The 72089-nt window shown below is 38.0% G+C and overlaps 1 protein-coding gene across 3 annotated transcripts; it reads right to left on the bottom strand.

Moving 5' to 3' along the window:
- Positions 1 to 27964: 27964 nt before the first annotated feature.
- pik3r1 (phosphoinositide-3-kinase regulatory subunit 1) lies at positions 27965 to 48450 on the bottom strand. 3 transcript variants are annotated; one of them, XM_022768785.1, is made up of 15 exons: positions 48206 to 48450; positions 46451 to 47040; positions 36890 to 36982; positions 36635 to 36709; positions 36249 to 36380; positions 35426 to 35627; positions 34954 to 35036; positions 30278 to 30479; positions 29972 to 30152; positions 29744 to 29869; positions 29513 to 29655; positions 29245 to 29421; positions 29047 to 29121; positions 28756 to 28926; positions 27965 to 28598 (listed from the first exon to the last, which is right to left on the bottom strand). In XM_022768785.1, the coding sequence occupies exons 2-15, from the start codon at positions 46785 to 46787 to the stop codon at positions 28409 to 28411; spliced, it is 2187 nt and encodes a 728-aa protein (XP_022624506.1). In that variant the 5' UTR covers positions 46788 to 47040; positions 48206 to 48450; the 3' UTR covers positions 27965 to 28408. The 3 variants fall into 3 exon arrangements, with proteins under 3 accessions (XP_022624506.1, XP_022624508.1, XP_022624507.1); XM_022768787.1 differs by lacking the exons at positions 35426 to 35627; positions 36249 to 36380; positions 36635 to 36709; ... (1 more) ...; positions 46451 to 47040; positions 48206 to 48450 and adding an exon at positions 35198 to 35234; XM_022768786.1 differs by lacking the exons at positions 34954 to 35036; positions 35426 to 35627; positions 36249 to 36380; ... (2 more) ...; positions 46451 to 47040; positions 48206 to 48450 and adding an exon at positions 32938 to 33199.
- Between the last annotated feature and the right edge of the window lie 23639 nt (positions 48451 to 72089).

Here is a 72089-nt window from a genome sequence, read left to right as displayed (position 1 = left end):
GCACTGAAACACAAGAAGGAAGGCCTTTACAAAGTGAAGGCAAGTGTATGAAAAGGGAATTTTCCAGTCCCAAACCACCTTCAAAGGATTTTCATATGCAGTGTCTGTGCAGATCATGAATTATCCATGATTGCAAAATAGATCCTTTGCAGGAGCTGCACCACATATAATATTGGTATGTAAAATAATGCGAATGGTCCCCAGAAATATGCATGAATAGTCAGGCTGGGTTCAGATGATATTTTGCACCAGACAAATTAGTTCAGGAGCATGTTTCCAAAGACAGTTAAATGTCAGAGGATCTTCGGTAAATGAGGAGTTTGCATCCTTTTTATAGATGCATGATTGTTCTCAAACTGTAATTCATTATAGCATTTTTTTTTATTGATTAATCTTTCTCAAATCATTTTGTCTATAAAATGTCCGATGTTTGCTTAAAGTGACAATAAATTATCAAAAATAGTTGCAGAATATAAATTAGGATTTGGAAGATTAATCTACAAAAATTTTGATAACCAATTAATCATGTCATTTTCTTTATCAAGTAGAGAAAATTTGATGATTTGTTGACTAATTATTGCAGCTCTGATTCAACAAATTTTTTGTTTTCATTGTATGACATGCTTCAGTGTATCGTCCACACACCTAAGTGCAGCACCAGAACTATAATGCATGTCCATTAATCCTTTTGAAACCAAAGCAAACAGAACAGCACTCTCACAAGTCTGACAGGGGAGGCAGTGGTTGCTGTGGAAACGAGAGACGGTGATGGCCGACACCTTGGGGACTGGATGGACTGATGGGTAGCGAGGGGATGTGTCAGTGTTTGTGTCCGTCGGTCTGTGTGGAGGCAGAGGAAGAGGGAACGTGTGTTTTTAATGAAAGAGTGAAAGAAGGGTAGGGGGGTGTGAATAAGCTGAGGAGGCAGTCTTCAGTCATCGTAGTGGATGGATGGTTCTTACACAGGGGGAGTGACAGCTACAGCTTAGGGCAGGCTTTGGGAGGGTGGTGGGTGGGTGGGTGAGGAGTGCTGTGCCAGGCTGATAGATGTTTGGACAAACCACTGGGATTGCATCTCAATACTTTCAAGTAGGACTGCAATTACTGATTAACACTGCTTGCGTTGCGTGTGCGTGGCGGCCGCATCGCTACATAACTGCAGCTGTAACGCATGTGGGTTCAGATAGGCTGCGTGTCTGCTGTGTCACTGCTACTGCCGGCTCCATCTTTTTACATAGTTTACAGGCCACTTGAGTTTTAGATCTCTTTGCATTATTAATTCATTTCTGATTTTATTTTTGACATAAATTAAAACTGTCACTAAATTGCCAGCCAGTACAGAATGGGCTAAGCCTTTGTGGTAAATGCTCTACCAGATGACTTTTACTCTGAAGATTAAAAGTTTTGCAGATTAAATTGCTCAGTGAAGTACTGGAGAGATTAAACTGAAAGACACAGATCCCACAGATGTAATGGTGGAGAACACCTTTAATTCAGACATTGTTGCTGAGCTTAGAAACATCCAAGCATGTGGTCATGTTGGAGCTTGTGGTGCCCTGTTCAGTCTTTCCCCCAGAGTAATTCCTCCTCTCAAAATAAATCAAAATGGGATCTCCGGCAATGTTTGTTACAATCAGTACAGTTTTTCTGGGACTGGTCATGGATCCAAAATACCAGGTGCGATGCCCTATGTAAATCACTGTCCTGGCCAATGAAGCTTACACACAGATTGAACAGGAGGAGCATGAGGAAGACTACCAAAAGTCAAATAGAAGTTGCAAAACAACTAAGATGTGGAGGGTCATGACATGAGCAAGACGATGAAATGCATTGAGTGTGTAATATGCGAGTGTCAGACATTGTTAGATGAAATTCTTCATGCACTGCATCATTCTCCGTTGTCACCTTATCTATTAATAGAGCAGCCTCCCTCATAGCAAATCCATTTGGTGTATTCATCAAACAAACCAAAACAGATTTTCCTGACCATTCAGCATTCAGAAGCTTCTGCTTCAACCGTCACAAAGTACATTTAGTCACATCAGTGGAGAACATTTTTAATTGTTAACAAAGTTCTCTTTGTGGGAGCTCAACAATGTTACAGCCATGTCCTTAGATAAGAAGGCCTGGTCACTTTCTTCAGTGAGCACCTGGAAGGCCTCGTCATTGGCTGTTTTTTATTTTTAGACGCTTTCGTTTAGCTGTGGCTTCAATGATACTTGGCATCAAAAGGGATCTTGATATGCAAGCATCTGAAGTTGAACTTGTTCATTTGCTCTCTCTATTGTGGCATGAAGCACTTTGTACCTAGTGTTCTTTCTAGTGCCAGCTGTGAGTGAGGTAAGGATTTCTGGTCTTGCACAGTCTTTTCCACAAATCCACATAAGACAGATAGCGTAGATGAAGTCTCATTCCAATTATTGTTTGCTTTTGGTTCTTTAATGTTTCTTTGTGGTGTATGATGCTTTGCATTATTTATGATAAGACACCAGAGTTTTGAAATCCAATATATCTTCTTCACGGGATGTAGACATTTGTGGACCCCATCATCTCTCAACTGGGCACAGTTTAAAACTTTTTGAAATCGCTCCTGAGTTGGATTCTTCACAAGAACTAATGGTTTCAAGCTGATTATACAGTTTTTATTTATTTATTTTTTGTTCATTTTGTCAGACTCATCAGCTGGTAGTGCAATCTTGTAGGGAAAAACATTGTTTACTATTATGTTATTTGTTCATTTCAGTCACCTGACATCCCCAAAAACACCCTGTTAATGACACTTTTTGGGATTTGTTTGGACTTTTGTTTATTTCCTGTTTTACTTTGAAATTACTTTCCTTGTGTGTCCTTGTGTTGTTTTACTTCCTATTTGTGGGTTTGCCCAGCCCTAATGTGTGTCACCTGTGTCCACTTGTCCCTGCCTCCCTTGTGTATTTAGGTCTCTAGTTGTTTCTCAACACTAAGTACACCAAGTTTGGGCTCCTGTACTTTTGGAGTTTGAGCTTTATGACGTCACCATCTCAGATCGTCTTGGTGATATGGTTATCTTCACTATCGTGTATTTAGATACACATTACATACATGGGCCTATATAGATAGATAGATAGATAGATAGATAGATGGATAGCAATAAAAAAAATAAAATAATGCAAAACACAACCCTTTTTTTTTTTTTTTGTTTTCATTATGGGATTTATAGACAAAAACAAAAGTGTAAGATAGCAGCAACCCTTAAACTTTAAGTGTGCATGAAGAAATCTTTTGTGATACAAATGAACTCCTCATGTACACTGGGAAACTCATTAGACAGGTCGCCAGTCACATCAGCACAATGCAATCTCTGTGCTGGTCTCTGCTGCCATCCTGTGTTCAGTGAGAGGACTTGGCTCAGTTCTCTTGTGTACTCTATAGTACATGTTCTTTGAACCTGAACATCTGTGTTCATGAGAATTAATTGTAAAATTGTGTAAATGGATGCGTTGAATCAGTAACATGTCAATGACATATAATTAGAAGGCATCAGGTCACATCCTTCAAATCCCCTGAAGTAACAAGAAGTTAATTCAGTGGTACTGTTATTTTAAAGGTCCTCAAATTCGAGTTTATTTCCGAATAATGTCCTAAAAGGTTTCCTGGAAAGATCAATATAACTTTTTAGTAATTACAGGTAAAATACAGAGTGATCAGTTCACCTCCAAAGTCAAGTGATTGAACCATGTATGTATTATCAGACCTGGATGTGGTGCTGCTGCACAGCCTTGCAGCCAATTGTCCCCGGTGGCCACTTGCAGTATTGCAGCAAAAAATCCCCTGTGTCCCAAAATGCATTTTCCCCAAAGACTACAGTTGTAAAAGACTTATATATATTTCTTTATTCTCTAAATGATAAGAAATATCAAAAAACAATCATAGATTGTTAATTGTATTTATACTTTTTGCTATGATTAAGATTAATATTTAACATGTTTTTAAGTAGACATGCAGTTCTTTTTTTAGTTTTTTATTACTTAAAAGGAAAGGATTACTTATTAAGGAAAATTCTTTAAATTTAATTCAATTTTTAAAATTTGTGAAACTGGAAGAACCATATAATAGATACCTTTCCTGGACTGAAAGGTGTCAGATGGAAAATATAACAAAATTCAGACCAGGGTCGGTTTTTATTAAACAACTTAGGATCATTCTTTGAATTTTTTTGTTTTTGAAAATGTTTTTGGGGACTTTTCTTCCTTTTTTCCAAGAAATTACTCTCAGCAAAGGTCATATAAAAGTAATTATTTGACAAACCCACTCATGGAGCCTCTATAATGAAGTGAGCAGCCATCTATGTGCATCTTGGTGGACAGGGTCATTACTTTGGCTGATAGCAACCAGGATGATGATGTGTATTGAGCAGATCTAGGCTCTCTCTCTCTCTCTCTCTCTCTCTGGACTCTTCTCCAGATCAATGAGTTCCACCTGATGGTGGCGCCACAGGATAAGAAGCACGCCCCCAAGCTGCTAGGCTTCTGTATGTGACAGATCATGTGGGCCACAGCTCCCTCTACAGGCTAGAGGTGCCTTATTACCTGCAGGCTCTGGTCCCAGAGGCCTTGAGTTCCAGCCTGAACCACTGGCTTGCACCAGCCTGCCCCACAGAGCTAAGTACACATTTAAACCATTTCCATGGTCCTAGTCCAGCAGATGGCAGTGTTCTTATGTCTTTAAAAGTCTTGCTTTCTAAACATATCAGACTGAGTGCAGCCGTCTTTCTTTTGCAACCCTAACCCTTTGGAGCCTTTTGTGCAGGCCATCAGAGGTTTGCAAAATCAATATCTTTGCATCCTCAAATCTATCATTTAGGTAAACTGCTCTTCCAGATTTGAAGTGAAACCTTTGGCTCTGTTAAACACATTAAGGGTGAACTTTGATGCTTGAAGACTTGCCAGCTTCTTGAACTCACAAGAGCCTTTAATGAGTGATAATTTGATAAAAAAAATGATTACGGCACCTACTTTCAGTTGCATTTGGCTTGCAAGTTCCATAACCAGAGGCCATTTCAGTCTTTCAACATCAGGCAGGTGACCTAGTGATCTATCCCTACCTCGTGTCTTAGTAACACAGGTCATTCATCTTGATCTACAGCCACCTCCATGTCCTCTCTGCACCCTCACTTTGTTTGTTTTGTGGCTCACACTTTAATGGATACATTTAGGCCTCTTGCACACGATCCTCCCAGAGAAGACTGAATGTTTGATCTAGTTGTGATCACGGCTATGGTTTCCCAGTATTCACGCCCAGGTCAACCTTCATGCGTTCAGAGAAGCCTGACACTCTCAGCTGTTCAAGGTTTAAGGATGTTGGAACAGTATGTTTGAATATGACAATGAGGAATGCAAAGAGGAGTGGCGGGACACGAGATGTTGTCTGGCACAGAGCTGGGAGTTTTCCACATGAAGTTCAAGATTTAGAAATAACTGTGTTGCCCTGGATTTCTACCTATGCATATTGCTAAGATCTAATTTCACCCTGAGATGTTTCTAAATAAGGACTTTGGGGTCATGAGTCAAGTGTCCATGTAATATAGCTCACTAGAGAGTTCTAGTGATAGGAATACTCAAATCAGATCTTTCCAGATCTTACCCTTCAGTGTTTAGGAAGAGGTTGTACAACTGTCTGGCACTTGTGTTTGGGGGGAAAAAAAAAAAAATCAGGACCATATTTCCCATGACCCCTGTTTCCTCCTGTGGTGAAGACAGATAAGAGCTGAAAGCAGCTGTTGATAAGAGATGATATGCATTCTGAGGGGGTAACTTGGTGAAATGGATGGTTGACGTCTGGTTCCATAAAGCCATTTCCACTTGTGTCCTAAATCTGGCAGATTTTCTAGGAAGCAAAGCACAGAAAATGGTAGATTTTAGAAACCTAAAGTCAATATTTGACTATCGAATGGTTTGTCCTCCACTTTGATCCAGACTGAAACATCTGAACAGCTGTTGAATTTCCATGAAATTTTGTACCGGCATTCTTACTTTCCTGAAGCTGAAACCTGCCGTAATCTGACTTTTCCTCTAGCGTCACAAAGAAGTTGACATTTTTGTTTTTTATTGAAATGTCTCAAACTTGTGGATTGATTGCAGTGAAACTTTGCACATTAATTCATAGTCCCAGGAGGATAAATGCAGCTGATCCCTTGATTTTTAAAAAAAAAAAATTCTAATAGCACTACCAACAGGTCAGGTTTTCATTTATCCAGTGAAAATATCTCAACATCTACAGATTTACAGATATTCCCAGATGATGAATTGTGATGACTGTAGTCATACCGTGACGTTTCCTCCACTTTGAGTTTGAGTGACATGTCTCAACAACTACTGGATGGATTGCCATGGAATTTGTTACAGACATTCATGCATTGGCTACATGTTGTGTCCTGAATATATTCTGCAATGTCCCTGTTAAATAAGCAAAAAAATTGCAATATCTTTGATCCTTTATCCAGCGCCATCATCAGGTCAAAGTTTAAATTCTAGTATTTGAGTTTTGGACCAAATACCTGCAAATCTGATGACATTCCCATCAGCTTCAAATGTTAGTGCTAATAATCAAATGTTAGCATGCTGCCATTAGCATCTAACTAAAATCACCACTGTGCTTAAGGACAGCCTCAAAGAGCTGCTAGCAAGGCTGCATCTTAGTCTTGCTTACATTTAATTTATCTGTACTACAAAAGTATAAAAATGTCCTAACTGTATGTTATAAACATTGTTTACTGTAGCTACTTGATATTCTTTCTATAGGGCAGTATACCCTAAGTATATGTTCGAGGTAAGGCTGCAGTTCACTGGGGACTTGACTCGATGCATACAAACCAAAATTAGCCAACAGTTCTCAGAACTGTCATGGTGTTGCTACACATTGTGATACTCTTAGTATTTGTTCAGTGTTATATCATTGTTTGCTCAAAGAGCTGCCTCAAATTTACACAGCCAACTCTCTCCTGCTGATGCAATGACTGAACAAGTCTGCCTTTTCACAGTCTGGTTTCTGTTCACTTAAATGAAATCAGCATTTTGTGAGGTAATCTTTGGAGAATTATTATTACTGTATGATTGTGTTGTGCTGTTTTACCAGTTATTCTGAAAATTTCACGGGTGTAATATATGCTGAAATTGACATGAACGTACTACGTTTACTTCATGAGGTCAAACAGAGGCTGAAATAAAAATGTAATTTCCGTATGTGCCAGTTGAGCAAAGGTTACTGTGTTGCCTAAGAAAACCTGTTTGCATTAGTCACGCCATGCAGCCTCACTGAAACACGCTGGACTGCCATTAATCATGTTTTTCAAGGAAACTTTTTCCCAAGAGTCTGTGCTATATTTGAATTGGCTCTGCTCTCGGTGCAGAGTCCCTGGCACTGTGCGAACATGTATCTAAATCATCTGCCACGGCCCTGTCAGTGCACTCCATACTACTTTCCACTCCACTGTTACACATATGTAATTGAAAAATGGGTAATTTCATGCTCTATCTGATTATTCTATCTGCTTGGTGAATTTTCCATGCATGTGCTGTAGGCGTCAGATGACTGTGGAATAAAGAACATTCAAATTTATTCCTGCATGTTTCAGTTTTCTTTTTGACTGTTTTTATGATAGTGGATCCTCTGACTTTTCTTCTAAGTCACTAGGATTCATTGTCTGGAGACCACGAATGTGTTGTACAAACCAATCAGTCTGATAGTTACTAAGATATTTGACTGGATAAATGAAAACGACGACGGGTTGGTGGCGCTATAGATGAAAGGTCAAAGTATCACTAAAGTCGTCAGTATTCATTCTCTGGGGACCATGAATATCTGAGATATTTCAGTTTGGACCAAAGTAGTGGACTGACCAACATTGCCATGTTTTAGAGAAAAAAACGATCAGCAACATAAAATAAATAAGGGATGCATTTAAGTGTTCAAAAAGTCATATCTTCATCTCATTTATATCATTTATTATTTTTCCCATGGAACAATGCACAGCTCTTCATGTGCATCATACTGTGCATGATACACATACATAAAATCACAGGTTGTGGGAAATTATGCCATTATCATAAATCTTTGTGATTATCTCCTGACATCTGTGGGCTCAACAATGGATGCAAGCGTCCAATATGGCATCAAAATTAAAGTGTGGAAAGTGAAAACGGGTCTAATGTGCTCAGTGACCTCCTGTGTACATACCAACATGTGTGGGGGGTTTATAACCCATCAAGATGGTGAGTGATCTCCTCTAATGGATCCCTATTTCATAGATTAACAACGGAGCTCATTTAGTTAATCACTGAGGATTTGATCAAATTTATAGATTTGATGCTATTGTCCATTTTAGAAAAGCAGAGCAATTACATGAAAGCCATGAGGTCAGATGTCGGGCCTTTGATTAAAAGCCAAGAAAGCAGATCTGACAACTGCATTAAACTGAATTATTTGAGTGGTGATTTGAAGCTATGTTAGATTTGAGGTCTTTTGTTTTATATACAGTAATTTTCTCTTGGTCCAGATGAAGTGATCTTGTAATCCTTACTGCATGGTCATGCTTCATTCGCTTTACTGAGAGCATTAAGGCAAAAATACATTTCATTAGATCGCTGCAGATGTACGTCAAGTTGGACCTGAGCCTAAGAGGATTGTAGCATGTTGCATGTTGAACCTCACATATCACTGGCTCAAGCTGCTTCACTGCAGCCCTAGATTCTACAGAGATCGCAACCCCAATTTCTTTACTTCATCAAGTTGCCATCTGGACTTGGCGGCATTTTGGGTTTAAAGCTCCTTAGAGCAAATTCCATCAGCATATACATTTGTGAATGTATAGAACAAGTCATGTATGTCCATAGAATTGCAATCGAAGAGGTAATCCAGATTAAAAAGCGTGTTTGCCAGAAGATGTAATTTTCTTTACTGCATTTTGAAACACAAAAATTTTTCTGAAGATTAAAAAAAAACAAAAAAAAACTCCTACATTTGTATCAATCAATTGCTTCTTTTTCACCCTGGGAAATGTGATTGCTCGTTTTCTTGCTGAGAGTTCGCTGAGTAGACTGATACCACTCTCATGTCTGTACGATAAATATTAAAGCTAGACAACTGACCGGTCCGGCCAAGAAATTGTCCAGCGACCCTGATCAAACCACAACAAAGTTTTTTTGTTTTTGTTTTTTTTTTTGTTTTTTTTTGTGCTAATTAAACAAAAGTGACATGTATTCATCAGTGAGCTTTAGAGGTGTTGGTAGGCAGTTTCTCTCATGTTCTCGTCTAACTCTCTGCAAGAAAGCAAATAATTATGTTTCAATTCTCAAAATGTTGAACTTTAATTTCAAATTGTACATGTTTAATCCTGTATGTGTGCTCATTCCAGCTCTTGTGGGTTTGTGTACATGGAAACTGTACAATAGGTGTGCATGTGCCTTGTTTATCTGTTTTGGAAAAACATTTCAAATCAACTCTGAAAATCCCTTCATGCTATCTGTTGTACCTGCTCATATTTCCACTGTCTTTCATTTTAATGATGGTTTTAACTCCGCAGCTCCGACTCTGACATAACATCGCCGCTCAGAACAGGAGCGCACGGACTCACTGATGGGGATTACGGCTCATTCTTCAGAGCGCTGGGTTTATTTTAGGGTCCGAGTGGATAAAACAGGATTAGCATCACAATGATTCCCCAGGCATTCAAGCCAAGAGGTCAGCTCCTCTGCGGCCTTTCACATTTGAAATGTTTATAAATCCCCAACTGTGTTGTTATAGCTAAACATAGATTTGATCAGCTGTCATTCCAGCGAGGTGTCCGTTGTTGATAAGTGCCGTGCTTTTTCAGAGGGTCGGTCCCGTGGTGACAGGTTATAGCTACCAGTGAATTTTTACTGCATTCTCTATTAAGCTTTACTGTACAGGAGCAACTGATCCACTTTCAGTAAATTATTTCCTGTGGTACTTTTTTATTTGTATTATGCTGGGTAGTATTAACAGCTGTTATTTGTTTTTAAATATTTAATCATACACCAAAGTACCTTTTGTGAACCAGAGGATCACCAAAGTTATTAGCATACATCCTCTGAAAACCATGAACCATGAATTGATATACATTTTAGTACATTCAGTTAGGATTTAATTAAGATATTTAACTCAAATAGAGGAAAAATTTAGTGGATTAACAAAGTCAGTAGGATTCATCCTCTGGGGACCATGAATCCATAGCCTCCCAGACCGAAACAGACAAAAAGAAAAAGACATGACCGTCTTTGTGGAGTCTTTTTGTGGTCGTTTTGTGATTGTCTTACTTGTCATTTTAGTCTTTTAATTGAGCACTGCCACTTTCAAACATGAAATATTAAACTTTATAAAGAGGCCCCTGGGTCTTTGCCCCATATGCTTTTTTTATTTTGTTTTTGTGTTTTGTTTCACAAACTGGGACTAATAGTTTTGAAGTACCTTCATTGTTGCCATGAGCTTTAACTAACACGATGAAGCTGTTTTTAAAGAGAGAGTCACACCATAAAATCAGTATCTCTAAGATGTGAAGGTTGTAGATTAATTTATTTTACTTAAAAAATAAAAAAATAAAAAAAATATTAAATTATATGAAATTATATGAAATTATATGCACATCTCTTTAGAACTGTTGCAGTTCTATGTAAGGTTTTGACCTGTCTGCTCCAGTTCAAGGACCGGTAGTCACCCATCGCCAGTTAGAAATGATTGTAATCAAGATAAGACTATATGACTGCATATTTACCAGACTTCACACATTGCTCTGGCAAGTTGTTGCTTAGTCAGTTGCCCCTGATTATTGATTAACAATATGAGTATTTACAGCGTGCACGCCTCAGCAGGGCAGCCACAGGGTGCGATGCACTCAGAAGCATGTGACTCTCCAGGTACCGAAGTCGTCTTTTTCCATTTGAGACGTCTTGTAAGAGGCTCAGGTGTTTGACGGTGTTTCTCTCAGGGGTTACAGCTGCACACCTGGAGGTTCACCAGTGTGACCACATGTTGGTAGCCTTAAATATTTGCCAATTCAGGTACACAAGGCACAACAAAGGGAAAATCAGTGTAAGGATCAAAGTTTATTTCACTCTTTACAGCCTTGAGCGCAACTTTGAACTGGGAACAAGCTTTAACAAGAGAGGGTGAAAAACCATGATAAAGATACCACTGTCTTCAACAGACTCGTTAATATCTTACTGTAAAGATGTAACGTCTGTGTTGGAGGCAGCAGAGATTCTGTTGTTGTTCTGTTCTTGTTATGAAATGAATAAATTAAGCTGTAATTGTGTGATTGGTGATAATTTACAGTCTGCTCTCATACAGCAGCACTTTGACTTCCATTCACACACTTTTCCTAATCAGAGCTGACGTCATTGCAGCCGGGTGAACCCTGCCTCGTTAATTATTGAGAGACCCATATTACACATTAGCAATTAGGTAACCGCCCCAAGCATTATCTTTGCATATAGTCCGGAGACAACCTTATAGATTTACATTCCTCTGAGTCTGGAACCTTTTTGAGTTTAAAGGTTTCAAAGTCACCAATTTTTGCCATGATTTATAAGTAAAATTACAAAGGTGAATTTTTTTTTTTTAATGAAGAGACATACACGATTAAAATGGTATCTGATAGATTTATTAATGTACTAAATATATATAATATCCTATCCAAGTATCCTAAAAGAATCCAATTACAGGTCGTTTCATATCCAGATAGATATCAGGATATAGCACATTTTTCTAATATATCGTTTATATGAAATGTTGTTTCTCTAACTTATGAACCAGATGTTTGGCAGGTTTTTATCGGCAGCTGAATTATCCATAGAGGTGCCCTCCTCTCCATAACAAATGGACCAGGGGATGAAAATCGGTAGAAACACCCATAAAACTGTTTCACTTTAAACTACAGTTACCACCTCGCAGTTGTATGCCTCCAACACTCAGACTAGTTTCAGGTTACATCCCTGTTTATCCAGGGTCATATGAAATATTAACCATTTGTGTGAAAATTTGTCATAATTGCTGAATGAAGTCTTGAGTAATGGCTAAAAACTGTATTGTGAGGTCACCGTGAGCTTGACCTTTGAATTTTGATCTTTGGCCACAAAAATTCATAATCAGTTTGTCCTTGAATCTAGATGAACAAATGTTTTTTACCAAATATGAAGAAATTCCATCAAGGCGTTAAGGAGATGTTGTTTTCACATGGTGAAAACCACATTTTGTGAGGTCACCTTGACCTTTGACCTTTTGATCACCAACATCTAATTAGTTCATCCTTGAGTCCAAGTGAATGTTGGTGCCAAATTTGAAAAAGTTCCAATGAGGCGTTTCTGAGGGATCGTGTCCACAAGAATGGGACGGATGTACGTGTGGACGGACAGACAACCCAAAAATAATATCTGGCTGTTGCCGGCGCAGAGGCATAAAAATCATTAATTTGGAGTGTCTCGCCTGGTAGAGCGTGTACTACAATGGCTTAGTCCTACCTGCAGCGACCGGGGTTCCAGTCTGACCTGTGGCCCGTCTCCTTCGCTGCCCAGGAAATGAAGGCCCGCATATGATGGAGCCTGGTCACGCAGCTGTGATGTAATCGGTCTTCAAACGCAGCCTATTCAGGATTCTCGTTCTGCGTCACGTTCACTCTCCTCCATGTTTGTTTCTATTGCCTTCATGCAACCTTTGCCGTAGAGAGTGATTTGCAACATAACAAACTAAACGATGGCGTACGATATGAAACAATATTGACACACAATATATCTTGTTATATGCACAACCCTGTCACATATCACCAGTGTAAAATGACTGTAATCAAGAGAGCCTGTATGACTTCACATCAGCCAGACATCACATATTGCTCTGGAAAGTTGTTGCTTAGTCAGTTGACCCTGATTATTGATTAACAATCTGAGTGTGCACACTTGTACAGGGCAGCCACAGGGTGCAATGTAGCATGTGACTCTACAGGTACTGAAGTCGTCCGATTCCACATGTTGGCCACTGGGCCATTACACAGAGGGCAGTGAGTTTGTGCTATATGTATTCATGGTACAGTTGAATGGGGACAGATTCCTATTGTTTTCACTGTAAATTAGTCAAAGCTTAAGTCTTTATTGGTGTAGGTTGAGTTGAGTTATCTTTGCTGAGTGAAATTCAGAGCATGACTTTTTGTGCACCTGTACGTGATCCAGATCTTAGGTGGTTCCTGTTTCCTTACTTATCAAGACTTACCAAGACAACTCAGTGGACCTGCTTCCTGGATAATTTCCCAAGGGCAGATATGAGCAGGTTGTGATTGCATCTCATCTCAACTTTTTTTCAATCACATTTCATGCAATTCAGACTTGAAACAAAGAGATAGAAACTGAGAGATAATTTAGATTTTACTGACTATAAATAACGATGAATTTCAAACACATTTAAAAAGAAATACAGTAGTTTCCTGCTGAAATACCTCTCCTATTTTAATGTTGCACCACAGTGGCTAAATGAGATGAAAATCACTCTGTAGATTGAATTAAGTAAGAAATTTGTTAAGCTTGTTAATACTCGTCAGGGTAGGGTGAGGGTTGCTGACCTTTGTTCCTTCAATCCTTCCCCTGAGATCTCTTTCTGAGAGCTGCTCATCAATGCTTCAGATATATTGGTTGAACATTAACAGAGTGCTGTGCAATGCCAGAGCCTCTGCTCCCTCTATCAGCATTTTTAAGATAAGCCGTCTGAACCCGTTGCCTTATCTTTAAACCTCATCCTTTACAGCTCTGCAACCAGTGTGGCTACATTAGTTTGTGTGTCTGACCTAAAAGAGCAACATTTCCTCTTTACAAAGAAGTAAAGTCAACGTGTGGAACATAACAATAATTTATTATAATGGGAGTTATTAGTACTGTGACTTGCTTTGGCTGGTAGACAACAAACAAGAATAAAAACAGAAGTTCACTCTAATTAAATCAAACAGGCGGTCTTGTATAGGCTGAGATACTGTGTCATGTCCATGTATGATTTGCTTTTAAAAATCTCGACTCAGTGTCTAACCTGATGAAAACTCTGAGCTGCTGCAAATCACTGTCATTAAAATATTCTCTACAGATTATAACTGTTAATTACAGTTGTAGTCCATTAACATCCCACCACTGATCTGACACAAAATTAGCCTGTAATAATACGATATGAGAAAAAATTACGAGCGTAGTATTACAACGACGTTTTATGTCTTGCTATATAAACATAAATATAATACATAAAAATCTCATTAAAACGACATAATATAGTAAGATATAAAAAGTCAGAAAAGTCACAGTATAAAAATACATAAAAAAATTTAAAAGTATACTAAGATATGAAGGCATCATAGTAGATTAAAGCCTAAAAAGTGAAAAAAATGTCATAGTATGGCAAAAAAAGTGAAAAAAACAACATGGTATTATAAGGCATAGAAACATCAAAAAATTTTATAGTATAGTAAGGTATACAGACATCATACTATAGTAAGGCCTGAAAAGTGAAAAAAGTGACAGTATAGTATGCCGAAAAAAAGAAAAAAAAATAAATAAACATAGTAAAATGCATAAAAACGTCAAAAGATATCATAATATAGTTAAGTGTAAACACATCATGGTATAGTAAGGCCTGAAAAGTGAAAAAATAGTAAAGTATAATAAGGCATATAAACAAAAACATTTAAGTGTAGTAAAGTATACAGACATCAAAGTATAATAAGGCCTAAAAAGTAAAAAAAAAACACATAGTATAGTATGGCAAGAAAAGTGAAAAAAACGACATACTTTAATAACACATAAAAACATCAAAGGATGTCATAATATAGTTAAGTGTAAAGACATAATAATATAGTAAGGCCTGAAAAGTGAAAAAAACGACATATGGCAAAAAAAATTGAAAAAACGACAGAGTATGGCAAAAAAAGTGAAAAAAAGACATAGTATAATAAGGCATAGAAACATAAAAACATTTAATAGTATAGTAAGGTATACAGATATCAGAGTATAATAAGGCCTTAAAAGTGAAAAAAACGACATAGTATAGTATGGCAAAAAAAGTGAAAAAACGACATAGTATAGTATGGCAAAAAAATTAAAAAATGGCATAGTGTATTGAGGCATAAAAACATAAAAAAACACATAATATACTAAGATATAAAGATGTCATTGTATATTTAAACCTAAAAAGTGAGAAAAATGAAATATCATAGTATGGCAAAAAAAGTAAAAAAAACGACATAGTATAGTATGGCAAAAAAATAAAAAAAATGAAATAGTATAATAAGGCATAAAAACATCAAAAGATGTCATAATATAGTTAAGTGTAAAGACATCATAATATAGGAAGGCCTGAAAAGTGAAAAAAATGACATAGTATAGTATGGCAAAAAAAGTGAAAAAACGACATAGTATAGTATGGCAAAAAAAGTGAAAAAACGACATAGTATAATAAGGGATAGAAACATAAAAACATTTAATAGTATTGTAAGGTATATAGGTATCAGAGTATAATAAGGCCTTAAAAGTGAAAAAAATGACATAGTATAGTATGGCAAAAAAAGGCAAAAAATGACATAGTATAATAAGGCATAAAAACATCAAAAGATGTCATAATATAGTTAAGTGTAAAGACATCATAATATAGTAAGGCCTAAAAAGTGAAAAAAATGACATAGTATAGTATGGCAAAAAAAGTGAAAAAATGACATAGTATAATAAGGCATAGAAACATAAAAACATTTAATAGTATAGTAAGGTATATAGATATCAGAGTATAATAAGGCCTTAAAAGCGAAAAAAACGACATAGTATAGTATGGCAAAAAAAGTGAAAAAATGACATAGTATAATAAGGCATAGAAACATAAAAACATTTAATAGTATAGTAAGGTATATAGATATCAGAGTATAATAAGGCCTTAAAAGTGAAAAAAACGACATAGTATAGTATGGCAAAAAAAGTGAAAAAATGACATAGTATAATAAGGCATAGAAACATAAAAACATTTAATAGTATAGTAAGGTATATAGATATCAGAGTATAATAAGGCCTTAAAAGTGAAAAAAACGACATAGTATATTATGGCAAAAAAAGTGAAAAAACGACATAGTATAGTATGGCAAAAAAAGTGAAAAAATGACATAGTATAATAAGGCATAGAAACATAAAAACATTTAATAGTATAGTAAGGTATATAGATATCAGAGTATAATAAGGCCTTAAAAGCGAAAAAAACGACATAGTATAGTATGGCAAAAAAAGTGAAAAAACGACATAGTATAGTATGGCAAAAAAAGTGAAAAAATGACACAGTATAATAAAGCATAGAAACATAAAAACATTTAATAGTATAGTAAGGTATATAGATATCAGAGTATAATAAGGCCTTAAAAGTGAAAAAAACGACATAGTATAGTATGGCAAAAAAAGTGAAAAAACGACATAGTATAGTATGGCAAAAAAAGTGAAAAAACGACATAGTATAGTATGGCAAAAAAAGTGAAAAAACGACATAGTATAGTATGGCAAAAAAAGTGAAAAAACGACATAGTATAGTATGGCAAAAAAAGTGAAAAAACGACATAGTATAGTATGGCAAAAAAAGTGAAAAAACGACATAGTATAGTATGGCAAAAAAAGTGAAAAAACGACATAGTATAGTATGGCAAAAAAAGTGAAAAAACGACATAGTATAGTATGGCAAAAAAAGTGAAAAAACGACATAGTATAGTATGGCAAAAAAAGTGAAAAAACGACATAGTATAGTATGGCAAAAAAAGTGAAAAAACGACATAGTATAGTATGGCAAAAAAAGTGAAAAAACGACATAGTATAGTATGGCAAAAAAAGTGAAAAAACGACATAGTATAGTATGGCAAAAAAAGTGAAAAAACGACATAGTATAGTATGGCAAAAAAAGTGAAAAAACGACATAGTATAGTATGGCAAAAAAAGTGAAAAAACGACATAGTATAGTATGGCAAAAAAAGTGAAAAAACGACATAGTATAGTATGGCAAAAAAAGTGAAAAAACGACATAGTATAGTATGGCAAAAAAAGTGAAAAAACGACATAGTATAGTATGGCAAAAAAAGTGAAAAAACGACATAGTATAGTATGGCAAAAAAAGTGAAAAAACGACATAGTATAGTATGGCAAAAAAAGTGAAAAAACGACATAGTATAGTATGGCAAAAAAAGTGAAAAAACGACATAGTATAGTATGGCAAAAAAAGTGAAAAAACGACATAGTATAGTATGGCAAAAAAAGTGAAAAAACGACATAGTATAGTATGGCAAAAAAAGTGAAAAAATGACATAGTATAGTATGGCAAAAAAAGTGAAAAAACGACATAGTATAGTATGGCATAAAAAGTGAAAAAATATAGTAAGGCCTAAAAATGGAAAAAAACGACATAGTATAGTATGGCAAAAAAAGTGAAAAAACGACATAGTATAGTATGGCAAAAAAAGTGAAAAAACGACATAGTATAGTATGGCAAAAAAAGTGAAAAAACGACATAGTATAGTATGGCAAAAAAAGTGAAAAAACGACATAGTATAGTATGGCAAAAAAAGTGAAAAAACGACATAGTATAGTATGGCAAAAAAAGTGAAAAAACGACATAGTATAGTATGGCAAAAAAAGTGAAAAAACGACATAGTATAGTATGGCAAAAAAAGTGAAAAAACGACATAGTATAGTATGGCAAAAAAAGTGAAAAAACGACATAGTATAGTATGGCAAAAAAAGTGAAAAAACGACATAGTATAGTATGGCAAAAAAAGTGAAAAAACGACATAGTATAGTATGGCAAAAAAAGTGAAAAAACGACATAGTATAGTATGGCAAAAAAAGTGAAAAAACGACATAGTATAGTATGGCAAAAAAAGTGAAAAAACGACATAGTATAGTATGGCAAAAAAAGTGAAAAAACGACATAGTATAGTATGGCAAAAAAAGTGAAAAAACGACATAATATAGTATGGCAAAAAAAGTGAAAAAACGACATAGTAAAGTATGGCATAAAAAGTGAAAAAGTATAGTAAGGCCTAAAAATGGAAAAAAACGACATAGTATAGTATGGCAAAAAAAGTGAAAAAACGACATAGTATAGTATGGCAAAAAAAGTGAAAAAACGACATAGTATAGTATGGCAAAAAAAGTGAAAAAACGACATAGTATAGTATGGCAAAAAAAGTGAAAAAACGACATAGTATAGTATGGCAAAAAAAGTGAAAAAACGACATAGTATAGTATGGCAAAAAAAGTGAAAAAACGACATAGTATAGTATGGCAAAAAAAGTGAAAAAACGACATAGTATAGTATGGCAAAAAAAGTGAAAAAACGACATAGTATAGTATGGCAAAAAAAGTGAAAAAACGACATAGTATAGTATGGCAAAAAAAGTGAAAAAACGACATAGTATAGTATGGCAAAAAAAGTGAAAAAACGACATAGTATAGTATGGCAAAAAAAGTGAAAAAACGACATAGTATAGTATGGCAAAAAAAGTGAAAAAACGACATAGTATAGTATGGCAAAAAAAGTGAAAAAACGACATAGTATAGTATGGCAAAAAAAGTGAAAAAACGACATAGTATAGTATGGCAAAAAAAGTGAAAAAACGACATAGTATAGTATGGCATAAAAAGTGAAAAAATATAGTAAGGCCTAAAAATGGAAAAAAACGACATAGTATAGTATGGCAAAAAAAGTGAAAAAACGACATAGTATAGTATGGCAAAAAAAGTGAAAAAACGACATAGTATAGTATGGCAAAAAAAGTGAAAAAACGACATAGTATAGTATGGCAAAAAAAGTGAAAAAACGACATAGTATAGTATGGCAAAAAAAGTGAAAAAACGACATAGTATAGTATGGCAAAAAAAGTGAAAAAACGACATAGTATAGTATGGCAAAAAAAGTGAAAAAACGACATAGTATAGTATGGCAAAAAAAGTGAAAAAACGACATAGTATAGTATGGCAAAAAAAGTGAAAAAACGACATAGTATAGTATGGCAAAAAAAGTGAAAAAACGACATAGTATAGTATGGCAAAAAAAGTGAAAAAACGACATAGTATAGTATGGCAAAAAAAGTGAAAAAACGACATAGTATAGTATGGCAAAAAAAGTGAAAAAACGACATAGTATAGTATGGCAAAAAAAGTGAAAAAACGACATAGTATAGTATGGCAAAAAAAGTGAAAAAACGACATAGTATAGTATGGCAAAAAAAGTGAAAAAACGACATAGTATAGTATGGCAAAAAAAGTGAAAAAACGACATAGTATAGTATGGCAAAAAAAGTGAAAAAACGACATAGTATAGTATGGCAAAAAAAGTGAAAAAACGACATAGTATAGTATGGCAAAAAAAGTGAAAAAACGACATAGTATAGTATGGCAAAAAAAGTGAAAAAACGACATAGTATAGTATGGCAAAAAAAGTGAAAAAACGACATAGTATAGTATGGCAAAAAAAGTGAAAAAACGACATAGTATAGTATGGCAAAAAAAGTGAAAAAACGACATAGTATAGTATGGCAAAAAAAGTGAAAAAACGACATAGTATAGTATGGCAAAAAAAGTGAAAAAACGACATAGTATAGTATGGCAAAAAAAGTGAAAAAACGACATAGTATAGTATGGCAAAAAAAGTGAAAAAACGACATAGTATAGTATGGCAAAAAAAGTGAAAAAACGACATAGTATAGTATGGCAAAAAAAGTGAAAAAACGACATAGTATAGTATGGCAAAAAAAGTGAAAAAACGACATAGTATAGTATGGCAAAAAAAGTGAAAAAACGACATAGTATAGTATGGCAAAAAAAGTGAAAAAACGACATAGTATAGTATGGCAAAAAAAGTGAAAAAACGACATAGTATAGTATGGCAAAAAAAGTGAAAAAACGACATAGTATAGTATGGCAAAAAAAGTGAAAAAACGACATAGTATAGTATGGCAAAAAAAGTGAAAAAACGACATAGTATAGTATGGCAAAAAAAGTGAAAAAACGACATAGTATAGTATGGCATAAAAAGTGAAAAAATATAGTAAGGCCTAAAAATGGAAAAAAACGACATAGTATAGTATGGCAAAAAAAGTGAAAAAACGACATAGTATAGTATGGCAAAAAAAGTGAAAAAACGACATAGTATAGTATGGCAAAAAAAGTGAAAAAACGACATAGTATAGTATGGCAAAAAAAGTGAAAAAACGACATAGTATAGTATGGCAAAAAAAGTGAAAAAACGACATAGTATAGTATGGCAAAAAAAGTGAAAAAACGACATAGTATAGTATGGCAAAAAAAGTGAAAAAACGACATAGTATAGTATGGCAAAAAAAGTGAAAAAACGACATAGTATAGTATGGCAAAAAAAGTGAAAAAACGACATAGTATAGTATGGCAAAAAAAGTGAAAAAACGACATAGTATAGTATGGCAAAAAAAGTGAAAAAACGACATAGTATAGTATGGCAAAAAAAGTGAAAAAACGACATAGTATAGTATGGCAAAAAAAGTGAAAAAACGACATAGTATAGTATGGCAAAAAAAGTGAAAAAACGACATAGTATAGTATGGCAAAAAAAGTGAAAAAACGACATAGTATAGTATGGCAAAAAAAGTGAAAAAACGACATAGTATAGTATGGCAAAAAAAGTGAAAAAACGACATAGTATAGTATGGCAAAAAAAGTGAAAAAACGACATAGTATAGTATGGCAAAAAAAGTGAAAAAACGACATAGTATAGTATGGCAAAAAAAGTGAAAAAACGACATAGTATAGTATGGCAAAAAAAGTGAAAAAACGACATAGTATAGTATGGCAAAAAAAGTGAAAAAACGACATAGTATAGTATGGCAAAAAAAGTGAAAAAACGACATAGTATAGTATGGCAAAAAAAGTGAAAAAACGACATAGTATAGTATGGCAAAAAAAGTGAAAAAACGACATAGTATAGTATGGCATAAAAAGTGAAAAAATATAGTAAGGCCTAAAAATGGAAAAAAACGACATAGTATACTATAGCAAAAAAGTGAAAAAACGCCATAATATAGAAAGGCATAATAATGTCATAGTATAGTATGGCATAAAAAGTGAAAAAAAACGCCAAAGTATACTAAGGCCTAAAAATGGAAATAAACGACATAGTATAGTATGGCAAAAAAAGTGAAAAAACGACATAGTATAGTATGGCAAAAAAAGTGAAAAAACGACATAGTATAGTATGGCAAAAAAAGTGAAAAAACGACATAGTATAGTATGGCAAAAAAAGTGAAAAAACGACATAGTATAGTATGGCAAAAAAAGTGAAAAAACGACATAGTATAGTATGGCAAAAAAAGTGAAAAAACGACATAGTATAGTATGGCATAAAAAGTGAAAAAATATAGTAAGGCCTAAAAATGGAAAAAAACGACATAGTATAGTATGGCAAAAAAAGTGAAAAAACGACATAGTATAGTATGGCATAAAAAGTGAAAAAATATAGTAAGGCCTAAAAATGGAAAAAAACGACATAGTATAGTATGGCAAAAAAAGTGAAAAAACGACATAGTATAGTATGGCAAAAAAAGTGAAAAAACGACATAGTATAGTATGGCAAAAAAAGTGAAAAAACGACATAGTATAGTATGGCAAAAAAAGTGAAAAAACGACATAGTATAGTATGGCAAAAAAAGTGAAAAAACGACATAGTATAGTATGGCAAAAAAAGTGAAAAAACGACATAGTATAGTATGGCAAAAAAAGTGAAAAAACGACATAGTATAGTATGGCAAAAAAAGTGAAAAAACGACATAGTATAGTATGGCAAAAAAAGTGAAAAAACGACATAGTATAGTATGGCAAAAAAAGTGAAAAAACGACATAGTATAGTATGGCAAAAAAAGTGAAAAAACGACATAGTATAGTATGGCAAAAAAAGTGAAAAAACGACATAGTATAGTATGGCAAAAAAAGTGAAAAAACGACATAGTATAGTATGGCAAAAAAAGTGAAAAAACGACATAATATAGTATGGCATAAAAAGTGAAAAAGTATAGTAAGGCCTAAAAATGGAAAAAAACGACATAGTATAGTATGGCAAAAAAAGTGAAAAAACGACATAGTATAGTATGGCAAAAAAAGTGAAAAAACGACATAGTATAGTATGGCAAAAAAAGTGAAAAAACGACATAGTATAGTATGGCAAAAAAAGTGAAAAAACGACATAGTATAGTATGGCAAAAAAAGTGAAAAAACGACATAATATAGTATGGCAAAAAAAGTGAAAAAACGACATAGTATAGTATGGCAAAAAAAGTGAAAAAACGACATAGTATAGTATGGCAAAAAAAGTGAAAAAACGACATAGTATAGTATGGCAAAAAAAGTGAAAAAACGACATAGTATAGTATGGCAAAAAAAGTGAAAAAACGACATAGTATAGTATGGCAAAAAAAGTGAAAAAACGACATAGTATAGTATGGCAAAAAAAGTGAAAAAACGACATAGTATAGTATGGCAAAAAAAGTGAAAAAACGACATAGTATAGTATGGCAAAAAAAGTGAAAAAACGACATAGTATAGTATGGCAAAAAAAGTGAAAAAACGACATAGTATAGTATGGCAAAAAAAGTGAAAAAACGACATAGTATAGTATGGCAAAAAAAGTGAAAAAACGACATAGTATAGTATGGCAAAAAAAGTGAAAAAACGACATAGTATAGTATGGCAAAAAAAGTGAAAAAACGACATAGTATAGTATGGCAAAAAAAGTGAAAAAACGACATAGTATAGTATGGCAAAAAAAGTGAAAAAACGACATAGTATAGTATGGCAAAAAAAGTGAAAAAATGACATAGTATAATAAGGCATAGAAACATAAAAACATTTAATAGTATAGTAAGGTATATAGATATCAGAGTATAATAAGGTCTTAAAAGCAAAAAAAACGACATAGTATAGTATGGCAAAAAAAGTGAAAAAATGACATAGTATAGTATGGCAAAAAAAGTGAAAAAATGACATAGTATAATAAGGTATAGAAACATAAAAACATTTAATAGTATAGTAAGGTACACAGATATCAGAGTATAATAAGGCCTTAAAAGTGAAAAAAACAACATAGTATAGTATGGCAAAAAAGTGAAAAAACAACATAGTATAATAAGGCATAGAAACATAAAAACATTTAATATTATAATAAGGTATACAGATATCAGAGTATAATAAGGCCTTAAAAGTGAAAAAAACTACATAGTATAGTATGGCAAAAAAAATGAAAAAACGACATAGTATAGTATGGCAAAAAAAGGCAAAAAATGACATAGTATAGATTGGCCAAAAAACTGAATTGTTATAGTACAGTAAGGTATAAAATTGTCAAACGTCATACTATTTAAGCTATACATAGGCCAAAAAAACGTCATAGTACAGTACGGCATAAAAATGTAAAAAATGTCAGTTTAATAAGATATAAAAATTCATAAAAATATCCTAGCACAATATGGCCAAGAATGTCATAAAAACTTCATAGTATAATAAGGCATAAAAGGTCATAGTATAGCATGACATAAAAATTCATAAAAATGTCATAGCACAAAAGTCATAAAGATGTTAGATAGAATAATAAGGCCAAAAATGTCATAAAAACATCATAGAAATGTAAGTCATAATATAGCAAGACATAAAAATTCATAAAAATGTATAGCACAATAAGGCCAAGAATGTCATCAAAAACATCATAGTATAGTAAGGCATAAAAAGTCATAAAAATGTCACAGTATAATAAAGCCAAGGATGTCACAAAAACGTCATAGTATAATAAGGCATAAAAGTCATAAAAACATCATCGTATAGTAAGGCATAAAAAGTCATAGTATAGCAAGACCTAAAAATTCATAAAAATGTCATCGCATAATAAGGCAAATAGTCATAAAAATGTCATAGTATAATAAGGCCAAGAATGTAATAAAAATGTCATAGTATAATAAGGCATAAAAAGTCATCAAAACGTCATACTATAGTGAGGCATAAAAATTCATAAAAATGTCATGGAATAATAAGGCCAAAAATGTCATAAAAACATAATGGTATAGCAAGTCATAAAAAGTCATAGTATAGCAAGACACTAAAATTCATAAAAACATCATAGTATAATAAGGCATAAAAAGTCATAAAAACTTCATAGTAAAGTAAGGTATATAACATCATCAAAATGTCATAGTATAGCAAGGCCTAAAACATCATAGTAAAATAAGGCCAAAAATATCATAAACACATTGTAGTATAGTAAGGCATAAAAAGGTAATCGTAGTAGTAAGGTATATGTAAAAAATGTCATAGACATAAAATGTTTCGAAAACGTCACATTATAGTAAGGCATAACTATAATACTACACTATGACATTTTGTACCATATTGTAGGATTCTTATTACTGATGCATCAATGTTTTTTTAGAATTTTATTATATAATTTATAAACAGCTTAATCTATAAAGATTTAGATTGAGATTTTATAAACAAAGTTTGGCATTTGGTGAGGTTGTCCTGATGTCTGAGTGGTTAGGGCCACCACTACCATAGTACCATATGGGCATAATGAGCCTTGAGCAGGAGGTCCCTGGTTTGACCTCTTGCTGAATGTCTCTCCCCCACTCCTCTATTTCCTGACCCCCCTCACTTTCCCTATCAAATAAAGACATGAAAACTGCCCAAAAGTACTGTTGTACTACTTCAGTACTGTTGGTAAATGTACATGGTAACTTTCCACCTCTCCAGCTAACACTACGATTTTCAAGTCAGATTAGTGGATATAATCTGGTGGAAAAAATTTCCGAGCTGACATTGTGTTCTAGTTTTTGTTGCGTGTCTGGTATGACAGTCATGTCCACTGAGTTTGTTCCTTTCCAACATCAAAGATGTTTTGCAATACAAGGTGAAGGCTTCCAGGTGTCTGTCAAAAAAACAGGTTTGTGCACCAGTGATTCTCTGTAATACCCCTGTATGCTTAAAGCAAGTGTTCAACCTGTGTGATGATCCACATACAAGTAAATGATTCATAATACAATTATAAATGAGTCTACAGCCATTCTTAGCTGCTCTGAAGCTGCATGTAGGCACAGTGGTGCTTTGAGCTAAATGCTAATGTTAGCATGTTAACATATGAATGCTTTTACCAAAAGTTTGTGGCTATCCATCCAAAAGTTGTTGATTTATTTCACTCAAAACCGCTAGAGCTGCAAGTCATTTAATCAACTCGTCAATTGACAGAAAATGAATCATTGACTATTTTGGTAACTGATTATTCATGTTATTTTTAAAGCAAAAATACCAAATATTTTGTAGTTCCAGCTCCTAAAATGTGAGGATTTGATGCTTTTCTTTGTTCTTTGTATATGAGAGTAAACTGAAAGTCTTTTGGGTTTTATGCCACCGGTTGAATAAAAATAGCAATAAGCATAATGATCAAACAATATGAAAACATCCAAATTTATAAAAATTTTCATCATTTTTCTGAGATGTCAAAAACCAATTAATCCAGAAAACAATGATTAGTTGCAGCATGAAAAGCCACAAAAGGCAACCTCATGGCCAAACCAAAGGTCATTAGGGTTCATCCTTTGGGAACCATGAAACAAAATGCTATTATTAGAGCTATGTTGCTAACATGTCTTAAAAATGGACTACACATCACATTTATTTCTTTAAAAAGAAGTGTTTTTATTTCCTTTTTAACAAAGCCCAATACAGATTTGAAGCAAAACTGGGGAACACTGGTAAATCTCAATCCAATCATCATGTCTGGGACACCCACAAAGAAGATGAGCTTTAAATAAAAAATAAAGGACACCTAAAATAATCATACAACCCAGAATTGGGGCAAAGAAAATAATGGTGCATGTTGTCCAAGAACTATAAAAAAAAAAAGAAAATATTTTAACAATAAGAAACAAAGTTCATGCCAGCAGCTGTTGGGGAGGTAAATAAAATGTCAGATATGACAGATCTAGTTTCCATAACATCTGTTCTTGGCTTTGAAAGAACCAATAAAACCTAGGATAAATGACGGTTAATATCAATGTGCTAAAAATTAATCTTTTATGAATAATTTGGTCAAATAAATCTAAAACATATGTTACACTTTGAACTTTAATCGTGTGTACAGTAGCTTGTTCCAGCTGTACAACAGTCCTGCCATGAAGGGGGGAAAAAATATGCAAGAAACTAAAAGAAATGTTTTCCAGGCTTAGATTTCTTCTGTAGTCGCATTTCACACAGCGTTTCTCTCTTAACAGATGACGTCACTTGTATCGTTTATTTTTCTGTTGGCTGCTGTGCACCTGTAAACCTTTTAACTACTAATAGAAATCGTGCCAAAGATGGAGAGAATTAAAGAGTCTAAATTTGATGTGTCAATGAAAACAAAAGCATAATCAAAATTACATTAGGTTTTTTTAACAACTAATTTGTTATGCAAAAATATTAACAGTTTAACGTGACGGCTGCGCTGACTGTGCGTATGTTTTTGGGGGACAAAATACCAGAAAAATTTTATGGAAGGTAGATCTATGACTGCAAAATAAGTATATATATATATATATATATATATTATTAACGGCAGACATTTTGTCACGCGAGTGACGCAGTTTGAAATTTTCCACATCAGTTAGACTTAATGAAGGTCACGTGACCAGTGGTAGTTCTGGTGGCCTGACACTCAAACACTAACAGTCATTTAAAATATTTTCTGATATTACCACCAGTCCACTGGGTTTACACATGTACCAATCACTTGATCATGGACTTGTAAAAGCTAGAATAAAGATGGGGTAAACTTATCATTCCACTGGCACATGTTGTCTTTGAATTATGAAATTACAGACTTGTCTGAAATGAGCTGATCCACCCATGTAAACAGTGATTTTCTGATACAGAAAAATACTAAGTGGACAATGTATATTGATCTTTTAATAACAATATCCATCAGTTGAAAACACCAGTCTACTTCCATATATTCTCATGTGGGAACACATATATATTTTATAACAAAATAAATCTATACTGTTTCATGGTTATGGTTGATAAGGGTCATACAATCCCATCATCCCATTCTCTGAGTGCTCAAACTTTCTTTGTCCATTTCAACAAAGAACTGCATGTAGGCTTAGCTCTGTAAGAAACTGTGACTGAAGCAGCTCAAATACTCAGAAGGCTCTGCCTGAGAGGAACATTAGTTTGAAGCAAAAAAAGACTAATAAAATACTCATCTTTTCCATCTTTATACCAGTTGTTAAAGTAAATCATAATAAAGTGTATGTTTCTATTATTATCTTTAAAAATCATAAGCAGTTTTTTACTGTATCTTGGCATTTTGACACAAAATATCCTCTTGGATATTTACACAGGAAAAGATACTTTTCAAGCAATAAAACAAGCTTATATTGTGGGTTGCAACAGAATAAAACAATTCTGAAGAAATAATGGAGAGAGAAATTGCATGGCAGATCAGAATATAACTAAACAGGAACTGATCCTTTTTGGTATGGTGCACTTTGATTCATGACTTTCCACAATTTCACAGATTTGCATGAAATATCAAGTCCATAGTTTCACCTGCCCACAGTCAAGATCAAGTTTACTTCTGTTGAAACGCTCAACAGAAGAAAGGTTTCCGACGTCTTGTCCTCTCTGCTCTTTCAATAAAAGTCCATGAGTCTTTTCCAAAAAGAAAAAAAAAAATTAAACTTTGTTTTAAAAGTGCCATTTTGCTACATTTATCAGCTGATCCATGGTTTGCTACTGAACAGTTAACACAAGCAAATGTGTTACACAGCCCCTGACGTCACACAGTTTCCTGATTCTATGAGTTTTGGTCACATGGACAATCACACACTCACAGCCACATACACACAAACACTTGTGCAGAAACAAAGACAGACAGAGACACAGAGACACACACACACACACACACACACAAATGATGTGAAAGGAAAAAAAAAAACAAAAGTGGAAAAACGAAGTTGTGGCCGGTGGGTACAGTTCCATTTGAAGAGTTTATCTGCTGCGATTAGACATTCCGGCTGGTAAAGCTTTGAAAAAGAACAAGCACCATTGGGAAAAGGCCTCAAATGTCCTCCGCTGGGGGAGAGGTCAGCAGTTTCCGCTTGATTCTGTGCTCCCACAAAAAGCAAAAAGAGAAATAAATCTACATTCAGGCTCGTGGTCAGGCAAAGTCATTGAAATGTTTCAGGCTTTATTGCGTCTTTTCCTCCGTTTTCAAGTCCGACTTGGGCACCAGAGCCTCGTTTAGTCACGGAGTCCAAGGACGTGTATCTCCAACTTCCCATGAGGCCTTTTCTTTTTGTGTCCATGTGGATACGTCTGGGTCCTCACCGTCTCTGCTGGGCATAAACTGGGTATGCTAGCGTCACATTCAGAGAGTCATTGTGCTGGACCAAAGACGTGTGCTGGTAGTGAAGTACGAGTTCTTTCAATGAGCTGTACAGGTTGTACGGCTCGGCGAAGCCATAACCTGAGGGGGTCTTGTTGATGACGCAGTGCTTCACCTCACCGTCCACACTGCAAAGAGAGGACAGCGGTCACAGTCTGTTCTGTATCAAAGTGTCAAACTAAACCTCAACCATTCATAAAAAATAAAAAAAAGAAATCACTGCCACTTTCAATGAATCAAATGTGAATTAAGCTGTTTGATCAAAGCGCTCAGACTGATACATACACAACGCTGCAGGCGTAGCATCCTGCTTTGCTGCTGTCTCGAACCAGGAATGTTCCGTCTCTCTTGCCCTGTAGGAGCGCCTCCGCCTGTAGTCGATTGATGTTGCCCAGTTTCCAGGACCGCTCATCATGATGAGGAAGGTCTTCGTCATCGTCCACCATAGAATATTGACTGGTGAAACAAAAGAGACGTATGCAAATGTTAAGTTGCGAGAGAGAAAAAAAAAAAAAAAAAAAAAGGCGTTTGCATTTCTTTGTGCCGGTTTGTTCAAATTTAAAAAATGACACTCACTCTTCTGTGTTCTCGTTCTTGATTCCGAGCCACTCGTTGAGTTTCTTCTGTCTCACTCCCTTCTGGGTCAGCCACCTAACCAGAGAAAAACACGTGGACATTAGAAACCAGGGCAGATCCATTTTGATTTCCTCCAGAGGGACACGTACTCTGTAAGTTTCGGAAGCAGCACAGGCTCTGTTTGCGTGCTATACTTACATCAGATACTGGTCTCTGGTCTTGCGGAGCTGGATGAGGTCAGGCTTGATGCTGTTCATCCTCTTGTCGATCTCCCTGTAGTCTGCCGCCTGTTTCTTCAGATCTTCCTCCAGTCGGCGCTTGCTGTCTACAATTTCGCTTATCCTCGATTTCAACTTCTCATAGTTCCCCATGATCCTGAGAACAAGCGTTTTGAACATGATTAAACTCATAATCTGCTAATTATGCTTCTTTTCAGGTGCCGTGGTTACGTGTGGTATATTCTTACCTCTGAATCTCCTTGTCGTTGCCTTCTCTCCTAAATTTCTCAATGTACTCCTTGCTGTACCGCTCTTGTGTTTGGCATTGCTCCTCAAAGATCTTTATAGTCTCATTAAAAGCTTCTATCGCCGTCCTTTTCATTTGGATTTCCTGGAAGAAAGAAGCACCGTGTTAGTGTATGATGTTGAAATATGGCAGTGAAATTGTTGATGGTGGTTTGACTGCGGGCGGCACTCACTTGCGACGTTCTGGTGTACTCTTCATACAGACGGTCATACTCCTTGTTCTTCTCCTGGTACTGCTGGTGGTACTCGCAGAGCTTCCTCCCCACAGCTTCGATGTTGTCTTCTTTCACCACCTGATCCTAAAAGAGATTCATAAATCAGCAAACGCAAAACGCTGCAGTTAAATTGCTTTAATATGAGTGTTTGAAATGTAGTAGTTTCATGTTTTGCTGAAGTCTTACCTGCTGGTGTTTGGAGACCGGGTACAGTAGCTTGACGTCTAGCTTGGGGTTGTACTGAGCCAGTGACTCATTGCGATAGTGGTTGATGAGCTCAACGACTGAGCTGAAGGTCAGTGGGTCTGAGAAGCCGTACTTCCCATCCCGATGGAATATCTTAATGAGCTTGTTGTTTCCTCCTTTCCTGTAGGCAAAACAAAAACACGGGGTTAAACTAACACTTCTAAATATGCACACACAAACACACACACAGTGTTAATAGGAAATGTCTTCGGACTGTCTTCAAACTGAAAGGAGGAAGAAGCTCACCTCAGAGTCAGGGTGTAGTCTCCATGCATTTTTGTCGAGGCATCTCGCACCAAAAAAGTACCGTCTGCGGTGTCCCTAAGTTTCTCGTTGACCTCCTCCCTTGAGATGTCTCCCCAGTACCATTCAGCGTCTTGCAGAGCCATGTTGTTGTTCATACCATTGTTAGTCACAGATGTGGGCTTGGGTGGCTTTGGAGGTAGAGCTGTGAGGACGAGAGGAGCAGGTAGACAACGTAAATAAATGCGCTGCACTGTATGTGTTCATATTTATATTACACCGGTCCACACTTTGAATTAAATGCTCGTAGCGATGCAGTTAATGAGACTCTTGGGGTGAAGTGGCAACATTTGGTTCTTTAACAGCTGAGACGCTGTGAATCTCACACTCTCACACACACACACACACACACACACTATGTGGCTCTGTCTCGCTCTCATCCTCTTTCCATTGATTTAATAGGGCTGAAAAAAATCCTGCCCCTCTCCAGCAGAGAGCCGGCGATGCTGAGGCAGGGGGGAGGAGAAATGAAGCGTGAGTCAGGCAGAATGAATTTCATTCAAGAAAAAAGGCTCTCTATAAATATTCCTATCTGCAAATACAGCTGTGTAGCCTTGCATTTTTGTGATGCCCATCATGAACACTGACACCAAAAGGATTAAAGATTTCCTTCATCGTAAAAGCAGGAAAACAAAGGTTAACCTACATATAGAGCAGATTTTATAATAAAGGCTGTGAACACAGGTAAAACTCAGCTGTGTATTGATTCCCCTACAAGGTTTGTTCAACAGTAATTACTCAGCTTTAATGTTGAATAACCACAATCACCTCTTCCTGTGGCAGCTTTAAGGCAGCGCTGAGAGTCAAGCTGCGTCCGTGGTCGCGTCCGAGAACATTTTAACTGCAGGTGTGGATCTATAGAGGATCTTAAATCTGCAGTGGCCGCTCACAAGCTGACAGCTCCACAGTGAAGAGAGCAGAAGCAGAACTATGGTAGCAGAGCTATTTTTAACCCACAAATCTGCACTGCCTTTGTTCACTCCCTCTGCATTAACCCCCTTTCTGCTGCAATAGCCCTTGTGCGGGATTTTGCTCATTGAGACTGCGAGCACCATTCACTCTCCAGGAGGCTACAACTGTGACATGGCATAAAAAATGCAGAGGGTTCACAAAAAGGCAGCCTGGCAATTCAACCGCAGCACAGCAGATGGTTTCCGCTGCACTTCTCAGCACATCTCCCCGTTACAAGAAATGTCTAATTCTTAAAACCAGTCGTGAACAATCCAGTCTTGTCAAACTTCAGCCTGCCGACGGCTCCACACACACAGCTGCTCCAATATATGACTGACTGCAAATATATCTCTAAATAGGCACGATAAACTGTTTTTTTTTCCATTTAAGCACCAAAAGCCATTAAGGGCAGCCTGCTCAGTAACGTGTTACATCACTTACCACAGCCAATCACATTGGGGGTCTGTCACCAACCACTCCTGCATCTTTCATTTCCTGAGAGCGATGAGGTCATTCTGAAAGCCTGTTACCCTTTTACCTCCCTTGCTTCAATTCTTGCAGCTAAACAGAAAACGGACGTAACTCTTTCTCTCTCTCTCTCTCTCTTCAGCATCCGACAGTGTGTTCTGATTTGCATCCACCTTAAGAGCAAATGTAGCATCTGTGTAGCATCTCTCCACTAGCAGCGGGGTAAAAAAGGACCTGCAGCCTGTTCCATGCTTTTCCTCTCTCTTCCTCTCTCTCTCCCTCTCTCTGTTGAGCTCGCTTGCTTGCTCTCCTGCAGGTTGCTCAGCCCCTCCTCCCTGCATGTCGTGCGGCGGTTTAGTCCGTCCCACTGCTGGCACTCAGACAAAGCCAGCTCTGCTGCAGCAGCACGTACGCAGCTAAATTATAATGCTTGGCCCGGTCAGTGGCATCCAGAGCTCTGAATTACGCCTGTAATCCCACAGCGTGACACTCAGCATGACAGAGATAGCTCCCCTGATTTCCTGAGTGAAATTAAAATAGACCTAGTTCTTGGTAAGGTAGAAGGATTCAAGTGGAACACGGCCGCTGTCCTTCTAGGTTTGACTGAAGAACGCGTCTTGAAACTCTGCGTGCTAAACTTAAGAAGTAACGAAAAACAGATCACACCAACTACAAATCAGTGTATTAGAAAAAAAAATGTTTTAATCTTCAAATCTGTGAGTTAAATGAACAAGTCGAAGATTTCTGCTGGGTTTGAAATACTCAGTCCTCTATTCCAGCCCCACACAACCTGTTGGGAATGTTTTAAGGCCTCCTCAAACAGTAGGTGCAAAAGGTGAAAGCCTCCACTGAACTCTGAAGATTCATCAGCTAGTCTAAGCAATGGAGAGTTACACACACAGTCTGTATGAATAGCTCATAACCATACGGCATGAGCAGGAGCCCTAGGCAAAACTGTTGTCTGATAGCTCTGACTGGAAACTTCAAGAAAACAAACACCTATTTATCTTGTTTTGTTCTTTTCTTCACTGGGGTACTTGTCTTATCCTACTCATGCAGCCCTTTTTGTTATAGCCTGAAGGCAGAAGCAGCAAAAATGCACTGTTCCACTTTTGCGTGATGATTTAAAAAATTAATTAATTAAAAAACAAAAAAAAAGAAAAGACGCAGGACATCAAACTTACGTTGCAAGTTGTGCATGTTTTGGTGAATCAACAGTCTCGTCTCTGTAGCTTCTTTTTTATTCCCAAAAAGTAAATTAAATCCAACAGAATTACTTTCAAGTCCTCCAGTAAAGCTCCATTTCATAGTTCAGGCCACAGAGAAACTGGATGTGGCTTGTTTTAATTCTTAGAAGGCTGCAGCTTTATGTGCTTCTTAATGAAATCCAGGTAATCCCCTCGGCGTGAGGCAGGTGCAACATGCGACTGACTAGCTGACTGACTGTTCAGTTCCTGCTGTGAGTGTGGTAAAGGGCCGAGTCTCCTCCTACTACTCCTCCTACTCCTCCTCCTCTCTCGCTCTCTCTCTCTCTCTCTTTCTGAGCTTTGAGAGGTAGAGGCCTGCTCGCATGGAGGCAGATAGTTAATGATTAGCAGTAGCTGCTCTGGTGTCAGTGCTGCCTGTTCTGAAAGCAGCCACTCGTGCCAGCTGTGTGTGTGTCTCTCTGTCTCTTTGGTCACTCCCTCTCTCTCTGTTTGTAAAGGAGGAGGCAGGGGGTGTTCAGTCTTATGATTAACTTGCAAAGTTTCAAATATTTGCTGAGCTGGGCAGTTTGAGGCAGGGAGGACATGTGGAGATCCAGGCGGAGGGAGGACCGAGGGGGGAGGAGAGTGTCCCTAGGAACGGGAGGCAGCGCTCGGTTAACAAGAAGTGCTCTGTGGAGCAGGTCGACTCTCCAGCCAACCAAATCTAAGTGGGCCTTTTGTCGCTTGCTTAAAATAGGCACGCAGTAACTGGGAGGAGGTACACGCAGACACCCGAATACACACACACACACACACACAGGTCATTCACAGAAACACATGTACAGAATGTACATGTGTGTTTACAAAGTAGGCTATTCTTCCTCTCTCTTCTTGTGACCATGTCATCTGTATGAGACACTAAAACCGGTTTGGCACACTTGAACTTAATCGTATGTTTGACAGGGTCATGTGTTTTTGTGTGTGTAAAAACCAATAAAAACATTAAGGTCTTTGCCCTCCTGCCCATCCACCCTTCCGTCCTTCATCCATCCGTCCGTCCGTCCGTCCCACTGCCAGAGTGCTCCCGCAGGTGCAAATTACTGACAGCTGAGAGTGGGCCTTGCACAGGAACATTATAAATAGCTCTAACAGGTAATAAAATGTTTAAACAGCCACAGCCAGTCCAGGGCCTCTGGCCCAGCCAACGACAGTGCTTTTAACTAGCACTGTAAAAACATAACTGTGCCACGCAACGCGCTGCACTCACACCATCAGACTCGCCTCAGCTGTGCAGACCACCACTGTAACAGCCATAAAAACTGACTTTGTGCAGTTCTGCATTTGACATATCACCAGCCAGAATGTCAAACAAGATTTTATCAATAGGTTTCATTTTCTGTTTTCACTCCTACGCGGTCAAATGGAAATTTCAACGGTTATTACATTTAAGATGCTTTGATGTTTTCAGCTAAATTCAAAAGCCATACTATCACAAAAACATAACACAAATTTGTACATAGAAGTACCATGTCATTAACTTGTAATGGAATATAGCCTTTTATTTCTGATAAAGTAATTTTTAAGCTTAAAAGCAGAAACTGACATCCTTAATTGAAACTGTTCCACTGTTCTGCAACAACAATTAACAGGAAATGTGTCTAACTTTCACCAGTACATGATAAAACATGCTTTAACTTAACAATGTCAGTAGTTTACCACCACAGTGTGCCATGTGGCCTTCTACAACCACAGTAGTTGCAAGTCTCAACACCTTTCTTCAAGCTATTAATAGTTCACGTCTCAGGGCATTCAGTTCATATTCTGCAGCAATTCAGTCCCTGCAGAACATGCGTCCATGTCCTGCAGCCAATAATAAATACAACCGAAATCCCTTAACAAAGATCAGCAGGCTTTTTTTTTTTTTTAAATAAATAATATTCTACCATTGTGTACCGTTATGAACACTAGAAATCATCAGGATTTTAAAACTTGCAAAAATGAAATTGTAACTACCTGGAGCAGCTTGACTTTCACTCCATTCACTGGTCACCAGAACCTCGACGATCTTGATGTGAGCATCGAGACTGGGTTCACAACTGTGGGAGTGAAAAAAAAAAAGGCAGGTTAAATAAAGTGTGTGTTTTATAGCCCAGGTGACAGTCTCTGCTGCTCTGTGCTGGTTTCAGTCTGGTGGTAATTCAGGCTTAGCTACTTTAATTGTGCAGCACAGCTGGTAAGTAGAAAAGCTCCAACTTACATCCGTGTATAGCTAAAACCCATGAGCGCCTGACACACTGCGCTTTGTGTGTGTGTGTGTGTGTGTGTGTGCGAGAGAGAGTGTGTGCTTTCCTAAATGTAAGTGTCTGCACGAGTGCATGCGTGAGTCTCTATGTCTCAGTATTACATGACCGAGCCTACGCACCTGTCTGTCTGCTATCTGAGTGTCTATCTTTGACAGAGCAGAGCGTGTAGCAGCGACACCCACCTGGTGACTTGTTGTCTGAAAAACACAGGGCTGAAGATCTCGCCCAGGGCTCGAGCAGAGAGCAGGTTCTTGGAGCTGTTTTGGCACACTCTTGCAAAATGCCTTAGCAGACAGTGGAGAGTTAGCCAGTATTGGGGAGGCAGGCTCGGGGTGCTGGCAATGCGACGTAGCAGCTGGGCACATTCCTCAGGATTCACCACCTCTGTTGAAACGGATGACAACGGCCAGAAAGGTCAGCGAGACAGATGTGAAAAACTGATCCTGCGTTAAAACCCTACCAAAGTCGAAAGGGAGCATTAAATGAAAGCAGTTTCTTTGAACAGTGAGGAGATGGAAAAAGATGTCATGTGCAGTTAGGTTTGAAAACCGCAGAGATTGTGTGGTTGACAATAAGCGTAAGGTACAATGCCAGGTGATTGGCTGCTCAAAGATGCTAGAGATACACTTTCAGGCTTGTTTTAGTTCCTATTAACCACAGATATCCTGTTTCTGGCCATGTGACGGCAAGAGAGTGCAGCCCTGCAGAACAGTGTGCTGTGAGAAATTTGACTGTGCTTGCAAAGAAGGCAGAAAGACAGACAGACAAGGGAAAGAGAAAGTAACAAAATACACTGATTATATATCATTTGTTACACTAAGGTAAAAAGTGCATAAAGAGAATCAAAATAAAAAGTTTTATATCAGGACCAAAGGGCACTGATGAGGTCTTGTGGTTTTCTGTTCAAAGTACTGAATGTTCAGTAGCAGGGCAGGGGCACATTACGTCAGCACTGTACACTAAAAGTGTGATAACTGAATCTGTGCTGACGTTATTTGTTCTCACCTTTAGCAGTGAGGACCATCTGAGCATATAATGCTGTGGGGACGACGGGCTGTGGAAGATCCTGCAGGTACCTGCGCAGACCATCACACAGGACTGGAAGTTCAAACTGATCCAGGTCTGCAGAGGGAGGATCTGAAATGCAAAGCAAAACACACACAGGCTTAAACTCATTCCTACAGAGTGAAATCTTTAATTACAGGTTCAGGATTAATGTGCAAAGCTGTATATGCACACACACATTTAGCTCTCTTCATCACCACTGCTTAAGTCAATTTATTTGTGTCTGTGACACTTCCTCTTTTCTGTTTTTGTCTACCATACTCAACTATTGGAAACTTGCAGGTTTCATATAGGCTGAAAAAAGGTGTGATCAAAAAGCCACTTACCACAGTCAAAATACTGTCTGACTTCAAGTCCAGCACCAGCAGTAAATGTTCGATATAAGGTGGGGTTATCCAGACCTGCAGTACAACATCAACATCAACATTTACTGACAAAATTAATACCTTTTAGTTCTGTGTAAGAGGTCACGGAAAGAACGTTAAATGTTGTTATAAAGAGACTGTCAGTTCTAGCATGATGCACACCGGGCAGTAGCATGTCATGATGAGTAACTTAATCGTTTCCTCGGTCACGCTCACCTTTCCTCTCAATAGCTTCCAGCAGCCGGGCCAGCATGGGAGGAGCGGTCTCTGGAAGGGAGAATTGCTCCGTCACGTCCAGCAGACAGAGGCCTGGAGGAGACAGCACACCGTCAAAGGAGGTTTTCAAAAGGAGTAAAACTGGCTCCCTGCTAATTCTTCATTGGATCAATGCTTTCTCTCCAACCCATCCCGTGTGACTGGGCTTAAAATCGAAATTAAACCATGGAAATACCACAAATCCGTTCCATCATCAGTGCCATGCAATTTATCTGCAGTGATAATAGGTTCACCAAACTGAAATAAATGAATAAGTGAGATGATGAGTAATGCATCAGATTATATATATAGTAACAGTTATTATATTAAGTTATTAGCTTTAGCCCTGCATCCATCAATCTTTAGATTGTTAAGATTGTTTATTCTTTAAAATGTTGAAAAATTGAGAAAAATACTCATCAGTTTCCTACACTCAAGGTGACGCCTTCAAATAACTTGAACAACCAACCCACGAAACCACAAGATACTCAGTATATTCTCACATAAGACAAAGAATACCACAAATATCAACAGCTATGAAGCTCGAACTATATAATGTTTGATATTTTTAGATGAAAATTTATTCTAAATGATTACTTATTGCCTTTCTTCCGATCGAGTATTTGTTTAAGCTATAATTAGCAGTTTACAATAAAGGGCTTTATTATTCTCACATTGTATTCCTTAGGTGAATGACTACGAATACTGATAAAGGAATAACTCTTATTCTTTATGAGAAATTCCATTCAGTGGCCCAGAAGAGATTTGAGCAATGGAAGAGGAAACACTTCTTTCCATAGCTCTGAATGATTTTTCGCAGACACAACATCAAAAAATGTTTAAATTTAACAGCTTTTCATACAAAGCTCTTTTGTTCTTGAATGCTGCGGAAGATATTTAGACAAAATGAAACAATATATTGTCTCAGTCTTCTGGCCGTTTTGGAAACACAGTGGCTCTAAGGGGATTTCACTTGGCCCATAACTCTTCCTGAGGTGAGTGGTGACAATGAATGGGTTTATTTTGTACAAAAATTTAGGGGATTTAAGTCACATCAGCAAATACAGGAACAGAAGAGACCCATACAGATATTATGACGATATAATGGTCTACTGATAAAATAAATCTAATCAGACTTTTTGATGAATGTGTATGTGAAATTAAATAGTGAGGCCTGCAATTCATCTTAACCAGCAACGACTGATTGGGCGCATGACTTATGAAGTACTTAGAACTTCAAAGGAAGCAGGTACAAGACCAAAGCTCTGCCTTCAAAGGTAAGTAAAAGGCAAAGTAAAAGGTGAGTATTTACAACAGACCGATTCAAAAAAGGAGGTGCTGAGCACTAAAGTTAGGGTTTGGTGGACCACGGAGCTAAGCAAATACCCTGTGATATGAGGTAAGCCAGGTCTGAGTTTTCTCCTCATTTTTCCTTTAGAACTTTGTACCCAGGTGTGGAAATGAAAGGATGAAGGGGTTGGCAGAGATTTTATTTGGATTTGCGAAGGCACATTTTCAAAGGGCACTTTCCTGAAAGGCTCAACTGTTCAACACCGAGTCTGCAGAGTCAAAATGCTGAGAAACTATGAATGGAACCCTTTCTCGTAACCATATTTTTCTTTCTTTCTACCTTAAAAATTATCACATTTTTTTTCAATTGCACATTAAAACGTCCAACTCCTGCTCCCGCTGATGCATGCGTGCTCCTCATTACCGAGGACCTCTCCCACCAAAGAATGTTCAATCAGGGAAATAATGAACCACTTCATCCAATTCCACATCCTCTTTGGCCGGCGCAGCACGCAGGCTGGCATGTTGCGTGTGAAGAAGCTGGATTACCAAAAGTCCTTCCAACCACAGAACACACCAAACTCCATGTAGGACAACTGGTCATCTGGAAGACATTATTGGAACTGCAAAGCGGGAGAGGGGGGGTTTTCTCAGAAGCAATGAACTCTGAGATGGAACACCAAAGTTTCCCTAAATAGAGATCGAGACACGCAGAGTTGCCATCGCACACCTTGGAAGTGTAACCTTTCTCCCAGACAAGATATCTAACACGGCCGCCATTCTATTGCCAACCTTTTTCTGAGAAACCCAATTCACAACCTGAGGCTAAATTTAAACCTCAAACCCATCCACCTGCCCGCTGTTCATATCCATGAAAATTACCCTATGGTAATATCCCACTGGTTTCATTAAAGATAACATTTCTTTAAAAAACTGTCTAAGATGTTTTAAAGACAGCGTTTTGTTAATCATGAACATTTTTAAACACATCAAATACACATAATACATAGGTTTTAAAGCATCTGCTTGCATTTCTCAAACAGCTTGGTGGTAATTCCTAAAACAAGAGTCTTTGAAGTGATCCAAACGTTTGTTTATTTACTCAATCCATGGCTGACCTATGAGTGAAACAGTACAGGCCGGAGATACAGTTGCTTCTTGGTACTGTCAACGATGCAATAGTTTCAGCGCCAATGGAATTGTATCAAGTAGCGCACAAAATATGGCAGAAATGTTTCAAGCTATCAGTGATGATTTCTGAGATGCCTTGGCACGAGATCAAACGATCAACATGCTCCTTCCATCTTACAACCATGGCAACGCATATAAACACACACAAATTACCAAACTTAGTAACATTTGTTATGTTTATATCATTAATGATAATAATGCTGGCAAAAACTAGATAGCTTTTACTACCTGGAACGAAAAGGTACAGCTGATTTTACCATATCTTTTACAATAGTTTGAGAAAGGCACAGGAGATGAATGTACTTTCTGCAAACCTCATTAGAGAACTCAGAGTTCACTCTGGAGGGCTGTAAACATTCAGAAACACCTGCATTAGTAGCAAAATTATAATCTCTCTCGTCAGTCTAATCAATGCCAGAAACAGACTAAATTGTCCTCTTTGATTTACTGCAGTGTTACTACGGTAAGAACACAATGTAATGCTGTTGTTTTGCTGTGTCTGGAACAGCTGAGGGGCTACACACGCGCACACACACACACACACACACACACACACACACACACACACACACACATCATGAGACTCAAATTTTCTATGGAAGCTGGTTTATGTGGCAATTTGGGAAAGGAAAGTAAGGAGACGGGGGGGGGGGGCTTGGACGAGTCTGTACAAGCCTGCATGTTTGGCAGACTCTTCTCATGATATCCCAAAAGGCCTCGGCCAGTCAGTAGTCAGTCAACCACACGTCGAGGAAGTCGATGCAGCTGCCACTGGTGCTGCTGTGGTGTGGGGGACAATCTCCCCGGCTCAAACGGTATGTCTGAACTGAAAGAACTGCAGACTGCGGGCAGGACAGGGCTGGGGCACCACCAACACACTAAAGATAGCACACACTTAGGTTAAATTTGGAGGGCCCACTCAAGTAACCAAGCATTTTCAGGTTATACCATTTCTTCTTGTCTGGAAGAGGTCTAGCTGAGGCACGCCAGTAAAAGTTGATAAGCCGTGGAAAGAACACAACACCACACCACACATGACAGCACATTATAGAGCAATGAGTAAAATGATAACACAGAAGGAGAAAAGTGGACAGTCAGTACAGTATCATTTAAGAAAAAGGCTGCAACTGATTCACTCAAAGTGAAACATTATTCAGACATTTAACAATAAAAAAATAACACAAAAGAGATAGAATTGTTGTTATATTTGCAGGGGAGGACCAACATGCTTTAACATGCTTGTATTTTAAGTCAATGAATGATAGAAATGGAAAGGCAATGTCTCCTCCTGCAGGGTGGAAGAAGCAATGCAGAAGCTAAGCAACAGCCAATGAGGAGACTGTTGCTACAGCTTGACAATTAACCCTATAGAGAGCAGGCCACAACTGAATCACAAAACCTGCACAAGTGACCAGTTTGTTTCAGGATTCAAGCCAAATTAAAAAACATAATTCAGGTTTTTTTTTTGTTGTTTTTTAAATAATATTGTGTTAAATTTGCAGAACACCACTCTCACAAATGATAAAACATATTTTAAGTAAAATGAACCTTTAGAGAGATAAGTGGCCAGAGCACAAGTATAATGTGTGAAATACTGCGTCAGCTTGGATACATGAGCACAAACTGAGAGACTTCTGTCGCATTCAGTCAGTGACCTTATTTTCCCAGCTTCTGCCACAATACAGACTCTGGTTGTTCTTTTGTGACTGTCAAGTATGAAATATCTCTTCCAGTGACTAGCTGGGTCAGATCGATACAAACAACGTAGGGAAGAGAGGGAGTCGAACCTTTACGTACCTAAAAGAACATGTCCTTTTTTTTTTTTTTTGCACAATATCATTCATACATCAGTGAGACGGGGCTATACAGGACATGAAACTGACGTGAAACAGACCTATCGTCATACTGGTAGTTATTTAACCACAACTGTTGTGTAACTGCAATGTGAGTTTTATACTGAAATGGTGTGCTGTAACTTCTGAGTGTCCCTCTGCCTGGCAAGTCCATGCAGATTAAGACTTACAAGAAGTGAATTATTTTTCTATTTTTAATAGAGCTGACTGGCATTGTGTCTGACACTAGATAAATGAGTTCTAGTTTGGATATAACTGACTCTGTTTAAGAGCCTATGATCTATCTTGTTCAAAGCATTATGTAATGCCCCACCTTCACAGCACAAGGGTTACACATACAGCACCTAGCTGCTCTAGCTGGTCCACCTCGTCTTCCTGCCTCTTAATACATCACATATTTGAAATACCTTTTCTGGCCCCTTTGACTTTGTGTTCCTTACTAATCTCACCTCTGTCTTATTGCACAGCTTCCCCGAGTCTCTCAGTCTGTCTCTCTCTGCCTTATTCTCTCCATTTCTTAATCCTGCTAGCAGACATGCTCCGACTCCAGTAAAGAAGATTTGCCAATTCAGACTTCAGTCTCTGCACACAATCAAGTAATGAAACAGTTGTGCACGCTTTCATGCACACAACTCCAGTCTTACTGGATTTATACACTAATGCAGTATGGTGGGAAAAAAAACTAGTTGCTGAGTCCTAAAATTAGCATAAAACTGCAGCATATTTTAAAACGGGCATAGAGGAGGACTGAGAGGCAAAGAAAAAAAATGAAGATCACAAGATGAGGATGTGTCGATATTTTTTTTCCACTATTTTACTACTACTATTTATTACTCATCATTGGAACTAACTTGGATTACAAGGTTTTGTGTTTTTAAGTTTTTTTTTAGGTTAGATGAAGAATTGAGGGTAGAGCTGAAACCATGTTAGCTATTTAACTGATAAGTCAATCAACAGAAAATTAATCTGCATTATAAGAGAAGCGTATGTCTGTGTTGACATATCAGCCCTGCTAACACAGAGAAAACCACAGAAAACCAAATAAAGCACCACCTCATTCTATAAGTTTAAAAACGTCTTGGGGAAACGTCACTTAATAAACACTCCTCTGTGACACAGTTCAATGGTGGAAACTATGACAAGCCAGAAATATATTTAAATCCAGCTCGGGTCTGACGTTAGCAGGCTGCAGATTTGACGCTGCTACTCTCCCCACCCCCCCACTAATGACGTCAACATTAAAAGCTAATATTTAGCAGCTAAAATAAACAAATGTGACAAAAATAGATTTTTAACACAGTAAAACTTTTACATCTAATAATAATAATTACCAATTCAAAAAGTCAAAGAAATCTAAACTAGTAAAATTAGCCTCATACCAGCAGCATGTACACTGATAACAATGACAGTGTAAAACAGCAATCGTTGGGGTCCTGTTCACTGTGCAACCATTTATTGTCCAGTTGCATTGTCCAAGTTACTGCAATCAGCACTTAGCACAATACTGATTCATCACAAAGCTACAAATCAGTCTACCATGCAGTCTGTGCGCACCCCTCCACCAAAGAAGCGCCAACACATTCCTGGCCCCAGCTGCCTTTAGTTCCACAGAGGAACGCTATATCAGAGCATATCATGTTATAAAACTTGTTGCCTTGTTCATTCTGACGCTGACTTGGATGGATTTAGCAACGTCTGACTGTCTTTTCTGAAAAGAAACCTAAATATACACCAACTTGAAACAAAAACCAAAGCTGTTACATGTCCAAATTTAAGAGAGGTGAATTCTTAGCAGAGAAAAATCAACAGTTCTGACAGAAAGAGTGTTCAATACAGCAGATGTCAGCCTGAGTGGTAAAGAGGCCCAGAGAAGGAGAGCTACATTATCTCAATCTCCAGCTATGCAGAGTGCTCTCCCTGCCACTGCCTCCTTTGTATGGCCTGCTCTCTTCCTTCTAGTTGCCTCTTTCTGTCCATCTTTCATACACATAAAGTCAACATATATAGTTAAATATGACCTACTTTACTTTAAGTCTATGGCACAAATGTGCAGTATAAATCCACACACAGTGGTAATGTAAAAGTCTGTTTGTTTACATAAAAGAATCTGCTTTGGAAATGTATTTAACAGAAAGCTACAAAAGATTTAAATTCAAATATATTTTTAAAGATCACCTTTAAAGATCACTGCAATTTTACTTTTTTTTTTTTTTTTAATAATCTATTGCAGTGTTAGCTACATGCAAACATACTGATAAGCCTCAGACAAGCGAGAGAAGATAGCCTGATGGCATCAAATATTTCCTCAAACAAGACTCAGCATGTAAGCTGAGCCCTGTGAGAGCATGCAGAGTAACAACCAGTTATTCACATTTTTATCTCTACCATTTAGAAGAATGTTCACTAAAACTGGCTGTTGGGAGATAAAGGGCAATTATACACCCAAAAAAAAACACTGAGAACTCAAAACAATTACCATTTAACCATTTAGAGCCACAGCCTTAGCAATACAAATATCCAACTATTGTTGAACTTCACCATAGTTACAAATGGCTAAAATTATGATAGGATACTCATCATTTTAGGAGGTAGCTTGCTTTTTTGCAGCATAATGATTCAGACAATTATTTTTTATATAAAACATTTACCTGGATTGATGGCATACATTAACATTGTTAAAAACATGCTAGAAATTCCTTTGAGAGGATGAAATACCTCTCAGAAACTATTATTTCTCATCTTTGAATTTAATTCCTTGTTACTTTGATAAAACAAAAGTATTGTGCATTTGTTTTGAATCAGTGAAAAATATGAAAAGGGTGAGATGGAGGAATTTCAAATCAGTTATGCATTTCTGTATGAAATCAAATATGCAAACAGAGTTATAATCTGAAGTTAGTCAGGTGTCGTTCTTTGAGTTTCAGTCTTTGAGTTCCCCTTTTTTGGCACGCTCAAACACATGTATATTCTCTCAACTGAGAGGCCCAGAAAAGGAGCAACACTTTAATGTTTTAAAAAAAAAAAAAAGGCTGAGAGCTGGAATGAGGCGGAATAGTTTCCCAGCCCGGCCCTCTTCTTTCTCTCTTACCCTCTCCACATCTGCTGCACTCATGTAAACCCCTGTGGCTCAGAGAGGAGAGGCCCCTTTCCAAGCCTCCATTCTCCACCTCTTTTCCCACTGCCAGAGCTGACTGTAGGAACTATCAAAACATAAAAAAAAAAAAAAAGAGGAGGAGGAGGAAGAAAAAAAAAAGCTGAGGAGTAGGAGGAAGGGAGCGAGATCCCTTGGTGGTGCGCAATAAATCACAAACACTCTGGGAGCAACAAGAGCCCTGCCTCCATCATAGAGCCCTCAGCCCCTCTTCAAAGCCCCCTTCAGCATGCAGAGCCCAAGTCCCTCCCAAGGTCCCCCCATCCCCATTCCTGCTTTAGCCCCTCTGCCAAACCCCCAGCTCCGCTCCAGTCCTGATCCTTTTGCACACCATCCCGTGCAAAAGACCCTTTAGCTAGCGCAGGGGCCGTCTCTCCCTTACCCACAACCTCAGGGCCCCTTCTCCCCCTCACCTCCCCTCCCCTCTCTCTAACTCCCTCACAGCCCAGGACACAGAGACTTTTCTTCTCCCGGTGCTACATTCACACTCGCTCCAGGCTCAGCGCTGCCACTCAACCACGACAGAGCCATTCAACACATGCCCCCTTCATACAGCTCGCTCACTCTGCAAACCGCAGCAAAGAATTTCACAATAGTACCACAAAGGGCAGAAACTAGAAACCTGGCTGACTACAGCTGCTCTTTAGGTGAGCAGAAAGTTTTAAGTGCACATTCATGCAAGCCACAGTGTTTGTGTAAAAAGATGCTGGTTTTAATTGCAGAGCAGAGTTTTGGTCTGAGAAGTAACGCTGTTTCAAACTGACAGGGGGTAAAGTTTATACGCAGCCATCATGGATTTCACGTCAGTGTTTTAATAAAGAAACCAAAGACCACACTCAGTAACTCAACTGTAAGTACACTTAGCCAATATTCTGATTATTGCTTATAGATGTCACATAAAATACTTAATACTTACTTATTAAGTTATCTAACTTACAGGAAAGGCAACTGTCTGACTTTTGGCTTGCTTTATTCAAAAAGACTGATTTAATCTCTGTGTCTGCTGCAGAGATCGATCAGATGTGTTTAGCCTAGCTTTGCATGAAAAGGGAGGAACGCTGCTCATCTAACTTTGTCAAAGATGCAAATAAATGGCTTCTAATAGAGCTACAGTTGTTTTGTTCACATGCTGAGGCAAATGAGGCATCATGGTTTTAGGAGCTGAAGTATCTCTTGACCAAGAGCCACTAGATGCAGCGACTGCCTGCGGCATCTCTTAATAGCAAGTCTGTCCGACAGGAAAACGTTGATAACTAGCTTGCTAGCTAACAAACTAAAAAGAAGTAAAACAAAACAGATTCAAAAGATGTAGGATGGCATATATATTCAGTTTTGATGGAATTAGCCTAGCTCTTTCCCCGGGCTTTCAGAGGAGTAATTTGCCTTAATCACCCATACATAGTGATCTAATCGTCTGTCTCAACAGTGATAAGGGAATTAAATTCCCTTAAGATGCAGCTTTGCGGAGAAACACAGATGATATCCACTGGTAACATATGGCTAGCACAAGATGCTCTAGTGTTCTATAGCCTGGATGCTCGCAGCGCCATTGTCCTCTGGGACTGAGCTTGGTTCACATTCGGGGCAGCAGGACAGAGATACTTGTTCTCAAAGAATGAAACTGTTGTGCAAAATTAGCATCACATCTTTCTCACACTTTATCTGTGAGCTGCTTGTTTATGTTTTCACCTAACAATTAATTAAAAAGAAAGATCGTGTACGAACGAACACACACACACACACACACACACACACACACACACACACACACACACACACACACACACCCACACACACACAAGATGAGAACCATGACAACTGAGCAAACTCCACCCACTGATGAAGGCCAGAGAAGTGACTAAAAACTGTACAAGCAACAGGCTTTTTGACATCTGGCTAGACAAACTGACAGGAAAATGTGATCATGGGCTATGAAAACTGATTTAGAAAATAACTAGTAGATTAATCACTAATGAGAAAAACTATTAGCTGCAGCCCTCCATATTTTACAGTTCTGTGGTCTGATGTTAAACTCACCTTGCTCTGAGTCAGAGTCTACCTCCGCCTTGAAGGAGCCCGGAGCTACAGGTAAGGGTCTGAGGGGCCTTGGCTTGGGTGTTGGGGGAGAGATCCATTTCTTTCCAATGTACTCGACATATGTCCCAGGGAAGTCCCCTTTTTCCTGAGTGGTTTCATTGAAGCCTGGCAGCCATCCAATCTCATCTGGCCTCTGCTCCAGCCCATCAGTGTACCCAAGAGCCACCAGGGCTCCTTTGCTTACCAACAGTATATCTCCCACATGCAGATCAATGTCCTCCTCCCTCTCCTTCTTGTAGTCATAAAGCGCTCTGTACTGATATCCTTCAGCACTCATATTGATCTCTTTGTGTCACGGCCTTCTCTCGTAGATGAGCTTCAACCAGCAAAGTTACTTTTCAGGTTTCTCTGATTCAGGATTATAAACTACAGTCTTTAACAGCTCTGTAGAGACAGTATCTAGCTCGTCTTCATTTTTTCACAGTTCCTGTCTTTTCTGAATGATTTGCAGCTCTCTTGGCGTGTTGCCTCACAGTATGTACCCATCAGTAAATGGCCTGCAGCTGTGATCTTGAGAATGCTATCCAGACCTGTAAGATGAGAATGGAGGCCATTTGCAACATATTGCATTAGACAATCATGTATCACACACAATGCTAAAATGTGAACAGACTTAAGTTTATGAGATTAGATCATTATAAAAATTAACATTGAATGATGGATCAGCTAAAAAGCCACTGTGGATTTTTACTGCATGGACAGATTTTACATTTGCAGTAAGGAAACTAAGCTGAAGCACAAGGTGAATTAATGCCGTGCACATTAACTCAGCTATGTACAGCATGCATACAGACTGATAACATTTTATTAGACTTTTATGTCTACTTTACACCAACTTGGTAACTCTTGCGTCATGCCAAGATTGTGGCAGATCATATTTGCTTTGATAAAGAGATGTTTACAATGCTTTTAGCTATTATATTGAGTCATTTAATTAATTATGATATTCAGTGTATGGTCCCATTACACTATTTCTGTTAGTGAAATGACTTGGCACAAAGTGAGTCTCACAAAAGTAAAGATATTGATACAGACCTTATAACTGAATTACATCTAGCAGTTTCTGGCTGAGTAAGTCGACTTCAGAGCTGTTCAGCAAACATATGGTTGCTAACATTAGCATTATCCGTGACAGCTTAAACTCACAGGGCTGTTTCTACTTGTTTAACTAAATAGCAGCCTCCTGGGTATGTTACCGATGGCAAAAAAATGTGATGGCAGTAGACTTGTGGATGTGGAAAACGTTTGCATGGTTGCAAGTTTATTTCTGCTTGAGTTTTTAGAGAGTCCAAAGCAGCAACGACACAGTGTCTGAAAAGATGTCGTGGGAGCAGAGTAGTAGGCTAACTTGCTAGCAGCTTGCTAACATTATCGACTGGGGTTAATTAGCTATCTGCTGGAAGTAATTACGATGCGAATTTACTAAAAGTTGGCACTAAAGTTAAACAGAAGTAATCGAAACAGGGCAAAAGACAACAGTGGTTATAAAGACAATTTTGAAAAAAATATTAGGAAGATAAATTAAAAAAAAAAAAACTACAATCTAATGCAAGAGTATAAAGTAAACCAAGTTAAACCGAACTAACTTTAGGGAAATGTACCTTTACAAACAAGCAGCTTTTGAAATTTTCTTTTTACCATTCAACAAAGTGGAGTAACGTTAACATCTGCGACCCTGGACAGTAGCTTACATACCGAGGGTTCACGGATCCACAGGCAAATCCAACGGCTCCTCTTCCTTCCACACTAAACGCTTCCACGTCGTTAAAAAAAAACTTCACAGTTGCCACGTACTATCAATAAAACGCAGCCCTAAGCAGATCCTTTATCAGCACGGCTAAGAAGAGAAGTCCTCCGCTTCGGTTTAAATCCGGTTTAACGAGTAGTACAAACTGTTACAAGCTACAGCCACTCGACATAACGGCACGATTTTCGCCGTCCCGAACAAACGCTCCCTTGAACGTCGCCTCTGCTGCCAACAAGGGACGAGACCAAGCTCGGCCGCGTATTGGTCCGTGACTCTGTCAATCATAAACATCACACAAGCGGACCAATCAGATCGTCGCTCTATGCAGACACTCCCCCTTCCATGTACTCTCGCACGCAACATGAAACACCTATGGAAATTACATAACTTGCTCCCGGTCCTAATGTTAACCAAAGTCGTTTTGATTTTTATTATCAGTGACTCTTTTTTATTTGACATGGATTATTTTCACAACTTTATAATATGAAATATTAAAGTTAGTGTAAAGATATCAGTTTACACTATGTGTGAAAAGCTAGACATTCACACTGGAGCATTTAAGAACAAAAACTACTTTGGAATGTTATAAATTTCTTTGTTTAATTCCACACTATTTTGAAAGATAAAATTGGCATATAACATCATATGTTCATAGAGATAATATCCAGAACAAAAGAGGTTTTGTGCTATTTCAAAAAACAGCCATAACACCACATAACCATGTTTATACAATCCATAGTTCTCCCTTTTTTTTCTTAAAAATCATTATGTTCTCAGTGTGGAAGGTCCCAAAAATTTACAGAGTCACCATCTGAGGCACATGATTGTAAATGTGGGTGGCCTAATTATCGTAGGGAAAGAGGGCTGGCTTGCAGAAATCCCCTATCAAGTATAAACCCTACTGTCCCGGCTGTGCTAAAAGAGGCTGTAAGCAGCTTTGTAGAAGGGTAGGCCCCTTTAAGTGCTCTGCAGTCACATAGGCACCACTGCCCATCACCACTGAGAAAAAGAGGAAGGAGTAAAGGAGACAGGAGAGTCGGTGGTGTTGAAATCAACAGTGACTAGGAAGTTCTGTTGTCGTGCATTGAGAAACTACAAACCATACTTTCTTTTAGTCACATCAGCAATTTTTGCAAAAATATATGCACCAGTGTTGCAATTTCCATTTACCATACGAATTGCATGTATTTCTTTCTGTTTGACAGGAGATATAGTTTTTCTCCCTTTCAAATGCCAGACCAAACTGTCCAGCAGATAGCCAATGAATATTAAAGACAGGATTATTATTTCTGCTGCAGATGATGGAAATGAATATTTTAACCACCAGACCATATAATCCCCCACTCTGCCAGCATCACACCTCACCCCCTGATTAAATAGTCAGACTCTTGTGACCCATCTGCTGCCCTGCAGATACCCAAACTGCTCCTCTAGGAGGATCTCTACCTGAACCCGCACAAAACATTAATTGCACTGGACCTCTCTAATAGACATTTAGGTGTAAAACAACAGTGCATCATACTTCCTATAGACCTAGTTTGGCTTGTTTGCAAAATGGAATATTACACAAGCAAGCCAAGTTGTGTCAATATATGGTGAGTTTACAAAAAGGTGGTTATCGGTCAACCAGCGAGCTATTCAGTAAGTGTTCATAAACCACAACAGTAGACACCCTTAACTTGAATTTGAAACTTCATGTTGCCATTTAATGGGCCATGACTATTTGTTATCATCATTAATTATCTCTTTACCTGTCCCCTATTTTCTATTATTTTGTATTTTGAGATTGTTTTCATATTCAATTGCTCTCTTCCTGTACCATATTCTGAATACTGGGTTACTGGACAAGGAATGTGTTTATGCTAAGAATATTTTGTGGCTACACTCCTCAGTACAAGTTGCGGCAGCTGGCCTGGCACTTCAGCTTTTGTACAGATTCAACCAACGAGATGCAACATGTTCATTTGTGAGCATCAGAAAGGCTGGCTGGCAGATTTTTTTGTTACCTTTGGACAGGGCCAGACTAGCGGTTTCCTCCTGCAACCAGTCTTCATGAGGAGCTAAGATAAGCTGAGTAGCTGCTGATGGGGAGTTTCATATTTAGCCTACAGATATGAGAGTGACGTTAATCTTCTTTTAACTTGAGGCAAGAAAGTGAAGAAGCAAATTTGCCAAAATGCTGAACTGGTGCTACACAAACTTCACACATGATCAACTTTGTTTCTTGTGTACTGCAGCCTTAAATATTTTCCAATGAAATTTCTTTTTAAAACACGATTCCTGAGCTATTTTCTCTGCTTACTTGAATAATTCACTACCTAAGCACTTTCAGTTGACATACATTTCATTGAAAAGTACTTGAGGTCTATCAGACTGTCAGACCTCCTCGGCTTTTATCATGGTAATTTTCAAAGTGTGAAGTGCTCTCAGACCACCTACTGTGCTACAGCGTTCCAAAACAATCTGAAATAGGTCAAAGACGACATAATTCAGAGAAATATAGCAAAATGTACTGTATGTCATTTCACCCAAGGTTACATGATATACTGCACATTCACAAACATGAGCGTCACAGAAATTTAATGTGCAGTGTTCTTTCACAAACATGAGCTCGCAGAAAGATTGTTTCGGCATCTCCACTTCTCAACATAACATTACAAGTTCTTTGAAGTATGAGGATTTGTAACATGAACAGAAAAATGCATAGTACAAAAAAACAAAAAAACAAAAAAAAACCAAAAAAAAAAAAACCAAACAAACAAACAAACAAACAAAAGATGTCTATTGTGTCATCTTGCAGAATCTGTCAAAATGGTTTAGTGTCGAATGGGCTCTCAGACACTGAATTAAAGCTGCAGGTACGTTGCAGAGGGTTCCTTTCATGTCGTAACAGTGGGACCTACTTTTTAAAGAATTCACTCTGCGTAGATTGGGCCCCTTAAACCATTAATCTATGCAGTGTTTTCAAGGTTTTAATAATGGCTAACTTTAGTGTATAGAGCTCTCAGGCTCCAAGCTTTCTCTCCGCCCACCCCCTTCTCATTTCCCCTCTCTCTCTCTCTCTCTCTATTCACCGATTCTTTTACTTTTGTGAGCAAGCTGAGAATTCTCACATGGGTAACCCCGTAATGCTCACTAACATGAGATAAGATGAACTTGTGAAATGCATCACCCACCAACGCCTATTTAAACAAAACTGAAAAAAAAAAAAAAGGGAAAAAAGATACTTCCTCCTTATGTTTTGGTTCCCTATTGGCACAGTAATATTCTCTGTCAGACTTTAAACTCAGTCACCCTCTGCTATTTGCATGTTCTGTACTTTATTCTTATTTATTCTATTATAGTGAAGTACCCATTATCCAAGAGTCTTAACTTAAAAACAGCTTTAAACATCTCTAATAGTAATTATCTATTTTTATTCAAACATTTTTTTATCAATATGTATTACATATGTGCACTAGACTCTCTATTTGGACAGTTATGAGAGCTGTTCACGTTATCTAAATTATTACATGCATAATTTAATCAGCTTGACGGACAGTGTTGAGATGTGTTAGCTTCAGTATCACAGCTGTGCAGCACTTACATTATTGTTTATTCTTTGCATTTCAAAAAATATGCAACAGTACTACTTAATGACTCTAACTTAATAATGCTTCTTTCATGGCCCTCTGAGGTTTCTGCACATCCTGACAGACAAATCCACATTGTCTGGAATTAACCGTCATTCTCTCGTCTTGATGATTTTATGCCTCTAATTCCACATCCTGCGATTCAAAGAAACCCCTGCAAATTCCATTTTCACAGGGCACAGACTCGGCCTGTGTGCTTGTCAGTAATAACATTCCTCTGGTATGAAGGAACACTTCTCTCTACTCAACCATCAACTCATCAGATGCGGCAGACAATGACCTTCTTCACTGGTCCAGCCCATAAATCATTCATTTTCACTACAAGCCACAGCTCAAGTGTTTTCTCGTTGAAGAATTCCTTTTTTGCTTTAGAGAACATACATAGTACATATATACAGAGGAGTAGTTGGGTTTTTATGACAACAGGAGCTGCATCTGTGAATCTGCATTACATGTTAGCATGTCAGGTTCTCACAATGTGAAATTCACCAACTATAATGTATGCAGAAAGAATGTAAGTATATTGCATGTCTTTATAGTCAATTTAGACCAAATTTATGTATTTCCACATCTTAAAATTGAATCCTGCAGGAACTGGGCCCCTTGGAGGCAGCGGGAACAACTGTTAAACACAAAACTGACATAATATCCACTTGATATGGTGAATGTGTTAGCAAACAGTTGCCTAGATACACACCCAGCAGACATAGAGCAACATTTGGAGTCACGTTTGATGACTGTAAGTCCAATTTTCTGGAAACTGAAAAAGCTTTTTGATGCAAAAAAAAACTAAACAAAAGAAAAAAAAAATAATGAGCTGAAAGACACTAAAATACTCTGAAGAGCTGAGGGGAACTGCAAAGTTGGGGTGGAGTAATTATCTGTTGGTTCGTCACTGCTGCTGTTTTCAGCTTAAGTTATTCTCTGGCGTTGTGGTTGATACTGCCCACTCCATCAATGCAACATGCTCTTCACATATGTTCCAGCAAAACCACAGCGATAAGAATTACTTAAAGTATATTTGCATCTAATTAGGTATCTGCATTTGTACTCCTATTGATTAATGTAAATTATTTTAAAAGTACATTTAATTATCAAGTGAACACAGGATATCAATACAGAGGTGAGTATGAATGATTTTCATAAAAAAAAAAAACAATAACATTTATGCTCATATTTGATAACTGTAACTGTATCTTGTACCCTTGAAGCATCAGGCTGCTGGTGTGTTTCTGCATGTGTGTAGATATGAGCAGGTTTGTGTATGGCTGTGTGTGCAATGTCTCCCTGGTAAATTATTTACATGCTGTGAAAGGCTTTAACTAATGGAGCACTTGGGGTGAACGACGTGTGATTATTGCACTTAAGAAAAGTAAATGTAAAAGTGTTAATGATTTTTAAGGACACACTGCAGCAATGTGTTGTAGTGTAGAACATTTATGATTCATTCATTAGTTTTCTTGCATTTTACAGAATTGTAATAATGAATATAACGTTGATGAGATTGGAATCAAACTTCTCATCTCATGATCATAAAGAAAAAGAAAAAAAACATCCCACAGTTGATAAAACAGTTTAATACTCAGTGTAATGATAAATAATTCACCAGAAAAATAGAGTGAAGAAAAAAAAGGGGAGTTTTGTGTTCTGTCACATGTCAGCTGAACAGCGCGCCAAAAATCCTCTAACTTCTGCCTTGCATTAACAAGATGTCTTGGAACAAAACACTGCAAGGTGATTAATGAATAATGTTGGCAAGCTGTAGTGGAGACTTCTGGGAAATCACTGACAGACAGAAACCTGAGCTGTCATCTAACGTGAATGTTTGGACAGTTTTTTCTTTCTTATTCTGTCTTTCTTTGTTCTATCTTTTCCAAATAATAGGGTAGCCTACTATTTAGAGATGTCTCACAAAAGAATAACGGATTAGTCCATTATTTAGAAAAGGTTAATGTTGCAGATCAGCTTACAGTCTTTTAGAGGTATTCGGTGTAAGTACTTTTCATATTGAGACGCTTTTGTGAGACTTTCCACGTTTCAAACCTCAAGACTTCCTTTTTGCAGTTCCACCACACTTCTCGTTTTACTCTTTGACGTCTCCTTACACATGTACACTTCCTCTCTTTCTCTTTTACTCTCCTTTTCTTTGGCTCTCCAACTGATGTTCCCCTCCCAGTATCCACTCTACCCCCACCCCCCCTCTACTTCTTCACTGCATGCTGTGGGAGCAAGAGGTGGTGACATGTCACATAAACAAAAAAGGAAAAAATAGGCCACATCATGTGGAGGTGCAGCACAGAAAGTCACAGAAAGAGACAGCCAGTGCTGCACTGGAGGCCCCCGTTTTATGTGCGCAGGCAGAGAACAGTGACCTAGTTTGGCAGTGACATGTTTATGGCCGATGAGCACAGGCCAGTGATTTCGCCAGCAGAGATTGCACCCTTGCTCCAGGGCCCTCTCATTTGGAGCACTAAGGCTTGAAACCATTCCAAGAGACGAGACATGATTCTGGTTGGGTGGAACCTGAATACTTCTCCTCCATGCCAGCCCCCCGTGTCTTCTCCTGCTTTCTCTGCTTTTCAGTCTCTATCTTTCCCTTATATTTTTAGCCACGCACAGCTCTAGGGAGGCAGGACTGGTCTATCTGTCTGGCCGTCGGTCAGTTGGTCTACCACTTAGGTCCAGACTGAAGTATCTCAGAAACGGTGGAGATTTTCATGAAATTTTGAATTCCCGTAGCGTTGATGATCCTCTGACCTTTCCTGTAGCGCCACCAGTTGATTTAACATTTAGTGAAATGTCAACCCCTGGCTTTAGTTCCATGAAAATCTCTAAACATGTTCATGTCATGTCCTCCATGTTATGTAATAACTTTGGTATCCCCTTAACTTTTCATCTAGTGCCATGATCAGGTCAAAATTTCAACTTGTCTAATACTTAATGCAAAACTAATGACATTCCCATCAGTCTCAGCTGTACTTTGTCTTTAGTGCTAATAATCAAATGTTAGTATACTAACACATGCAATCAAGAAGGTGAATATGGTGAACATTATACCTGCGCAGCATCGTTTTTAAGTTTGCATTTGCCTGAGTACAGCCTTACAGAGCAGCCAGCATGTCTTTAAACTGTTGCTGATCCTTTATATTATTCACTGTGAGAGGTTATTGACAATTCTTTTATTTTGCAGACTTCTATGGATGAAATTCACTCAGATTTAAGTTTGGCTCACTCCTCTTTGTTCATCGCTTTACGCGGTTCCGTCATGGTAGTTTTCTTAAGTGTCTCTGGAGGGAATATCTCTCCTGGCTTGAATTATTTATTTCCCCCACAACGTGAGACAAAACCATTCAGCTACTCTTCTAAATCAACATACACTAATTGACCAGAGACAACAGTGACCCTTCAGATGCTCATTTCCTTTTTTCTTGTCAAAATATATGTCTTCTCTTTGTATCACACTAGAGGAAATTGTGACATCAATTGCCCTTTTCCCCATTATATTAAAATTATACTTAATGCTCATTTCACAAGTTCACAGGTTCAAAAGCAATAATGAGATCTAATTCCTGTGGCTGCTATTTCACAGTGTCCAAGGCCATGTGTGAGTCGCCACAGGGCCTGCTTGACAGCCTGAGTGTATTCATTTTTCAGATTAAAGCCTCTGATGAAGAGGCCTGCTCTATAATTACAGGCAACGCCACAGCCACTCTTTGCGAGATCCATGTTACCAAGGCAACAAGCAAATTAAATATGTCTCAGAGGGGGAGTAAATATACCCTTGCTCCATAAGTGTAATCTTGTTTGATGTGTTTGCCACAACGCGCTCCCTGTGAGGGCGGAAATAATTCACAAAGATTGGATGGTAGAGGGCCGAGCAGAGCGAGCCCACTGTGTTACCCTGTCATACCATCAGTCAGAGAACGGGAAAGACATTTTGTCCCAGTATGGGCTTTTCCGTTTTGACATTAATAATACGGTTGCAAACCCACAGTGAATGATAACTTCTTGTGCTCGACTCGGCCTCGAGATCAATGTCCACTGCTGGTCTCTCTGTTCACCAGGGATTTATTTGGCAAGGTTGAAATCTATTCTCTGTTAACAGAAAACAATGAACCCTCATGATCAAGACTCTTTGAAATCTACTGTTATCTTTTAGCTACGACACTGGTGTGGGGATCGTGATATAACTGATAACTTTGATGATCCACTTTGATGACTTTATCACCCAGAAAAATCATCAGGTCAAAATTTTTATTTGGTTTATGACCAACTTTTAAAATTCCCATCAACCTCAAGCTGAACTTTGTGTTTACTGCTAATTAGCAAATGTTAGCTTGCTAACACGCTAAACACACATGATCAACATGTTAAACATTATACCTGCTAAACATTAGCATGTTAGCATTGCCACTGCTTGTCAGTATGCTGAAACCTCCATTAAGGTTAAAGCACTGCTGTTCTTATGTACAGCCTCCCAGAGCAGTTGCATACTTGTCTTGTTTTCTCAACTCATCTTTAAATATCTTTTTAATAGCTGTATTGTTTTTAAAGTATTAAATAAATATGAATTCGTCAGCATGTTAGTGTTGGAAAATCGGTTTTAATAAACTTTAGCTAGGCTATAGATAATCCCAGGATGTCTTCAGCACTCAGCACAGAACATACACTGTTCTGTTCCTCTCTCTACACCAGCACCGAGGATCAGTCCAGCTATTTCTCACCTGCATTTCAAATTCGTCAGCAACATACAGCGAGGGTTTCAAACTGTCGATTTGAATTACATGAGCTACATGGGCCATAAGATCTGGCTGCAAATTGAATTTCCTGGTAGATAGTCATCCGTCCCCCTCTGTCACTGGCACTGCAGGTCTGCTGTTACATTTTCAGTCAGATTGTAAGATACATTGTTGGAGAGACTCTGTGATCCGGTCTTATTGAACCTATTCTGCAGCGTCTTCAGCTCTGTTACTATTGAAGTCATATACAATAGAAAGTAGCAGGAAGTGCAAGCAACATAATCTACAATCAAGATAAAATGAAAGAGTGACACTTGTGTTGTGATGCCACTCACCAAAAGACCTTGTAATGGATGTTTCATTGCATAAATAGCACTTACTGGCAAGTGCTTAGCTTCAGTTTATTTCAAGAGTAAATTAAAGTGAATATTTAATTAGCCAGAAGAGCTTTAAACAGAACAGAAATTACAACTAAACAGTACTTACTCATGAAGGAATTAAGAATGGGCAGATCTTTTGCAAGACAATACACGACAGTCAACTTAAAGCCCACATTTGCATCTAATAATGAATACATTTGATATGTAAATAACTCACAAAGGTGACGTTTTGTGGGTCTTCATACAGAATTTAACATGGTAGTTAGGATCTCAAGTTGCTGCATGAGCTGAGACTTTCAGGAAATAAAGAGGATACAGAATATGCTGTGGGCAGACTGTTAGATTCCTGCATGTGGAAACAAGCTTAGTGTGATGGCTTGAGTCCAGAGTCAGAGATAACATTAGTATCTATCAGCTGTAGTACCCATAATATGCTCTGTTTTTCATTTCATTAAAGGGATACAACCTCTTTCACCATACAATCTTCAACTTTATGGCACAAGAAAAGCCAACAGGGCCCTCTCACTATGCCTGCTAATGCCCATTTGGCCCAACTCTGACAGCAGATGGCAAGAGGATCAAAACACCTCGAGAAGATGGCAGAAGGAAGAGCAACTGAAAGAGAAGAGAGGCTTTGATAGCAGCGGTGAAAGAGAGGGGTCCAGGCTCTAGAGACCAGTTAAAGCAACAGTCTGAGCAATGAGCTGCTACTTTCATCTGGACTACACATCCAGTTCCCACCACGAGCTTATAGGTATCAGCGTGCGGGACATGATGGAGAGGGCGCTGCTTTGTGTATAAGGCCAACCATCTGGCATCATAAAAAAAAGCTGGGAACAGAGAGGCCCCACAGAGTGTCCATCAGGCGAGACAAACACAAGCTACGTTGAAAAGTAGTTGTCAAGATTGACTTGTGGGTTTGTTTTAACAGCAGTTTCTGTCAGAAGTCGGACAAATGCTTGAGAAATTAGCTTTTCATTTCCGCATTTTGCCATTTTCAAGGAGTTGCTGATATGAACAGGTGCAGATTTGAAGTTCAAGCTCATAAAACACACTCTGAAATGAATCCGCTAACACTATTTGCATGCTCACTATCCCCTAAACCTTAAAGGGATAGTTCAACATTACGGGAACGGCACTTATTTGTTTTCTGCAGAGAGGAAGAAAGTTGATACTACTCGCAGCCAGTCAGTTAGCTTAGCTTAGCATAAAGACAGGAGGAAATTTTACAAAGTTACAAAATCTACCCATCAGCTCACTAATCAACATCCCATTTGTTTCATCTGTACAAAAGCTGAAGTGTAAGACATCAAGGTTATGTGTGGGGCTGTTTCTCAGAAGGAACTGCAAATTTCTTGGAGTTTTATCATCACAGGGAGATTGACAGACAAACTAGACGACAACACCCAAAACCACATACCTAACCATTCAGTAAAGTATGTGCTGAAGCATGTAGAACGATTAATCAACTACTCGAATGACAGAAAACTGATCACAAATGCTGATAATAATCAAGTAACCTCTTAAATCTTTTATCAAGGAACATGACAAGGTTCTGTGTTGCTTTTCTTTGTTTTATATCAATGTAAATGGAATATGTTTGGGTTTTGGACAAAACAAACCATGTGAAGATGTCAACTAATGGGATCTGGGAAATTGTGATAGCCATTTTTCACTTTTTCAGAATTATTTCAGACAGAATTATTGATTGTATAATCAAATAAATAATCTGTAATTCAATTGATAAGTAATAGCTCTCATGTCCCATATTTACTAAGACCATGGTTTCTTAAGGCTGAGGTAGGATGTCATTGACTTTGTCTTGTAAAAGTAGTTACTAATAGGAATATTTTATGGAAAAACTAAGGTAGAAACAGATAAAATATTGGAAATATTCCTCTGATTTGCAGAAACACTAATTAATTAAACACTCTGAACAAAGGGAAGCACTAAATATAAAATACTCAACAGCTCACTTAGTGTCTAGTCTGACTTGACTGTGCAGGCCAGGACAGGTCTGCATGACTGGAGGCTCAGACTGTGTGTGCATCCGGAATAGACCCATAAAACTGGATTGAGCATTGTTTGCCATATAATATTAATTCAGCAGTGCAGTCCTCCGCCAGGGTATGACTGACATTTATGAACATCGCTCTGAGGCATTTCATCACTCTAGGAAATGATATAAAAAATATTGCTGCTCACTCTCCCTGTCTGATCATGACACCAATCTTGAATCTACCCAGTAGGGTTTAGGCCCAGAGACTGCTGCAGGACAAGAAATGTGAGGATCCTTTGTACGTCTTAATCCCTACCAAATAAACGAGAAAAAAGTGAATCATTTTGTCGTGGCTGTGCTGAAGAAGAAGAAAAACATTTTTGATAGACCGGGCAACATCAAATGTCTCTCTTCTGCTTCCGTTTGTACTCCGCATTAAAATTTTTCTACATTGACTTTGATGCAAGTGATCTCAAAAAGTTCAAGTCTGCCATTTGTTTGAACATTCACATCATATCCACAATTAATCCCCCGTCTTTATATTTTAGAATTATTGTATTAAAGGTTGATGTGATTCTCTGGACCCCTTACTAAAGCAGTCTCGTTGTTTACGAACACATTTGGTTTTTGTACTTTAAAAGATGCGTGGCAGTGGTAATGCCTCTGATTCGGTCCTCTCTCGGGACAGCACTGTATCTGATTTAGTGAGTGGAGAGGGTATGTTAGAGGGCTCCAGTCCCTGTTTAGAATCAGACATCCTGTCTGCTCAACCCTTTCCCTGCCAAACTCATTAAGAAACTCCTTTCTAATATTAGTACTTACTCAACTCAAAATGATTACTCCTCTCTTCTCTCTCCTCTGGAACTGTTCCCTTTGGTATTTGATCTTGTGGACTCATATTTTGCACAATATACAATATGTTTGAAATGCACAGCTTTGAAATGTGCATGTTAATGTTTGTTTTATGCCTAGCTATGTCTGAAACAAGGGTAAGCTAGTCTACAGCCCTGTTATGTGAGGCTGTACTTTCGCATAGCTTTGAGCTAAATGCTAACATCTGCATGCTAACATGCTCACAATAACAATGCTAACACTGATGCTGAGTGCAACTGAGGCTGAAATCAAATATGGGACTGAAACATATCTTTACCACTGCTTATATCAACACTGTGCAAATGACTACTTATAAACATACAGATATGTACAGTACAAAGCGTTACTTGTGGTGATGAACACATAGAGAATTATTGCAGGACTTTCAGCAGATTATTTTGGATTAATTATCTCAAATGTCCTGTGACATTCATTTTTATATTGTAGTAATGGCCACAACTTTAATACGAGGCATCAAGACATTGTTTTTTACTTCCAGTCTCAAAAACTCATGCGAGGCAGCGTACTGTTATGTACTGAGGAATGAAAATATGGAATGGGTTTGCCATCAGATATTTCACATTTAAAGAGTAAAAGTGTTTTTAAGATGAGTTTAAAGAAATATCTAGTGGCACAGAACACCAGCCTCTCTACAGAAAGGACATGTTTTGCTTTTTTTTTTCTTCAGTCACTGTATATGCTGTTTTTATTGGTATTATTGTTTTTTAAACTGTATCAAATCTTTTACTTCTACTTTAGATAAAGTGTGGAACTTCTCACTGTTGTTATCCTTATTAGTAGTTTCATTTCACTCGTTTGTATTTGTTGTTATTTTCTTTTTTTCCATTTTTTGTCTTTGGTTTTAATTTACATCGTTTTGCATTATGATGTAATCTTTACTTGAGTGGACCCCAGGGAGAGTAACTGCTACCTCGGTGATGGCTGATGGGGATCCAGATAAATAAATAAAATTAACAGCCCCACAACTTGACTGTTCACGTTCCCTCACGATCTGGTGGAGAACAAATCAGAGCTCAAAAAAGGAGAGTGAATGAACATTGGCTTTAAATTCACCAAGCAGCAAGAGACACAAACCCCAAATGGATTCGAATGCTGTTCCATGTCTGCTGGATGTGTAAAAAGGCAACTTAAAGGGTATTAATATGTCAGTGCAGATTTGTCACATCTTTTCTAAATTCTTGTCACGATATTATATGAAACTTGATTTTTGTGGGTTTTTCCATGTTGTTTTTCTGTCTCTTGCTTATGATAAAGAGTTACATAAATGAATGAGTGTGACTGTGGACAGAGCTGGAGCAGAATCAACAGCATTAAGATCCACACAGACACTCTTTGTTGTTACCCACCGAAACAAACCGCTGTTTTTTTCATACATCTTACTAGTAAATAACTGGAATGCAGATCAATATAATTAGTTGATTGTTATTGACTTCATGCATTTATCTGTGTAAAGTGTTTAAGTATTCTTTCTTTACAGTCTTGCATTTTTTTTTTTTTTTTTTACAACCATGTATTTTTCTTCACATGAGCTGTCTGTACGCCACAGGAAATGTTATTAGTGACAAAATCAGGGCAGCTTTTTTTTTTTTTTTTTACAACCATGTATTTTTCTTCACATGAGCTGTCTGTACGCCACAGGAAATGTTATTAGTGACAAAATCAGGGCAGCGCTGAGTGAAGCCCCCGTGTAAAATCTGATTACCATACTTCTGAATGACTCTGTTCTAAAGCCCAAATCAATCTTTATCTACTGTCACACTGCTGCTGCATCTCAGATAACACAAGGCCGTACAGTGTTTGCATCCACGGTTTGAGAAACATCCTCAGACTGAAAACAGAGAAACACAAAAGGATACGAGCGCTGGGAGGTCAGTTAGCATTTTACCTCATCTGATAACCTGGTTCTTGATTGAGCCCTTAAATGAATAATGTGAGTGGGAGGCTTTTCAGTACAACTCCTCTGGGAACATTGGACCATGTTCTTGTCAACAACCAGCATGAGTCATCCATTAAAGAGAAACGCTTCCTGTGAGCTGAGCGAGAGTCCAAAATAGTCTGTGTCATTACAGAGGTTAGCTTTGCTACTTATCCGTGGCTTTTAATGCAAGCTCTTTAAATGAATGCTTCAATGTAAGTGGTGGTGGTGTAGGTAAAACATATGTATCTCAGCATCTAATTTACCTGCCAAACATTAGTTTTCTCTTTCTAAAAGTGTTTTGATGTCACTGTCCATTCAGGTAAGGATGCTACACACATCAGGCTCAGAACAAAGGGACTGAAATATGTTATAAGAGAAAAGACTGCAGTTTTCTCCTCCTGCAAACTCTTCTGCACTTCTCTGCTTCCCCCTGCTCTCCAGTTATAGCTCAGCAAAGTGACCTTACATTAAATTTTTAGATATGCTTCCAGCAGAATTGGGTTATGCAGTGCTCTATAGCGCAAACCTCCAAATTCATGGATGTATTCCAGGATCACATGCACATTTCATAATGCTTAGTCATCAATTTATCATCTGTTGGTAGTAATAGTCCACTTAGGGGGCAGTAAAATTAACCTCGCTTTAGGGGATCGATGCAAAAACAGGAGCTCTCTTTACACCACTATGCAATCTGCAATAAATACTGCATTAGTGTGAGGCTCGGTTTTTGTTGAGAGTGTCAACCACAGTGTGTCGCACTGGATTGTGTCAGTCTCCCTTTGGTTTATGAGATTAGAGCCCAGACGTCATGGTCTAGTATATCGTTTTCAGGTTGTGCCCAGCCGAATTATTGACCTGCCGACCCCCACCAAGTACTAGACTCGTTGTTGGAAGCACCAGTCCAATACAAAGAACCAGAGGTGGCCTTTAGAGGCCTTATTCTAGGCGAGGTTCTCTCCTTTCTTTCTGAATTAATCATGTGGCTTTTGTGAATTACTGGCTCTCACTTGTGACTAGCTTGTCTTTGGTGGTTGTGCAAGCGTGAGATGTGTATAAGTGATCCATTGGAAACAGCTACAGTTCCTTAGCTTTTGTCTGTGTGTTTACAAAACTGCGCTGGTGCACAAATCTTCAGCACATATTTCTCTAATTTGCTTACTTTTTCCACATCAAGTTAAAAAATAAACTTGCAGTCAGTTTCGGTACAGTTTCCAGTGAGGACAAAGACCTTTGCATCTTTGTCTGCCACACGGGGTCACTTCTAATGAGAGAGTGAACAAGTCTCCACCAAGCTGATTATTGCACAAGCCTATAATCTGTGAACATCTGCAGCTTGACTAGTCCGTCGCCACTGGTCTGCACAGTGTGAGAAAGCTGCCAACAGCAGATTTGTCTACTTTCGCTTTGAAGAATTACCTCAGTTTAGACTGGAATAATCTCTCACACGCAGAGTGTTAGAGTGACTTAAATATAGCACTATATCATAGTGCTTAGAATACAAGCATATGTCATACTGCTACAATATTTTACTTTGGTATTTTCATTTTTTTGTACTTCCCACTCCACTACATTTGTCTGACACCTGTTTGCAGATTAAGTACATTTTTATGCCTAATACTTTCACTTAAAATACAAAATAAATTACTTTTATTTAACTATTTTATTTAAGTATAAGATCTGAATACTGTGATAGCAAAATATATTCCAGAATCTAAGACAGAGACATAATAGCATAATAACACTACATGTCTTCATACACATCTCTAATTCTAAAACCCCGAATATTTGCCCAACACAAACGTGACCCTAACTCATATTGAGGTGTTTCGTTTGCTGTATTTTTCCCCAGATTTCTATTCAACAGTAGCTCATTGTTGTGGCCGTTCGACATCTCGAGCTGATGAAACGAGCAGCTGTAAGCTACGTGTTCCTGTAACTGCTAAGACTGTGCCATGCTGGCAAAGCAAGTGAGGCAAATCCAGTCTATTCCAATTACACAGCAGAGCGTTTTATTCCACTTACCCAAGTAAGTGCATTACCCACTAATCAGTGCCTGGTTGTACTTGTTAGTGCATAACCTCCCCCAATATTCATGCCAAGATAAGTGCTTCTGGCAGGTTCGCTGCAATTTCCCCATCACAGTGAATTCTCTTATTCATATGCAAAGTAGTATTTATGTATGAAATTAAGAAAATTCTGGTTTCCTGCCTCAGGAATCAGCACACATTAAAGCACACATTAGCATGATGTCGTAAACAAATAAATACAAATAAGTTAAAGGTACCCTGTGGAGTTCTCATCCTCTCTGTCACTGAAGCACATGTGTCCTTAACCCAGCTATAACTGATTTTTTGGCCATGATGTATCATCATTTTTTTTTATTTATTGATATGGCAAACTTGTTAGCAAGCAGCTTCCTATTTAAGATGTACATCTGATTTACACATCCAGCAAATGTGGAGCAACTTTATCATCTATTCAGAGTTGTGGTTTTGGCCACCTAGCAAATTCAAGTCCAACAGTCACTGTCCTTTTAGCTCTGGTTTTGTTCTCGACGAACTCCTGAGGAAACATCTGGAGGAAACATCTAGCTCGTTAACTGCTAAGTGCTCCACTATGTATTACAAGTTGCTAACCGGTTTTTTGGAGCTTTTTTGCTGAAAACAGCTGCTTGTTTTGGCAAAGTCTAACAAACATAATGCATTTATTTTCATTTGCAAACTCTTGTTTTGAATATTTTGAAAACCATTTTGTTTCCGTTATGTTTGATTTACAGTCTTCTGCAGTCTTACTTGAGACTTGGCCATTATTTGAAGTTTTTACTTGAAAATGTAGGAAACACTGTATATTATGTATTGTTATAGCTATCTGTGCTTCTATCAGGACATTTGACTGAAACAACGCTAAACTTCTTGTTGGTACAGAATCCTTTCTGCAACTTTAAAGAAATGGCTCGTCTTTTTTGAAAATTTGTTCACTTGCCAAGAATCAATACTAGATGAGGAAATGGATGCCACACTTAGGTCTGTACAGTAAATACAAAGCTACAGCCAGCAGATAATTAGCTTAGCACAAAGATTGGAAGCAGGGGGAAAGAGCCAGTCTGACTCTGTTCAAAGTTAAAAAGAAATCTGCCTACCAGCCCCTCATACAGCCATTATTTGAGTTTTTATTTGAAAATGTCGGTTCACTTATAGGTAAAATATGCTATCAGAATACATTCAAAAGAGCAGGTACGTTACAAAATCCTGTCTGCAACATTTCGTAAAATATGTACATCTGCTTTCTTGCTTTGAATTAGGTGATATCACACTCATGTCTGCATGCTAACTGTGTAGCCAGAGCCCCCAGATGATTAGCTTAGCTTAGCTTATTTTAGCGTAAACACTGGAAACAGGGAAACAGCTAGAATGGCTCTGAATGGCTACCAGTACCTCTGAAACTCACTATGGCCGACCAAACAGCCATACTAGCTGTTTCCTCCTGCTTACAGTCACTATGCTAGGCTAAGCTAAACATCTGCTGGCAATAGCTTTATTTATATATATATATATATACTGTATATATATGCATTTTCTATAAGAATAGTATCATTACCCGTGCACTAACACATACAGTAGCTACCATTTTTCAGCTGCACTTTTCTTAACAGAGAGTTTCAAATGAAAACTCCTCATCCAACAGACCACTCGGTGCCTACTTTATGACATAAGTTGTGTGCTCATTTTCCAGCTCACAGTCCAAAGACAATCAGGTGAATTCAACAAAGCTGTAACAGCGAAAACCTTCACTCACTGTGGATCATGTTACAGTCCAGTACATAACCTTCAGACAACCCCTGAAAAGTTTCACATATGCTTTTGGAAATCACTCGGGGCAAAGAGTCTCTTTTCATTCTGTAGTTATCTGGGACAACCTCAATCCTGCACTTATGTTAATCCATCCGTTGCAGTGCCATGCAGTTTGGTGCCTGTGACACAGGATTGAACCAAAGCAGATTTCCAGTGATCTACAAACCCGGATGGCATATACGCATAGTTCGAGCCAGGGCCTCTTACGCAAGTTCAACCAGCTGTGGCTGTTTGGGCGGTGCGTGCAGGGAATGTGTTTACATAATGCTCATTTGGGCTTTTTTTCACTTCACACAGCACGTTCTATAGAAAGTTGGAAGCATGCCGTTTTTTCACTACAAGTCTGTTTTAAGGCATTTAAGCCGGTCTCACTGCAGTCAGCATTTATTTATTCATTTATTTATTTCAGCCTCAGTATTTGTTGACGTCCCCATTATTAATAAAATGCATAAATCATGTATGCAGCCGTGTACAACATAAGCAGGTAGACTCATTCATTATTGACATATTTCTATCTTTTAATATACAAGTGAACTGAGGGATGAGAGCAGATTTAGTCACAAAAACCTGATGGCAAAAAATTTTTCTGTCCCTTTGCTAACTTTATATTGAAAAACTGTTCAGTATTAGGGCTTCGAATGCATTGGTTCCTATTTTTAGATGTTCCTATAAACATGTACAAATAGTAGACCAACTCCTCGTGGAGTTCAAAGTCTATTTCAGTTACTATTTGAGCAGGACGGTTGCAGCTTTGCGTGCCAGGTCCACACATTTCAAAACACAACCAATTTCCATGACGCAGATACAGTGTCAAATCACCTCAACAATTCAAATAATGCAAAATGCAAAGAGTCATTTTTATTTGGATATTTAGAATCAGAGAAAACTTTCCAAACAGTGAATGACAGCTCTTGCGCAGCTGGAAATTAACAGATGAAAGGATGGGCCTTGCATGTATGGAAAAATGAATAACCTGCACTATAAGTTCATCTTTTGAGACAACAACAACATTTAAAACAACATGCAAAACTATTGTATATATACCAGTGTTCCTCAGCTGCCAAAACCATTAACAAGCAAATCATTGATACATGTTTTTTTCCTATCTAATCGAATTAGGCTATGCCTGAAATCCCTCTACTTTTTACCAACAAACCACCAATGGAGGAATTTTATAATTCGACTTGTGAATGATGGATCAAAATGATGATGATTGATTATTGTCTGAAATCTCAATTTACTGCGCACTAAACTGTTTAGCGTCTGTTTTATACGGAGCAGTGAAAGAGTGAATGAGGGTGTGGTTTCAGACACAGCCTTAGTCTGTTTTCAGCAGGAGTGGAAGAAGAATTCAGATCTTTTCGTTAGGTAAAAGTTGCCATACTACAGTGTAAACATACTAAATTACAAGTAAAAGTCCTGAATTCAAAATCTGGCTGAAGTGTCAGAAGTAAAAGTACTCATTAAACAGAACAGTCTTTTATTAGAGACGATATCCTTCTACTTCCAACTTCAAAATGTGTTATCTAGGGGAAATAAATTAACAATTTGCTACCATTTTGTAAACACACCCCTGTAACGAAAAGGCCTTGTACCCATAAAACGAGTGGTCTGCGTGGGAGTGGATTTGAAGACACCCCTGGTGGTCCAAGACGGTCCACCCAAGAAGAACGACAGTATGAGTTGTTTGGATCTGAATCGAAAGCTGACCAAGTCGTGTTTGTACCAAAACTTATCCAAACCATAACCATGGCATTGTAACATCATAAAACTGAAAATGTATTTTTCAACAGTAACTCGTCACAGTTTTGGATAGGGTCGTCAGGACAGAGGAAAGCTTCTATGTGTTTTATTATGTCAATTATTGTATTTTAGTACAGACATAGAGCACCAATTAAACTGATCTCATCAGTCAGATGATGACGCACACTGCGCAGATGGCCTTCACTGTAAAAAAAAAAAAGTCCTAATTTTACGGAAAATAACTAAGTTTTCTAACAGTAATTTCCTGTTCCCACGGTAACAATTTAAAGATTTCCTCTGTAATTTTAAGGTAAATCTTATTAGTTTTACATTTATGTGACTTCTACATTCAAATTTTGTAATTCTGGATGCACATGTAGCAAACTTTTTTTCATTACATCAAACATTCAAACTTCAAACAAAAAAAGTTTGAAGTACTGGAATGTATCCCAGCATGCACTGGAAGGGAAGCAGGAAAATGGTTTATCACACAACAACAACACACAATCACACACACACTCATATACACATTCAAACCTGTGGACAATTTAGAGTCCTCAATTAATTAAATGTGCATGTCTTTGTACTAGTAATCAGAGTCCCTGGAACAAACACAAGGAGAACATGCAAGCAAGATCTCGAGCTTGGAAGTACTTGGCACTGGCTTGAAGAAAAAGGTTTTGGATCAAAAATGAATTTTATGTTTGCAGGAAATGATAATACACAACATACTTAATCACAAGCTATGAGAGACACACATGTACCTGGGATGAACTGGTTAAGGTGGAAACCGGAAGGCTGACCCCGCCCTTTGTCAGCGTACCAGTCTCTGTGTACAGCTGCACACCTGGTGGGTCCTGAATGCAGCTGAGGTGGCGCCTCTGTGTCTCCATATGTCCTGGATGCAGAGAGAATCCAGGAAAGAGACGTCCAGGGTGATGTGGAGATCATGGATGAGGAGGGCCGTCTCCTCTGCCCCATGTGTCCTCCTCTAACAGTGGAGCCTCCACTCTCAGGAGATCCTCTGGATCACCTTGGCAACAGTCAGGCCAAGCATCCAGTGCTTCCCCTCCAGCGAAGACCGCTATGCCTCAATGAGACAACAGGCACCTCTGGGGGTCCACCTTGAAGATGTGGCATCATCAACCCGGCCACCATCCTGGAAAGCCAACACACCAACATTGGTAACCCAGGCAACCGTTTCAGATGCAGGACCAGCGAGCTTCTTTGTCACCTGGGGGGAGAGAGAGAGACAGAGAAAGGTTTCAGATGTTAATGTTAATATTTGTGTATGAATTTAGTACACACACAGCAGTGGTGTGAAAGCAGCTGTTAGAACATAAATTCTGCCTGAATTACACCACATCCTAGAGAAACTCCCTGGTGGGAAGCACCTGTTGGTAAGGAATACTAGAGATATAATGTATTTTCAGATATCTGTGATCATCTAATCAGAGTGCTGTTTCTTTTGTCTTTTTCTCTGTACTCTACAATATGATATTGATATGATTTCTCTCCATTATAATGCTTTTGTTGTAAATTGTTTAAATTAATGTAGTTTATAATGTCCAATAAAATTATTTATGAAGCTCTTGCTTTAACTTTGTTGATGGTTTTTATAGAACACATCTGGTATGAATTTTCACAATAGTAACACGTACAGCATTGTGAGGCTATTTCTATGTTAGCTTCAATCAACAAAATAAATACTAGAAATATTTAAATGTTGTCTGACAACACTGACAATGAAGGATTAAAAAACATGCTGATTTTAATTGGTAAATACTTTCACCTGTGGAGGTGGTGACAGTGCTAGAGATGATCCATCACTTAATCACAGTTTAATATTTATAAATTCTGATCTTAAAAGTGTTGCTACCATCACCTGTCAACAACAGCAGAAATGAAGTTGCAGGTAAGAAACTGAACCTGTGAATCCTGAAGACAGAGAATAATAAACAAACTCATCAGCAGTTGGTCTGTCATTTCATCAGAGGAAGCTGAACTAGGAGTGGTTCTCTAGCATCATCATCATCATCATCACAGCACATTAGAGAACTAAGGATGTCCATGCAGCCTCCCTTCTCCACAACCAGATGAATGGAAACAAAGGGGCTGCTCTGTACATGAGGTCCTCCTTCTGTTGGCACAGATCACTCAGTTTTCACAGTGTGGTAACCTTTCAAATGACAATAAAAGACAAACACTTGAGTTAAGATGTAGTGGATCACAGTTAGGTGCATGAATGTCTGCTTCAGTTGAGGACTGGTTCGAGTATTAAATGAACAATCTTCTATGACAAATATTTGTCTACACATTTTGTATACGTCACTTTATCTTAACTTGAACTATCACGAAGTCTTGATGGACAATGTATTAACTAACATTAACGCTGCGCATTACACTAACGCAGATCACTTAAACTAGGTCACATGTGGAGAAACACAAACCAAACATCGTTAAATTAACGTCGATTAAATTCACCTTTTTATTGGGCTTTTACTGAACACCTCCACGGGCTAATCCAGGTTGACACAGGTTATCAGCCCAGCGGGGCCAGGTACCGTTAGCATAGCAATCGCTAAATTATCAGCTAACGCTAGCACTAGCTGGCTAGCTTGGTTAGCAAGGTGCATCTTCACCTGAACTAAGCTATTAACAGGGATGCTAATTTTGGCTAGCAAAAAATAGGCTTAAAATAAACTGCACTTACCGGAAAAAAGTGAACCGCTGACTCCTCCGAGTTTCTTTTAGAACAACTGAACGCCGGGCAAGATATTTTCAGGCAGACATGTTGGAGCTAACTTTGATGAACTTGAACGAGTCACCTAAGAGAAGTTCAGTGAATTTATATCCTGCAAAAATATCAGGTGTGTTGCTAGTATGTGTTAATGTTGTCAGCTGGTTTAAACCTTAAACAAACTCGGCATGACAGGACACTGTCTTGTACACACTTGTACACTTAGACAGAGAGGACCAGGAAACACATTGAGGAGCAGAAGTTTAAACTCTACCGATAACAGAAACTCCAGAGACTGGCGTTGAGACACTGACGTCAGCACGTCAGCACGTAAACGGTCACTCACTGTTGGTAATGAAAGGTAATGTACTCTGAGTAAACGTGTTACTGCGCTACATTTTTAAAAGGGGAAGAGGAGGGGTAAAACATCTTATATGGGGATGATAATAAAAATATATGATAAAAGTATTAAACAACATCTTTAGGTTGCCAAAAGCAATCAATTCATTCCAGTCAGGCTCGTTGCAGTCTATGCATACAGCTGATAATTATTAATGTACACTCAGTTGACAATTTATTAGGAACATCTAGCTAAAACTGATATAGTCTAATACAACACCCCTGTAATAAACTGTCCTTCAAACCTCTTTAATGTGTAAGCAGAATTTTATTGGTGGTAGGTTGAGGTGCATGGAGCTCATCTTAACAACTGTCAGATGAACGGAGTGGGCCAAAATGGAGGGCTGGGCAATTAATCAAATTTTTTTTTCCATTACGATTTTGGCTGCTAACGATTTTTAAAACAAGATAATCAAGGTAAAACAAATATTGTGCCGCATTCTGTTTCACAAAAAATGTCATCCCCCCTATATCTAGATATATTATTTGTTTTTCCATTTATTAATATATTAAAGTTCAAGAAAGTTCACTGTTAAAGACTTTTTTTAAGTTCAATAAATGTGTGGCGTTGAGTAATCGTGTTAAATAATAATAATATACCTGCAACAGTAACAACGTCAACGTCTTGCTTGGGAGAATCATTTTAAATCTCAGATGGCAGAAACTGGTTTATGAACAGACAGCACAGGCCTCAACCTCTCTAATGTGTTAAATAATATACAGTATGTCCTACTATTCTGTTTCAGGTGCTGCTTTCATTAGAGACGACCTTAATGCGTCTCTCCCAGCGTGAGCCACAGCCTCCATAATGGTGGCTCAGACTCACGTCCCATTTTTCCTGATGCAGAGATTCAGCGCCTGATCTGTACTAAGCCCTGGACCTTAAATCCCGCTCAGACGCTCATTAATGCGCTCGGTGTGTGGGACCACACTGAGGTCGTGTCACTCTCCTGAGCCCAGACCCCTGCCCTGTGTCTGACAGAGGGATCTTCTCCTCCCCCATCCTTCATCCTCTTTCAGTTCCTATTTACCCACTGTCTCTCACCCTCTGCAACCTTTTGACCTTTCACACTCCTCATCCTCTCCACAGGTGTCTTTAAATATGACAGCTAAAGGAAATAAGTGAGATAATCTGAAAGCTTTAGATCAAGTGGCCTTCTTTACTCACAAAGCAAGAGGAACAGAACGAGGTTTATCTTGAAAAGTTCTCCTGCGTTTACTTTGGCTCAATAGAGCTCTTGAAAGAGCCTGAACATGTTTTTTGTCTTGATCTGACTTTTTCTTGTACCGGCCAGAGAGTCAGATTTATCACTCTTATTAAAGCAAGATTCAAACATGTCAGTGTGTTGTTACGTTTATAGCTGATCCCAACAAGCCTGAGCTCTAACTCCCTTGTAAACGTACACAAAGCCCACTCTGAAGCCTCACTGTGGAGGTTATTTAAAGTTTGTTTAGAGTCACGGTTGGCCTGAGTGAAACTAAAAAGAAAACCGAATAAGGGTTCAGTGGTCAGCTGAGCTATGAGCAAGACTGGGCA

The sequence above is a fragment of the Seriola dumerili genome, unplaced genomic scaffold (assembly GCF_002260705.1).
Source record: "Seriola dumerili isolate Sdu_G_001 unplaced genomic scaffold, Sdu_1.0 BDQW01001845.1, whole genome shotgun sequence".
Classification (NCBI taxonomy): Eukaryota; Metazoa; Chordata; class Actinopteri; order Carangiformes; family Carangidae; genus Seriola; species Seriola dumerili.
The sequence above is the reverse complement of the archived record's forward strand: the minus strand, read 5'-3'. Positions and strand labels throughout refer to the sequence as shown.

Coding starts and splice junctions, on each gene's coding strand:
- pik3r1 (XM_022768785.1), bottom strand. CDS start 46,787: ATGAGTGCTGAAGGATATCAGTACAGAGCGCTTTATGACTACAAGAAG. Junction 36,983..46,450: donor AGACTCTGACTCAGAGCAAG/GTGAGTTTAACA, acceptor TGTCTCCTCCAG/GCCTCTGTCTGCTGGACGTG. Junction 36,710..36,889: donor GGAAGCTATTGAGAGGAAAG/GTGAGCGTGACC, acceptor GTTGTACTGCAG/GTCTGGATAACCCCACCTTA.